This window comes from Coptis chinensis, chromosome 8, assembly GCF_015680905.1.
Source record: "Coptis chinensis isolate HL-2020 chromosome 8, ASM1568090v1, whole genome shotgun sequence".
NCBI lineage: Eukaryota > Viridiplantae > Streptophyta > Magnoliopsida > Ranunculales > Ranunculaceae > Coptis > Coptis chinensis.
This window is the reverse complement of record NC_141463.1, coordinates 14,615,255-14,687,343: the sequence shown is the minus strand read 5'-3', so window position 1 is coordinate 14,687,343 and position 72,089 is coordinate 14,615,255. Positions and strand designations below refer to the sequence as shown.

Genomic DNA, 72,089 nt, shown 5'->3' with positions numbered 1-72,089 from the left:
TTCTCATCATCGACAATGTTTTATGATGTGAATAAATGAAGATAGTGAACGCCTTTGCCTTATCAATCACTTCTTTGAACCTTGGTAGCTTTCCAATCCCTTCAAGCATAAGGTTCAATGTGTGAGTGGCACATGAACTCCAAAACAAGTGTGGTCCCTTGTTCCTCAGTAAAACCGCCACGGCCATATTGTTAGAAGCATTGTCGGTCACAACTTGAACTACATTTTCTGCCCCAATTTCTTCAATACACTTATCAACATAAGAAAAAATAAATTCTCCAGTGTGTGACTCCTCTGAAACTTCCTTAGAAGAAATGAAAGTTGTGCCTAGCTTGCAATTGACACATAAATTCATGATGCTCCTTCTTTTTCTATCGGACCACGCATCCGTCATAATAGAACACCCACTAGTAGCCCATTCTTTTTTTTGCTTCTCGAGTGAACTTTTGGTTCGCTCATATTCTTCCTTCAACAATGGCTCCCTCAACTGGTATTGGCTTGGAGGTAGGTAACTTGGGCCAAACCAACCAACCAACAAATCTGTTGAAGCTATCATTAATCGATAGCATGAAAAGCAATACCGGTTTCATACACCCATCGAGACAAATATTGATGCACGCTATGAGTTCTTTCCTTCCAAAGTGCATCATTAATATTTTGTTGGCACATCTTTTTTCTTGCATCAATTGAGGAATCAGGAGTGATAGCGGATGCAAACTTATCCATAGGCCCTAGAGTATGTGGCCTCTTCCTCGACACCACCTCGTCATCTTCTTCATCAATAATTTGAACTTCTGCTCTTACTTCTGCAATGTGCTGGTCTTTCTTACCCTTCTTAACTTTTGCTCCTTCTAATGCAGCTTTACATTTGGCTTTATCTTCGTCATTAGACTTTGGACATGCTGTTACTTGTCCCTTAATGTTCGCAATGTGTAGCTTCATTCGATAAATGCCCCCACTAATTTCTTTATTGCACAGCTTACATTTTAACTTATCCTTGTTGTTTGCATCTCTCAACATCCCATACTCCCAACCAACATCGTCGGAATCACGTTTCAAAAGATCAGATTCAGATTCGGGCACAACATTAGATGCCGCAGAAGAAGCAACATTACCAACCATTGAACTGAAAATATCACAAAGATCATACAACAATTAATAACCCAAAAAGACAATTCAACCATGTAAGTTACTAGTCGAACAAAATATATGAAATAGCTAAATGAGTTGTCATTCATTCACTTAATTTTCTCCAAAAACACACTAGCTTATAGTTTCTAGGCATAGAAAATATATGAACCTACTAGATACTATACTGATATTAATTAGGATGACATAAATATTCTAGAAAAGTACACAATAAAACATGGCATTAGTTTTAACTTTTAACATTGAGCTGCTACTGGAAGTTGAAAGTTAAATGTTTTCAATACTCAAAAACATTAGGCAACCTATTTATTCACACCTAGAGCATATTATGGAACTGCTTGGCTTGTGTACACTCAGGCTCATTGTTTGCATTTATACGATTTGTGAGATTTGGTCTCATGTTAGTTCCATACACGCATACAGTGTATACATCATCACTAGCATTATCATTTTCACTAGAATCCTCATCCTCTCCTTGTTCATCAGCACGAGGAGTTTGCTTTTGAGCTACAGGTTTTTTCTTTTTCTTTTTCTACTACATGATCTAGTGCTCTATCTTTTACCCATTTTACTCTGGAGTCAATAATGAAGTGAAGGAAGGTTTGGTGTTGGTGGGAATGTTGTGTGTAGTAGAGACGGTGTGAATGTGATGAGGTTTTGAGGACAAGGATGGAAGAAAACCCCATGATCAAATATCGACACAGGGTTTTAACATGGTTTTGATATTTCGATATTTCATTGCCTCTTACTTAAATATTTTGCTTTCTCCTTTTGTGGATCAGTGAATAGTCGATGATGATAATAATAATTCACTAATCAACTCCTGTGACAAAGACAAAAGTTTACATTCCATTTTGCTAAATGTCACATTCTATAGCCTAACAGCCAACAACCAAATAAACCGTTTGTATTACTGTGAACATCAACTTAGATTGAAGTAGAAGAATGACGTTATAAACAAATAACTCACTATTGAAGTTAGTACCTTATCTTGGAAGTTGGGAGACAACACGAGCTACTGCTGAACGAAGTTGGAGCGAAGTTGGAATGAAGTTGGACGAGCTGCTACTGAACAAAGTTGAATACGGGGGGTTTTTTTTTTTGGTAAAGAATACGGCCTTTGATTTGTAATTTGACTAATTTCACTCATTTGAGTAATTTGTTATAAGCCCTATTGGGCCTTGCCTTCTTGGATTTTTTTCAAAAAAACAAATATAGGCCCGACTAGACCGATTAGCCCCCGCCTGGACCGCCTAGCACCGCCTAGTCGGGTAACCGACTTGCCCACCGATTATAGCCTTAGGCGAGTCGCCTAGGCGGCCACCTAGGCCGATTTTTAGAACATTGGTCAGATTTTATTGACAAAGCCCACGAGGATTCGGCAGATCAATTTGCAAGATTTGCGAAACCCATGAGGTCCAACGGTCTCAATTTTGGCAAATAGGGGTGCCAACCGGCCAGGTCTATTTCGACTTGTAAGTTGTATCTTGTGATCTAGGCTTAGGCTTGGGCGGAGTATGATTTCTTTTAGGGTCACATGACAAGAAGTTGTCGCAAAAAGGTAATGCCCACAACAAGGAGTTGTCGCAAGATGGCAAATCCATGGAAGATTGTTGTCGTGAGTCTTTTTTTGTTTTAAATTATTTTTTATAGCCACCGCAAAAGAAGTCAGTTGCCGTGAGATGATTGTATTCACCACAATGGAGTCTTTGATTGTATTAATTACCAAAACTCTTCTTCATCAACTTGATCACAAAAAAAATTTAGAGCGTGTTTTGACAATAACCTGCTTCAACACAACGAGAGCAAATGATAAAGAATGCACTAAGAAACAGAAGAAATTGATGTTGGGGGAGATGAAACTGAACCAAGATAATAGCTGCCTTCGTACCCAAGATCTATTCTCTATGGATCAAGTTTTAACGTAGTTTTTTGTTGTGAGAGAGAATGTTTTTTATGAATTGGTAGAGATTGAGTCCTAAGATAACTGTGTTTGTTTGTCAAAAGAATTGTTATCTCTTTTAACTTTTATCCTTATATTTTTACAATAATGAACCTGGACATATTCAATTCTTAAATAGACCAGTTGGGTGTAGCTAGAATTAAGCCATTGTGCATAATTTATTTGGTGCGGGGTTTATACATCGCCCTCTCTTTGGTGGATGGGCAAAGCTCATGTGGCAAAAAGTTAATATAGAAAAAAGAATAGAAGAACATCGATTTAAAAGAAAAATAAAATAAAATATAATAAATGTTACCAAGTATTGGCGTGCGTAATCTCATTATCAAAGACAACAGTAGGCGATGACAGGAGACGAAAATTATTGGCAAAAATTATTAGCGAAAATTATTGGCGGAAGTTATTTGCGAAAGGAGGCGAAAATAATTAATGAAAATTATGGGCGAAAATAATTGGAGAAAATTTTTGGCGGAAGTTATTGGCGGAAATAATTGGGGAAATTTATGGCGGAAATAATTGGCTAAAATTATGGGCGGAAATAATTTGTGAAAATTTTTTGCGGAAGTTATTGGCGAAATTTTTTGGCTTTAGTTATTGGCGGAAATTATTGGCAGAAATAATTGGCGAAAATCATTGGCGGAAGTTATTGGCGGAATTTTTTGGCAGAACTTATTGGCGGAAATAATTGGTGAAAAGTATTGGCAGAAGTTATTAGCGGAAGTTTATTGGCGGAAGTTATTGGTGAAAATAATTGGTGAAAAGTATTGGCGGAAGTTATTGGCGAAAATAATTGGTGAAAACTAGTGGCGGAAGTTATTAGCGGAAATAATTGGCAAAAGTTTGTATATGGATACTATTAAAAGTTGCTCCGAAAGGTGTGCCGTTTCTAGAGGGAAAGTAATAGAACGTTGATTGTGTAATAAAAGTAGGAAAAATAATACCAACATTTAATGGAAACACAACATCACTTCTTGTTTATGATCTTGTACGTGTTGTTCGCTCATGTTGATAGGTAATATTGATAGAAAATTATGATGGCGATATAATGGGGGAATACAAACGCCCCCAATATAAAATCAATGTAAGAAAGTGTAAGTCTCGCCCCTATTGTTGTCATTGAAAAAACTAAGGCAAAGGGGTGTCACGGTGGTCCTTAATGACCTTAGCTATTAAGGTGTAACAACAAATGTACCAAACGTGAGGCAAGGTCTGGAATTTTCCGCAGGTGCAAGGTTGTCATTCTTACACTTGGACCAAACACAACGTCGTTGCCTTAGTAGTGAAATTCACGCGGATATTAAAATTTGAGAGTATTCCAATAACCGTACCGAGCAAGAATAACTATCTTATTAACTCGGATTTCCTTCAAGCAAGCATGAATGCGACATACTTGGATTGAATAAGGCATAATATGGACGACCTCTTTGGAATTAATGTTAATGAATGACAATATTGTTGAAAGGAGGAGTACAAAAGAATAGAGTAATGTAATAAAGGACAACCAAACATATAAGAATGGAAATTGAATGTCTTTATTGATGGATAAAATGTAAAAATATAAAAGAACTTCGTAACGGTATGGTAAAAAATGTCATTTGAGTCTATTTCAACAGCAACCATCGAGATGTACTGGAAATCAGCTATGTGGATGAAACTGATTCAACACCATATTCAAGGTTGAAAGTTGATAACGCAGTTGAATACTTTGGCATTGTACTATAAGCCCACAAAATTACAGGTAACTCCTTTACCCAATTCCCCTTAAGAAACGACAAACTCTTCATGCCCGTGACCATTATTTGTGGAAGTTACATCAAAGGGACTTTGTGTTAAACGGGGTGAAATCAAATTCATCCAGAAGATTTAAACAAACAGACGCCCCCGGTCGAGCCTATGTGGAGGATGACACCTGCCATTATCTCTTACAAGAGTTGGAGATTTTAGGTGGTACACACGTTCGGGTCCGACTGGAGATTGTCTTTTTCTTTACGTGTAACTAGCCTATCTAAGCCGGTAGCTTGTCTGGGATTGTGGTCTTCCCTCTAGTTGCTTCTGTGATACATTCCTTCCTTATCGGATCAGACCTGTCTAGGATGGCGATTTTCCTTAGGTCAACGAGGTTGACCTTCCCTGTCAAGTCGGTCTTGTTTGGGATATTGGTCTTCCTTATATTTTCTTCCCTGATGCCTTCTTTCCCTGTCTAGGATGGCAATTTTTCTCAAATCTGCGAGGTCGGCCTTCCCTGTTAGGTCGGTCCGGTCTGGGATGACGGCCTTCCTTATATTTTCTTCTGTGATACCTTCTTTCCCTATCTGGCCGGACCTGTCTAGGATGGCAATTTTCCTCAAATCTGCGAGGTCGGCCTTCCTGTCAGGTCGGTCCGATCTAGGATGATGGTCTTATTTATAGTTTTTTCTGTGATGCTATTTTTTTTTGTTAGGTTAGACCTGTCTGGGATGGTGATTTTCTTCAAATCAGCGAGGTCGGCCTTCCCTGTTAGGTCAAACCTGTATGGGATGTTGGTCTTCCCTAACAGGTCAAACTTGTTTAGGATGACATTTTTTCATAACTTATCAAGTACCCTTCCTTGACCATCTAATTTTAAATTCTGACATCCCTTGACTCTCTATCGTTAAGTTCTTTTGCAATCAACTATTTCAATTGTTGTTCCGTCAGAGTTAAAGTATTTGCTCGAACAGCTAGATGCCCTCAGTCATGCCCATGTGGAGAAGGATACCTTCCATTGTCTCTTATTGGAGTTAGAGATCTTTGGCGGTACGCACAATTATCTAAGACCAGTGATTGTCTTTCTCTATTCCTGTAACCAGCCTGTCAAGGCCAGTAGTCACCCTTGGCAAGATGGTCGATATAATTATACCACTCCTCCATGTTTTGTTGCTCTTGTCTGCGATGAGACATGTCTAGGGTAGTAGTTATCCCTAGCAATCCGAATCTCCCCATAAGTTCGAGTAATAGGGTCATTACTCTTAGAGCGTACACTGTTGATTGTGCTTGAGAAGTAGCACGTTGTTGAGGACTAGAAGTGGATCTTCAAGACGGTCCCATACACTAAAATGGCATGTATCCCTGCGTGGTTGCCTTGATGTAGTTGAATTGACAACATCGTCCACCGGCCTTTGTCTCTTTATGAGCTTCCTTCTCAAGTTCCTACTTGTAGGTTTTCTTATTGCAAGACTATTAGGGGTGGTGGCGGCGGTGCTGCAGTTGGATGTTGAAAATTAATCCTACCACTAGGAGCAACTCGATTGTTCAACGGTTCTTGCATTGGCCGAGTTGAATTTCGAGGGTTGCGATTCCTATTGGCAGGAGGAATATGTTGATAGTTCAGTCTACTTATTGTGCTTACCATCTTGATTGCTTCACGTGATAATGGATTCTAAAAAACCCACAAATGGCGCCAATTATGTTTCGGCAATAACCTGCTTCAACACAACGAGTGCAAATGATAAATAATGCACTAAGAAACAGAAGAAATTGATGTTAGGGGAGATGAAACTGAACCAAGATAATGGCTGCCTATGTACCCAAGATCTATTCTCTAGGGATCAAGTTTCAACGTAGTTCCTTGTTGTGTGAGAGAATGTTTTTTATGAATTGGTAGAGATTGAGTCCTAAGAGGACTGTGTTTGTTTGTCAAAAGAATTGTTATCTCTTTTAACTTTTATCCTTATATTTCTACAATAATAAACCTGAACATATTCTTAAATAGACCAGTTATTGGGTGTAGCTATGATTAAGCCCTTGGGCTTAATTGATTTACGCTGGATCTGTGGGCTTAATGAGCCACAAAGTGGGGGTTTATACAGAGCGTATGAAAAAATATGTCGTAAGATAACGAGACTGCCTCGATTGTACATTTTTTTTCATGCGTTTGATGTTGTTCTTGGAGCGTATGAAGAAGCTCTAAAGAAGAATATGAGGTATCTGTGTCCCGTGTGTGTTCAAAATTTGAAGTAAAAAAAAAAAAAAAAATCATTTACAGCATCTTGTTACAGTAGAATGTAGGATCTCGTGACAATCCAATACTGTGGATTGTAAGATCTCGCGGCAACTCAATGCCGTGAAACTATTGGGCATGTGGGGTGTAAAATGACATATAGAGAATAACCATTATTCATATACCATTTTGCCAAATGAGTGTCTATCCCATAAAGTGGGGTGTAAATACCGTAACCCTTCTTTTAAGCAAGTTTCATTTATGGGTCATTTATTTTCTACTAGCTAATAATATTGTTGGCATGGGGGAAGTCTTGAACCAAGATTTCATGTGTGATTACAAACTACTTAACCAACAACGTACCACAAGAAATGTTATGTTAGACACTTGTTTAACAACAATTATATATATTTCATTGAAAACAAACTAAACTAAGAGCATCTTTAGGAGAGAAGCTAAGAAAACACCAAATTTTTTAACCAAACCAAACACCAAACCAAAAAAACACCAACCAACTTCAGGAGAAACATCAAATGACGCGGTTTTGGATAAACCGCGCCATATAGCCCATGCGGTTTTCCAGAAACCGCGCGGTGTTTGCAACACCGCGTGCTATGTCTATATAAACATGACCAAAACCGTGCGGTTCATTCATTTTTAACTTTTCTCTCAATTCATAAACCCTCTCCTTAGTAAAAAAAAACAAAAACCTACCTAAACTCTTGAAATTTTATATGGATCCTTTTGAACCTTTTGATCATGATGACGATGAGTATTGACAGTACACAAATGACATTAGCAATGATGTAGAGGTAGAAGAAGCCGAGGAAGTAAAAGACGGTGGGGAGAAGAAGCCGAGGATGTCGCGCTGACTGATAGACATCCCTATGTAGTTGAGTATCAATTGAACGACTTCGATTGGCAATTTAATCCCGGTGAAACACTTAATATGCAAGTTGTGTCTTCTACACATGATACAAAACACATGTCGAGTGTAGTGGCTAATTCTCAGGTAATTTAATTAGTTTTGATTAAATATTTTGAATATTATTATGCATTAATTAGTTGAGTTGGACCAATTAATTATTTATCTTATATGCATTTTTTTCCATAGTATCAGCAAGTTATTGACTACCGAGTTAGATCGGTTTTACTTGGTGTTAGAGAGTGGTGGAAGGTTCTTAAGAGTTTGGATGAGTTTGTACATATTAGAGATAGTATTTTGTGTACACCTTTGGGTCTTTTGGTTGATGTAGATTATGAGAAGGCTGATTGGGCAGTGGTCATAGCTTTAGTAGAAAGATGGTGGATTACAACTCATACATTTTATTTTCTTTGTGCGGAGTTAGGTTTCACACCACTAGACTTCACCATGATATATGGGTTAAGTATCGGTATAGGCCAACCGATACCGTTTAATACAAATTATAAACATTGGTAGTACGCTTATGGTTTTTCCTCGCTTGGATGCGGATGCTTATGATTCTTCTAGTATTAAGTTATCTCATATTAAGACTGCATACATGGAACCTCTCTTGGATCCTAATACACGAGCGGAGTTAGCTTTGACTGTTCTACCTGATAGTGAGGGTGCTGATATGTATGTTAGGCCTTTTTTTTTTTTATTGGGCATGTTTTGTTTCCAAATGGTCATTCTACGACACGACTTGGATATTATGCTTATGTTTATGATTTGCATAATATGAGAGATTATGACCTTGGTAGCTCAGTATATACCACATTGATAGCGGCGTTAGAGAAATCTTCACAGACATTTAGAAGTAGAAGTCCTCAGATTGCAGGATTCACAGGACTTTTGGAGATTTGGTTTTATGAGTACTTCCGTTGTCTTTGTCCTAATATAGACATGATTGCTAATACTCGCCCTAGATTTGCAAGTTGGTCAGGACCTTACTTGACTATTAACAGAGGGCAGATTAGAAATAATATGTGTATGGCTCGTGCTCAGATTGATATTAGATCATTATCATCTATTGAGTGGAGACCTTAGCGTTTGTCTATTGCCATTGACAATCCTATTGTGCGGCATGCTTGTGTTTTGTCACGTCACAGAATTGTTTTTGCCGCACGTGACTGTAAGGTTTGGTACTGTGGTGACAGATGTTGGAGACGTATAGTTGACTAGACGTTATGGAGTTCCATGTGCTCCCATACCAGATGTTAGTGATGCTAAGTCGTGGGGTAGAACTCAAGTTCATGAAGTTCATGGCAGTGGTGGTCCTTATAGATGGTGGGTCCATTGGTCCATTGTTGTCCCCCCGCATTGGCTAGCAACTTCGAGTTTATGGACCTAGAAGGGATGAGACGTGAGCTACGTATTCCTCATCTACTACAGCCTATTTATAACCCACAACATGTGAATGCATATCATCCAGCTCCTGTGTCTGCCACTAATCCTCAGATATTTGCTGTGTGTGGACCTGATGGGGAGGCTACTTACATTTCCATTCCTGAGGTGCCTCATGCTCGTTTCTATGAGTTAGAGCCGCATATTTATTAGTATACCACGGTGAGTTTAGTTGTTTTATTTATCTTCTTCATTATATATATATAATATGTACTCACACTAGGGGTGGGAATTTGGCCCTAACGACCCTAACCCGGCCCTGACCGACCCGACCCAAAGCCCTATAAAGCCCTCACAACTAAAGCCCTCACAGAGTTTAGGGCCGGGCCAGCCCGGCCCTAATGCCTTCTAGGGCAGGGCTAGGGCTAAGATTCTAAAACATAGGCCCGACCCTAATTCAAATTTCATTAGCCCGACAACCAAGCCCCAAACCTAACCGCCCCTGTTTCACACTTTCACTATAAATACACATACCATAATTGTCCAACTCTTTGTTAAATATTTTCAATTAAAATAACATTGTCCTTTGTAATTTATCACTTACACCCAAGGGTACTTCCAATAACTTGTCTTATATAACAAAAACTTGTCAACTTAATGTACCATGAAGAACAATGAGCACTAGCCTAATAAAAAATAAGACTTTATTCCTTTGATCATCAAGTCAAAGTCCATAACTTATTATTCTCAATTTCTTTTCTCACTTATTTCTTATAAATTATATTTTTATTCACATCCAAGCCAAGTCTAAAACTAAAGATTTCCTTCCACACCATTAAAGCAAAATACAGAGCATACATTTGTAACATAGAAACCAAAAAACAACCTTTGTCAGAAAAATGACATTTGTAATCTCAAACCTTTCTCCATCACTTGTTCAAAAGACAATATTTTCATTTCCATATACAAAGCTTGAATCACTTTTGTTTCGACCAAATATGATCAAAACACCAAGTGTTGATGAAAAAGACGAAGAACGTAGAAAAGTAATTAGAAAAATGATGGTGATCGGGGGAATGATGAGATTGTACCTTGCGGTTGCCTACATACCCAAATTATCAGTGGGATCAAGTCTCAAGAACGTAGTTCTGAATGAAAAATAGTTTGGTATTTATATAGGTAGAGTAGAGAATCCTTGTAGCTCAAGTATTCTTGTAGCTTGAGTCATTGTGATATAATATAACTCTTAACTGATAATTATCTCTTTTGATAAGAAACGAATCTGGACATAAATTAACGTACATTAGTGGCAAGCCATATGGCTAAGGTTCAGCCTTAGACACATGAGTTAATGGGCTTGTACATCGATTCATGGTATTGCGAATTGGGCTTTAGCCCTGTCGATTAAACGAATAAAGTGGAGATTCCTACCAATGGGCGTTCGCCACGTAGGTGGGGGTCGAAACACCGCCCCCTCTTTGGCATGCGAATAAAATTCATATGGCAAAGAAGAGAAGAAATATCGAGGAAAAAATGGAATAAGAAAAGAATGAGCGGAATGTATTCAAAATGTCGTGTGAATGTAAACAATAGGAAAATGGATAGTCGGGAAAAATTCGTGAATTATCGGGAACAAAATAATATCAAACTAACGTATACGGGACGCAATGTAGTTAAATAAAAGATGACTGAAAATGCGAAAAAATAAAAAATGCACAAAAAAATTGCAACAGAAATTGATGGCCGAAACTGTATCGAACGCATTATGTAATAATACGAAAATTGATTTCGATGACGCATGCCAGCGGAAGATTTATATTAGGATTATACCATTAAAATTAAGTGTAAGGGCAGTTTAATAATAATAGAAAGAAAAATAAGTTAAATACGAATTGGATTCGAAGGTGAAGAGTTTAGCGAGGATGCCAACTTCGGATAGATAAGAATTCGGATTTAGATAAGAATTTGGAGTAGATAAGAGTGTGGAGTAGATAAAAATCCGACAATGTAAAACTAGATCTAAGAAATATTATATAAATACTAGCTAAGCTCCATATGCAAAACAGTAACAGTAGACGGAAAAAAACTAAGTAAAGAAAGATATACAAGGGTGTGTACAACTTTATTGGATCAATTCTAAAGGTTCGCTTCATAATTTTCTCACGCTAAAAACCACAAACGGTCGAGAGAAAGAAGAAGATCATGGCAAACATCAAAGCGTTGTTCTGATCTCGCCTTCTCCGGATTCTAGCTTTTGTGAAATCAATGGTAATATAATAATTTTTCTCTTTCTTACATAATAATTACGTGTTTAACTTATTTATTATTCTTTTTGATAGAGTAATTGGTGGATAGTATCTTATTAGATTTAAGTAATTGGTTTGTTTAGTTTCATACTTTCACGTATGTCGATTGAAGAATCTCTATTTTGTTATGATTTTTTTATTCCAAAGATCGACTTTTTTTAGGTTTTCAGGTTTTGTTCCTGGTATATAATACACAATCTTGAGTATATAAAAACTGTTTATATGTGATAGTTGTTCCCTAACTGAAAATTTAGTGTGTGTTAATCTTCAAAAACGTGTACTCCCTAATTGACGCATGAGATTAGAATATTAGATTGTCTTCAATCTCGGGGACAAACGCGGAACTAGGATTTCAAGTCAAGGAAACTCGGTATGAATTAAACTTAATTGTAACTAAGTATAAAGTTGTATGCTAAGTTGTTAAATAGCCCCTGTTAGCCCTGTTTCTGGTCCCCCTCTGCCTTCACAAAATTTGAAGAGTACCCATACTGATTCTTCATTGTATGTTAGAATTATCGATATGACGATCACTGAATTACGATCACAGTCATTACTATCAGAGTATATGGCTAATGACTACACCACACTTATAATATAAGTTTAAGACATGACAAAAAAAATGCCAGGATTACGACAAAGTGGTGTCAATTATTAGTTATCTTAAAATTTTGGTTAATTCAGAAAGATTGACGAATCTTTTCTTTTTGCTGCAGGTTGAAATGGAGGTATGATGAGCAAAAGATATTTACGAAAAAGTTTGCGAAAAAAGTTTCGAACAGAAAGATCTCAATGCCTTGTAAAAAATAAATAAGGTGAAGATAATTTTCAATCCGCTCAAAAAGTTAACGTAATGCAAATTTTTTGTCGCACGGAGAAACGGCGGTAGTACGAGCAAAATAGATTTACAAGGAGTCGACGGAGAAAATTTTTGCGTAACAAGGTGTCAATTAATGTCGTAGAAGAATGAAAGAAGCTGAAAGAAGTTTCGTTGAAAGATCGTAATATTGCCTTAGCAAAAATAATTAAGCTGGCATATAGTTTTGCTTGAAACGGAAAGAGTTGTACGAGTTGTATAAGCAAAAAACTGATAAGGAATCATTGGCTTTTCCCAAACCAACGATTATGTGATTGTGTGAATGTAATATCATAGAGCTAAAAATTTTGTGATGGAAAATAAAAATAAAGTAAGGGTTTACTATTGAATTTTGTTGTGACAGATAACATACCTGCGGAAAACTGACAATGTTGTTGATTTATGTAGTTGAAATGAAATAGAACGAAACGCCCCCATGTAGAGAAAAACGCCCCCCATGCTAACTTAACTCGGCAAAATTAGACTAAGCGAGTGTAAAAGCGTTCAACTTAGACTGACGAAATTAAACGTGGTAATTTCGTCAGATTTTATCGTAGCGATAGTAACGACTAAGCGAGCGTAAAAGCGTTCAACTTAGATTGACTAAATTAAACGTGATAATTTCGTCAGATTTTATCGTAGCGATAGTAACAACTAAGCAAGCGTAAAAGTGTTCAACTTAGACTGACAAAATTAAACGTGGTAATTTCATCAGATTTTGTTGTAGCAATAGTAACGACTAAACGAGTGTAAAAGCGTTCAACTTAGACTGACGAAATTAAACGTGGTAATTTCGCCAGATTTTGTTGTAGTAATAGTAACGACTAAGCGAGCGTAAAAGCGTTCAACTTAGATTGACGAAATTAAACGTGGTAATTTCGTCAGATTTTGTTGTAGCGATAGTAACGACTAAGCGAGCGTAAAAGCGTTCAATTTAGACTGACGAAATTAAACGTGGTAATTTCATCAGATTTTGTAGTAGCGATAGTAACGAACTAAGCGAGCGTTTAAAAGCGTTCAAACTTAGGACCGACGGTTAAACGTGGTAACCGTCACCGATTTTGTCGAGCGATAGTAACGACTAAAAGCGGTAAAAAGCGTTCAACTTAGATTGACAAAATTAAACGTGGTAATTTCGTCAGATTTTGTCGGAGCGATAGTAACAAACTAAGCGAGCGTAAAAGCGTTCAAACTTAGACTGACGAAGCTAAATGCGGTAACTTCGTCAGATTTTGTCGTAGCGATAGTAACGAACTAAGCGAGCGTAAAAACGTTCAAACTTAGACTGACGAAGCTAAACGTAGTAACTTCGTCAGATTTTGTTGTAGTGATAGTAACGACTAAGCGAGCGTAAAAGCGTTCAACTTAGACTGACAAAATTAAACGTGGTAATTTTGCCAGATTTTGTTGTAGCGATAGTAACGTTGCGATGGAAATATAATTATACCATTATAACTGAAGTGAAATAAAGACTTTATTGATCACCAAATCTTGAAAAGTGCAAAGATAATAACAGAAAAGAAACAATTGAACTGGAAATAGACTAACAAATTTTTGTCTGGTTTTCGTTCAACTTGTTAATTTTGTTCACTCATTTAGTAAAATAATTTGTTGCGACGAGCCAGAAACGAACACTGTCAGGGGCTGTCGGAAATAAACCAACAATGTCAAGGCCCCATTTCGCAAATGACCAAGGTTTATGGATTGGATGACGCTTCATCGCGGGAAGTTGACCCATATCATATATCATGTGTTTGACAAGGCACACACTTCTCGGACAAACGCTTAACATCCTTTGGTATGTATGGCCACCAATACCATTGGGTCATTGCTATGTGAGCGAGACTTCGCCCCTGGGAGTGGTGTTCACATAGTCCTGAATGAATTCCTTCGAGGCCTAGTAAATTGTTCATTCTGCCCAAACAATGAAAGATAGGATTGAGACTTGTGCTGCTGTGATAGAGTTTTTTAGTCATCAGGAATTCTTGAGCATCGTCAGCTGCATGATTGTCGTCGATGAATCCGAGACATTATCGCCCAAGCTCGTTGGAATCATCTTACAGTATAAGTGGTTAATCCAGTGTTGTCATAACAGTGACGACTTGATTTTCCACGGATAAGTATACGATAGAATCAGGATGCCTTACATCATAACGCGGATACTATACAGTAATGATAGTTGTAAAATTTCATGCAATTCGTTGAACGAAGTCTAAATAAACGTCCATTCTATAATTGCGAGCGCGATATTATCATTCAAATTGGCTAACGACTAGCTTAGAATAATTAATCGTAACTTAGTCGCCCCAGTGAAGAGTTGTCGCGTATACCACAAATGACAGTTTCGACTCGGCCATATATTTTTGACGCCAAATCCCCAATGTAGAGACCTCTCATTATTATGTCTTCATTCAGCTTCAAGATGACACAAACAAGACCGAGGCAGACTTATTATGTGAACTATCGGTGTAAATCTAGCAAGTAGCCGATATATCCCGATAAATATTTCAAGTCATCGCCCGGGTAGGTAATGACAATTAGAGATCGACGTTTTCCTCATCGAGTAATGCTTTCGACATAGGAATATCATCAATAAGAAAATCAGTCATTAGTGAAGCCAAAGTTTGTCTCTGTTTAATTGTATGAGTGACAGAGACAATGTTGTAAATGCTAAGGTAACTTTTCCATTCTGCGACTCGATCCGTAGACGTTGCGAAAAAACTTGAGCAGCGGATATTCGACAAGTATAAACTTCGACTATTCGTTATTTGAAATAAGCTTAAGACGTCTGACAGCATGAAACAAGGCCAGTGTAATATTTTCAATACAAGAATGCCCCGAGACATATGACGGATATTATCCGCAATAGATGATGAAGAATCGTCAGAGACAATAACTTCGTGCTGAATAATTTGGCGCATCGGTGGAACGGTAGCCGGTCGTATGCTATCGGATGTTGAAAAGGAATAGGAGGGAGTAGTTCGATACCGCCAGGTTGACCTGGAACCGCACATTCGCGATGATCGTCAGTAAGTGCATCGAGAACTTAGGCTCGTCGAGTATTCGTCATAACTTTTGTAGAACGTGATCGTCGGTTTTGCATAAGGACCGCAGACGGCACCAATTATGTTTCGACCAAATATGATCAAAACACCAAGTGTTGATGAAAAAGACGAAGAACGTAGAAAAGTAATTAGAAAAATGATGGTGATTGGGGGAATGATGAGACTGTACCTTGCGGTTGCCTACATACCCAAATTATCAGTGGGATTAAGTCTCAAGAACGTAGTTTTGAATGAAAAATAGTTTGGTATTTATATAGGTAGAGTAGAGAATCCTTGTAGCTCAAGTATTCTTGTAGCTTGAGTCATTGTGATATAATATAACTCTTAACCGATAATTATCTCTTTTGATAAAAACGAATCTGGACATAAATTAACGATTATTTAGTGGCAAACCATATGGCTAAGGTTCAAATTTTAGACACATGAGTTAATGGGCTTGTACATCGATTCATGGTATTGCGAATTGGGCTTTAGCCCTGTCGATTAAACGAATAAAGTGGAGATTCCTACCAATGGGCGTTCGCCACGTAGGTGGGGGTCGAAACAACTTTTAAATTAGAAGAAAGGTAATATTATATTTGTTTGAATCTATTATAGAAATAATTTATGATATTACAAATAGTTTAACAACTTCCATGACCCTTAACCAAAACTATTATGTTTCTTCTTTATATCTATTCCTTCTTCCTTTAAAATGATAATATAATTATTTGTCTATGTATTTCAATTTAAAATGTAATTTTAGTGAGGTTTGAGTACAAGGAAGAATAAATTCCGAACTCTCGATGTACTTCAGTTCATTAGATTGTGGATGTGCATTTTAAATTTTTGACTTATACGAGATTATTACTTAGATTGGTTGGACTTTGAGTTTGTTGATTATTGTACATTTTTGTAATATAAATGAGTTTTAAAACCGATGTAGTAAAAAAAAAAAATATATAGGCCGCCCTAAAGCCTTTAAAGAGGGCTTAGGGTAGGTAAAGAGCTTGAGGTTTAGACTTGTGACCGGCCCCGACCCAACCCTATGCTGACTTTAGGGCCGGGCCAACCCGGCCCTAATATTTGAAGGGCTTTAAATGTTTAGGGCCGAGCTAGCCCGACCCGGCCCATTGCCCACCCCTAACTCACACTATATTTTTTCTTGGATTTTCAGGCTGAGGTTCAGGAAAAATATGAGAACCAGATTATTATGTTTGATGGGATGAGGATTGCCGTGTATTATTATAGCCAAGAAAGAGAGGATGCATATTCTCAAACATATCAGCAATCCCAACGTGCGTATAATGAGACTCAAAAAGCGTATGAGGATATTCAGCATGTGTACACGCAACAACATCAGGGATATGAATAACTTCAGGCTGAGGTAGTTAACCTTTGTGTAGACAAAGAAGATCTTGGTTCTCAGGTTAGAAACTTAAAAGAGCAGCTTCGGAACATCCAAATAGAAAGAGGGGAGTCCTCGAGTGGTAAGGGGCGTAAGAAGAGAGCTAAATAAATTTTTTGTAATATGATAGGTTTTGAATAATTTTGGATACATAATCATAATCATAGATTTTGGATCATTTTTATCATTTTGGATACATAATCATAATCATAGGTTTTGGATCATTTTAGATCATAGGTTTTAGATCATTTTTAGATACAATTGCATAGTTCCTAATCTCTTCAATTGCACAATTCTTAATTTCTTCAATTGCATAGTTCCTAATTTTTAGATAAAACGCACGCGGTTTTGGCAAAATCACGCCATAGAAGCCCAAGCTCATACGGTATTAGAAAAACCGCGGTTTTTTTCCAACACCGCAGAGAGAGATTTGATATAGCACCAAAGCTGGAACCAAATTTTGGCCAATTTGGTATTTGGTTGGTGTTTTTTTTGTGTTTTCATCAACATGTGTCTCTCCTAAAATGAAAAAACACCAAATTGTTGGTGTTTGATGCTAGAAAAGTATCTCACCTAAAGATGCTCTAACTAACCACATAAATGTTCATGTGATTATCGGTTTGAAGTTGGGTAACACGGCCCAATAAAATTTTTATTGAAAAGTAGTGCAGAAGACTTGAAGATGATAAAACTTCACTATACCTTGATTAAGTCCTTCACTATTGTTCTTATCCACTGTCATTGAATATTACGCGATGTGAACTTTACCAAAGGATCACGATATTCATGGTTTAAACTTTAAACTATCAAAGTTGCTTTTAGATAAGGTATCTTCACATAAGGCCCAAAATATCCCCGCCGAGATATTTCAGTTTTTTGGGTACACAAGATGGAAACATTCGATTTATCTCCACCGAATATTGAATTTTGTTTTTGCCGATATATATTTCAATTTCTAATATATCGATATATACAATATATCCGATATAAATTGTTGATTTTGACCAATTTTTATTAATATATCAATGATATTTATGATATAATTAATTATATTTTCGATATTTTATGATATATCGACATACAAAACAAAATTTTGATTGGTCAACAAAAAAAAATGGATATCTCGGATATTTCCGATATTTTTGATATATCTCATTTTTTGAGTACACAATATATTGTCGAATTCGATATTTTAGTCCTTGTCTTCACAGGTTTCAGGGGTTAATTTGAATTTTATGTTTTCACAAATTTTTTTGTTGTGCGAATGGTGGTCCCCTCACATAGGCTTGCTCTTATTATTTAATCATTTTCTTAGATACTTCTAAGTTCTAACAAGATTTAGGTGCAAAAGGAGTTGAAAATCTGGCAACCAGTGTAGGGATGGATCCAAGGGGGCGGGGGTGTGCAGCAGCACACCCAACTTTTCCATCAAAAAAAAATACTAGTTATAATAGTGTATAATTCACCCAAAAAAAAATTATTTGTAGTGTATGTTAGTTGTAGTAGCTCCTCTTGAGTGGCAATCTTGGATCTGCCCCTAAACCAGTGAGACGTTGAAAAGGAAACTACAACTCAAGGGCGCATTTATATAGTTAATTTAACAAAGAAATGAGAAGTTGGGCTTGTTTATGATAATTTTGGGTAATTTTTTAAAAGGACACAAAAAGAACTTTAGCAACTTAATTAAATCGGAATATATATCTTACTATATTAGAAAAATATGGGGTCGATGAATAGTAATTTCCACGTACGTCACAGGGGTATTTGCGTCTTTTCGCTCTCTATTGTGGGGGCACAATCGTAAAGTCACAAGGATAGAAAAAAAATCTAGAGAGAGAGAGAGTGTGTGAAGGGAAGGAAACCAACTCGCTCTCTCTTCTCGCCTGCCCTAAAAAAAATCATTACCCCATGCGTTTCGATTTTTCTTTACTCTCAAAAACTGTGGGAGTTCGATCACTTGACAAAACTTCTCAACAGTTCTTGATTTTTCTCTCTCTCCATTTCACTCTCTTCTCAAGCTTACAGTATGACAGTAAGAAGAAGAAGGAAGAAGGTTAGTTCAAAATGGTGAAATCATTATTAAATTTTTGACTTTGTTCTTGAGGATTTTTATTTGTTACAGTTGCAGGTGATTTAATTTAGGAAAGCGATGAGAACACAATTTCACACGTTTAAATTTGGTTTAATTTTGAAACCATTATTGTCCCGATTTACGATTTAATAAGTGCACAGTATACTCTTTCATTTTGTTTTTGGCTGATTGCTTCTCAGTTTTTTAAATTTAATAAGTACACAAGGAATTGGTTCTTAACTCAGTAAACTAAGGAACCCGTAAAATGTTAATGGAGTAATCTGTACATAAAAACACATATTGTATTTTGTCATGTATGCGTATAAATGCTATAATGTGGAGATTTAAAATCATGTTCCATTGCTATCGAGTAAGCTTTCCGAAACCACGAGTTTTAAGATTTTGTAATGTACATATATAATTCTTAAATGGTTTGCATTAATTTACCTTATAATTAAATAATTTCTATTACTTTGATGTCATTCATTTAGTACAAGATTAATCTTCAAATGGGAGTGTATCAATGTATTTGGTTCCACCAGTTTTTCTTTTTAACCCTTTTTAGTTCAGAAGTGAAATCTAAAACCATTTGACACTATTTTATTGAAATTTATAAGCGAGTGACCTTTGCATACAGTTTAATACTATATCATTTTGTTTTTTTTTCTTCAAGGCTATGGCATGTCTGAGTCCACTGCAGTAGAGCACGTGGCTTGAATAGTGGAAAATTTATGAAGTATATGTCAGTGGGACTTCTGGTGCCAAACATTCAAGCTGAAGTTGTGAATTGGAACGCTGGTTCATATATGCCTCTAGGCAATAGTGGTGAGATATGGTTAAAAGGACCTGATGTTATGAAAGGTAAGAGGGAATAGTTAGGAATCTAATACATTGAACTAGATATGGCGAGTTTTGGTTTTGAATTCTGATGAATTGGCCAAATGGGTTCTTATTTTCCAGTTTTTCATTTATAATAATACAACATACAACATCTGAGGGTAGCTTAGTTTGGTATGCACATTTAGTATGAGGGCTTTTCAATCTCTTTGTAGGAATGATGTTATTGCCGTTATTGTAAGAAACTTAGACTTTGAAGTTTTACAAGTGGGATTTTACATATAAAGAAGTGAATCTTCCAGCTGGCAAAGTATGAGCAGGCTTAGATGGTAAAGCATGTGGGAGTTGTTATAGAGACTTAGGTTCATAAATCTCAAAGAAGATTTATAATGGAGGGAAGATAGATTTTTTTTTTTTTTTTTTTTTTTTTTTTTTTTTGGTCCCGCTAAACTAAGAAAGATTCTCATACTATGATAAGATATATCTTAAAAGTAGCATATGTGATAGTGACATTGCTAATATATAAATGCAATAGAAGCTAACTTTTATTTTGGATAATATGATTTTGGGCACCACTAATTACAAACTTTGGTGCAGATGAAACTCTGATGCTCAACAGCGTGAATCTGTTTGTATAGTTGTTTCTACTTCGTCAACTGTTCTCAAGGTTCCGTTTCGTCTTTTTTTTTTTTTTATTTTACTTATACTTGCTCAATGATTGATTTAAGTATGTGACTTTTTGCTTAATTATTATTTTTAACTAATCTAATTGGATGCATTCTCTTGCCCAACACGGACAACTCTTAATAAAAGTTGTAGTTTTGAAGTGAAATCTCGAATATAATTGAATTTAATTATACTTGAGCATTGATATTGCGTTTGTTTCACTATCACCCTGAACTCTGTTGAACAACATAGTGATTTTCTTAGTTATCGTGCGCTTCTATTAAGTTGATGTCCTATAGCTCAGTCAATTTCCTGACATTTCCCTATTACATTTTTAGGATTAAATAGTATTTAACTGTCAAGAAGTTTAAGAAAATTAATTTATAGTTTTTATTTCTGTAGGTGTTAGTGAACTTCCAATATTTTTCGCTTTATTCACTGACAATCAATGCCCAAATCCCATTTCTGACACATTTTTTTAATTTGGGATGGCCAGGAAAGAAGCTTATGAAGATGGACTTTTGGGGAAGAATGCATATGGATGTTCATGTCCATGATGGTGTTGGTGCTTACATTGGTGTTAAGGAGACTATGTTGTTGGGGAGTAAGTCTCAGAGGGAAACATTGGAAACCAAGGCTGAAGCCTCTTTTCCCAACTAATGCACGGCTATATGGCTATCCCAAGACAGTTACAAATGTTTAGAATGTTGTTGTTTAGCCTCACACAACAATTACAAATGTTCTTAGACTCCATATCTCCGGGTGGTTTAGCCCCACACAAATTGACATTAAAACTTCACTTATACTTCTCAGAATTATCGACCCAACCAATGGTCTATGAAATGACACCAGACTTCTTTGTCGGGGGTTTTGAAGAAATGTCATTTATGCTTAAATTCTAACTGGAAGTCATGCTGGCAAACCTGCTTTTCTTCATCGAATTACAACGAAGTCATCAGAAGATCTCAAGCTTCCATTTGACTTCACTATAAAACAGTTCCCAATACACTTGAGATTTGCTTTAACTGTGCACAAGTCTCAGGGACAGACTGCCTCATCTGGGGACTTATCTGTCAGATCATGCGTTTGAGCATGGTTAACTCTGCACACATAACATATGGCGGGATCAACTGGTCTCTATTGATTATATACCGCTTTGTTGATAAAAGCTGAAATACCAACTTGATTTCCCATAGCTTTTTCTAGGTAATCGAGGTTTTCATCCAGCACGTATTTGTATTATTTGTGCTTGCAGTTGTTAATACTGTTCTCTTTGTTGTGATGAAAAGGTTGAGTTTTTTGGTTCTATTTGTGACCTCTTCGAGAACTCAACATACTAAAGATCAGGTTTGTAACCTATCTCTTAATTTTGTGTTTAGAAGATATTGATCAAGATGATTATACTGCTTTTGGATTATATTATCTTGCAATTCTTTTCTTTCTTTTTTTTTTTTTTTAATTATAATTAAACTAATCATAGTACCTAAGCCAATATGTTGTGAAAAAAAGATGTTCTGTAGCTTATATTATATAATCTACTTGCTAATGGAACCAGGTACAATACTTACAAATTGGATGAGGACCTCATTTCTACTGCCTCTCTTGAAGCTCTCTTCGGAAGATTTAATTTTTATAAACTTAATGGTAATTCTTTCTAAACTTCAAAACCTTATATGAAGTCATGTGTTCCAAACCTTATATGAAGCCATGTGTTCCATTATTATCATCATGTTGTTTTCTCTATTCATTCTCTCAGTTGCCAAACATACTTCAAATAGAATATAAGAAGTTTGAGTGTTAAATCACCTTTTTGCTCACATTCAATTTTCTTTTCATAGTTTGAGTGTTAAATCACCTTTTTGCTCACATTCAATTTTCTTTTCATAGTTTGAGTGTGATGTCAGGTTAATTCTACTTGCAGCATAATACTCATAGGCTCATAGCTATCACTCTTAGAGAGCCTAAAATCCATTTCCATGTTCTCCGAATTGTTTACATTAGTTTTTACTTGATATCGCAGTGAGTTTCAAGGCATTTTTTGTGTGAACCATTTTATTACACCCTTGAAAGGTGAGGACTAAATTTTGAAGAAGTTACCTCCAAGTTTTATGTCACATCTCTATCCAATCTTTTATATGAAGTCATGTCTTCCATTATTTCCATGTTCTCTTCTTCTGTATACATTCTCTAGACTTCATTCAAAAGGAGGATGCTATGTTTTTGTACTATTTCTGAGGTTATATTTATTTCAATTCAAATTGTTAATTAAAACAAGGGTTTCTTATTTTTACAGGTGTTGTAGATGCAATTGCAGGTCTTTCGTATTTTTACAAGCATGAGAGTTGTGAGCAGTGCACACCTTGCATAGAGGGGATAGGATGACTATGGATGATCATTGAAAAATTGACTAAGCAAATTGAGAGGCACACCATCTGTGCATTAGGCGATGTTGCTGCTTGGTTGCAGTGTATTATCAGATGTTTAAAACCCAAGTTTGAGAGGGGGATCAAAGAGCATGTATTGAATTTTTCTAGAACCTAAATGATAAAAAAAAAAAATCAATGTTGGATTTTTTGGGTTTTAAACAGTTTTTTATCCGGTTTCATACGTTTACTTCCCAATTATACCTTCGTAAGTATTGTTAAGACGTGCATATCACGTGCATGATGCTAGTGTAGTTAAAACTTAAACGTGAAGTGACAGTATCGGTTATTGTGTTGGTTGTTAGAGTACGAGAGAAAGTGACTAAAATACAGCAGAAGTTGAGAGCAAAGCATATTGACTGCTTGGTAGCCTGGTAGTTACTTGATAGTTTGACAGGATGCGCTTGTGAACATTTTTGCAATTTCAAGAGATTCACTTGGGAGTGGGGACAAATGGACAATCATTTATGGTGTAGTAAGATATTCATTTTCATACTCAGTATGACAATATCCAAATTCACTTAATTGGCATAGTAAACAATGTACTATGTCTTGTTTTGCACTTTGGATACTATACAATTTCCTAGTCACATTACTATATTGTACTATCAAAAAAAATTCAGGTGGCGATCATGGCAACTATTCCGGCCAAAATGTGCTATCGTGGCCAAATTTGGAGCTTTTTTTTTTCTTGTGTGGAGACATGTCATTTTTGTTTTGCCACACAAGCTAAATATCAAACACATGAGTCCTTTTCAGATTGTGGCAATCATCTGGTAAAACAGGAGGTAAGTGTTGTTATTTTCTCTCTCGCTCTCTTCTTCTAAGCTGTGGTACAGTCTACCTCGGTCCACTAAATGATTCCACCATGCTACTTAAACTGTTTGATGTCAGCCTTTGAACTTGAAGTAATTGATCTTGATATTCATCCCGTTGTTCTTGATGAACAACAAATCCATGATTATAATGATTGGGAAAATTAAATGGATGAGGAAGATGAGGATATGGAAAATTGGTTTCGGCTTTAGGACCATGAAGATTTCGAGCAGCTGCATGCATCATAAGCTCTAGCAGCATCTTCAGCTGGGTCAAACGTATTTTTTTCCATGGATCTTTGATTTATGCAGCATATCTTCCCCATGGTCTCTTTCTCACACCTCTAAATTTCATTTCCTTTGATTCAATATTATTATTCTCCACTTCAATTTTTGTTGCTGCTGCAACAACGGATCCTCTTTCTCTGGAGGCATGGTTATTGATTTGGTTGGAAAAGAAATCAAATCGAATTGAATTTTCTTGAAATATGTAAATGTTTTAATAATTTAAGGCGATGATTTCAAGTGAGACAAATTTGAAGGAGAGGAAGGAGAAGAGACAGGCGGAGAGGTCTATTAAGGTTAGATAGATTGGAACTGGTGCCCCTGAAATTTGGCCTCTTCGTCTTACCATTTTTTTTTTCTTTCTTTTCCAACCAAATAATGCCACATGTCTAAATGGCCGGACACGTGGTATAGGACGGTGGCCACATCAGCACAAAATAACCGAAAATAGTTCCAAGTATCAAAGTGCAAATTTTTTGATAGTATAATGTAGTAAAAAATATTATTCGATAAACAGTGTCATATATTGAAATTATAAGGAAATAGGAACAGAGTTTGCATCTAACATACACTTCGGAAGATGCTGCATAACCAACTGGTGATTTGCCCACCCAGCTAGCTGATGCGCATCCCCATTTAAAAGTCTACTAATCAAATTAAACTTACAAAATTCAGAAAACTTAAGGTGGTTCAGTACAGACTTATGCAAAGAAGCTAAAGATCGACCAAGAACTTCCTATTCCACTAAAGGAATTGATTACACTTTCATAGTCTCCTTTAAACAGATATTTTTCCCTCCTTAAGTTGCAAGCCAGCAGAGCTGCCACCTTTGCTGCCACCATCTCAGCTTCCTCATGTTCTTGTGCCATATACCTTCGGACTGCTACTCCAACTAGCTTGCCTTCTTCATCCCATGCCAGACATCCAGGCATCCAGCTCCTGCCCACCCTGTGTCCCTGTGGAAAGAAACATCAAATCTTACTAAAATACAGTTGGGTGGTATAATAGGGAACAACTATCTAAAGAAATATAATTAGAAGGGTTAGGAGGAGTAGTCTACTGAGTAGGTTCACTGGATGCTAGAAGGCATTTTGTCTGTGGCCATACTGCACTTTCTGAGCAAGCTTCCCCTGTAAGCAGTTCTGTGCTCAAATTTGATAGCATTTCTGGACTCCCATATTCCATGAAGGAGGAGACAGCTAAAGGTTCCAACTCTCCTTATATGTTCTTCATTACTTGTGCAACACTTCATAATCTACTGCACCCAATCCCTTAGACAATCCCCCTGAAGATTTTGGATTCTTAAACATAATTTAGAATCATACCAAGTTGCTCTAGTCCAGTTGCATTCAAAGAAAAGATGTTGGTCTGACTCTATAGTCCTCTCACAAAAAGGGCAAGAAAAGTCTCCCACCATCTTTCTTTGAGTCAGAAGTGCTCCCAGAGGCAATACTTTCATGTATAGTTTCCATAGAAACAGTTTTGTACTAGCAGGGAGTTGGGCTTTCTAGATATGAGAAATAGTGTTCTGATTGTAATTGGATGATTGTCCAGTCCATCTTGCTTTGTTTAAGTGGATGTAGACAGACTTGACAGTAAGATCTCCCTTTTTGGTTTCACACCATTTCATCTTATCACTCTGGGCTCTTTGTGGCCTAACCACCACCTCTCGAATCTTTTGGCTAATAAAGGGGTATAAGAGGTTGTCAAGTTTACCAGTATCCCATCCACTGCTATTTGCTAAGAACAAATCAGCCACCTTCCGATGTTCAAGTAATGGGTTATCAATTCCCATTTCCTTGAGTGTGATGGGCATACCATCCTTGCATAGCCAAGGGTCATTTAGGACAGAAGTGGTGGAACCACTGCCTATACTCCAAATGAGCCCACTACTTATCTTAGAGAAAGTTTTGTGAATTCCCTTCCATAAGAAAGAGACAGTCACTGGAGGGCTATCAACATCATCACCAATCCAATTTTTACCATAGATGCTAGCAAAAGTTTTTGCCCACAAGGATTCCAAATTAGTAGGAGTTTTCCATGGTAGTTTGGAGAGCATGGCTATGTTTGTTAGGAACATACAACTTAATTGTACTTACTCTTTACCAATTACCAAACTGTACAAACTTTTTGTCTTGTAAGTGTCTTGTACTTCTTAGTTAAATCCGAGACTAGTGTAGATACACTATGTCCTTAAGACAGATTTTTCCCCTCACGGTGCTTGAAGGTTGATGGGAAATTGTCTCCCAAGATAGAACGGATTTTCTTCTATAGAAAGCTAGCACTTCAATTCTATAGAATCAGCGAACACAATATAGTATTTGACTAAGAACAGAGGGAGAAGAGAAAGATCAGAACTCTATGTGATCTGGTGTGTCTTTCTCTCCAAATTCATCCACTATTTATAGGTGAGTGGTGCCTCTTCGAAACAACACAGTGACTCTTGGAAAAAAAATAAGCAACTATTTGAAAAGTCACATGTTTCGAAATGACACACCATTTCGACATATAACACTATTTCGAACCAGTGCCTATTTCGAAAAGTCACACTTTTTCGGCATGATGTAATATTTCGAACCAGTGCACATTTCGAAAGGTCACACATTTTTGACATAATGTACTGTTTCGAACCATTGCACCATTTCGAAAAGGTTTTTCTCACTTTACGTACTATTTCAAGAGAAACCCATTTCATCTCAAGTGGGGTAACTTGGGAGACAAATTACTCATTCATATCTCAATGGATTTGTGCAAATCCATTTTTCTAACAATGTTCATATCCCTAACCTTTCTAAATCCAAACCCACCTGAGTGTATGTGTTTGCAGATGTGTTCCCACCCACTGGTATGGACACTGTAATGTGACTAGAAAATTGTATAATATCCAAAGTACAAAACAAGGCATAATACATTATATACTATGCCAATTAAGTGTATCCAGATTCCAGTATTTATGTGACTGGCTATGATATTATTCTAGTAGTTATGAGGCCCATGAGGAAACATGTTATAAGGTGCAGGCAATGTTGATGGATTTTCAATTGTAGTAGGTAAAGAAGCAAATGAACAGACTGCCTGTTGAGTAAACAAGTGATCATGAAAAGAATCTGAAGGGCAGGGAAAGGTCACCATCAAAGCTATCAGCATTGAAACTCATCATAGTTTGATGAAGCCATACTTGAGTTTTAAGAAACTAAACATAATGAATACCCTCTTCTAGTTCCACCAGGTACCATGCAAGCTTTGCAAAGTCTTGAACCCATCACTCCCCTTATTTCTCTAGCTGCTACTTCTTTCTCTAGCTTATACATACTTTGTGGATCATTTGAAAGTTTCACCCCTTTAGTACTTTGCTTCACCACCTTCTTCTTCTGCTCCTAGTTGTTGGGTGTGCCACTTACACCTGATGAAGATGAACATGGTTTGTTGTAGTCCATGGAGACGGACTATTAACAAACTCGCTTAGTACTGTAGCGCTATAGTTCAACAATGTGGTACTGTCGTGAGAATTGAGGGGTGTAAAACCACTTGTATAATTAATGGAGGGGTGCTAATATTAGGGAATTCACTAAAGAGTGCCAATCCCATTAATTGGGGTGTCAATTCCGCCACCCTTTTTTTGTGCTGGACCATGTGGTGTAGTCGCCCCCAACTTAAAACTATGTAAGTAAGTAATTCTATCTAGTTATTCTATCCAGAAAACAAGACTGTAAGAGCATTTGCAATGCAGGGGTTTGTGACTATAGTCATCAGTTTTTGGCAAAAATGGTTGTGCAATGCAGTAGTGAATACCTAGTGAATATTTTTCCTAGTTGATTTCAAGGTGAAATTCTCCACCGAGATAGTTTCTTACTTGTTAACTTCGGACGGGATGTTGGATTCCGTCTCGTGTGTTTTTTTCGATTTTTTCTTCGGATGGAATGTTTCATTCTCGCTTTTTTTTTTTTTTTTTTTTTTTTAACTTCAGACAAAATAAAAAGCCTCCAGACGGAATCTAACATCCCGTCCGAGATATTTTATTCACTTTTGCATTGTACAACTTCACCTTGTTTTTCACCGTTTTGGTAAAAAGAGGGTGAATAAGTGCTGAGATGGCGGTGTTAAGGGGGGGATTATATTCACTTGCATTGCAAATGCTCTAAGTATAGAAGATGGGTGATATAGCAGAATCTTGGTGCATTTCCAAGTCCCAGTAAATAGATGGGTTTGCCTGTTTGCATTAGGTACAGAGCGACCCAACCCATGATCTACCAAGGCCCAAAACAAAATTGTCTCGAACCCAACTGAGCTAATAGGCCGATTTGTGTTTATGAATCTTTAAATTACAATACATATTGGTCAAATAGTCAATCTACTGGGATAAGGAAGTTGAATAGAAAGAAGAAGAGAGGAGGTTGAGTTGAGGGTAAAAGAAGATGGAAAACATAACAGCAAGTGAATTAGCAGGATTGGGTGTTGGGACTTTACTATTTTGTGCAACTATTGCTGCCCCTAAAGTTGATGCTTTCATTTCAGCTTCTCAAAGAACGTATGTCCTCACTTTTTTTCTTCTTCTTTTTAAAGTTTGTTGTATATAACTATTATTCTTTTCATATTGTCTTGTACTAAAACTTTCATTTATACCGTTTCTTGTTTGCGTACGTATGTAGAGTTTCATATTTCTACACTTATCTCTTGCTCATATAAGTCTTTTCTTCAATGCTCAAGTACAAATGACAAATCATTATATAAGTCTCTTGCCCAGCGTCGAGGGCAGTATAGGCTCGCTTCTCGCAGCCCCAAGGCTCACCTTAATCGCTTTAGCTAGTGCATTTGCCTATAACTGTTTATCTGTGGATGCTTCTTAGCTATGATGGTGCTTACATTTACCTTTGTACTAAAGCATTGAAGTATGGTAAGTTTAGGATGATTTAAGACTTTGAAAAGTTATTTAAGTTTCGAGTGTTAGGTTGTAAAATTTATTAGAATTTCATACTAGGTTCTGTCACTTCTGTGGCTTACATTTAGAAATTTTTTATTAAGTGAGAATACTAAATCTGTTTCTTGTCTCATCCTAATCTGCATATTACCTGTTTTACAGTACCCTTACTCCTGTCCCTGACACAGATTTAGTATGACCTTTAAGAGCTGTACAAATGGGCGAGTTGCATCAATTTACACATAAACAATGGTGAGGAACAAGTGTAAAGTCTCGTGAGATCTGAATGGTGATCTAGAGGTCAATGTTATAAACTAGGCTGAAAAGATTCCTAGGAGGATAGAAGTAAGTAAAAAAAGACAATTCTACACTTGATGCAGGATTTTGTCTGAACTTTAAGTATGTTCAGTACAATTAGAAAACCTGGATTCTTAATGACACTACAGCTATCTGTAATGCATACACCCCACCTTGCTGATTTCGGGTTGCATTTTCTATGTAGCTCAAGAATGCCCAAAATTGGAGCAAGCCATTAGCATTCAACAGATTTTAGCTATGTTACATGGACACACCATATTTTGAAAAAAATCCGTGTCGGATACGTATCCACGTGTCCGTGTCGGACACATATTGCATGTGATTTACCTCAATTTTCGATATTTCGCTGTGTCAGATACTCCCTATCCGTGTCGGATACGGACACACCTATCCGTGTCAATGGAACTTAGGATTTTAGGGATTTCTAGCTCTGCTGATGAGGTTGAGACTTTGCAAGGTTAGACTCCACAATTCCCTTCAGAAGCATTATAAGCATATCGTATAGCCTTCCTGAGACAGTAAAACTTAAACAATTTTTTTTTTCATTTCATGCAAGATGTGGTTTCTGTCCTTCCATATTCAAAATAGGTCAGTAATGGCTATTGGCTAGCATAGATCCTGAGTAAGAGCTCTACGAGTATGAGAAACATTCCACCCGTCATTGTTAATATATTTCTCTAGGTGGTGTTAATTGGCCTCCAGAATGTACTCTCTGGTCTAATGGCCTTGCTATCCATCCAATTGTCCTTCCACGTGTGATTACCCTGGCCTTGACAGATGCATGATATGTTGATGTAGGAAAGAAAAGGAAGCTGCAATTTTTATTTGTACCATTTAATATTGGTCTTCAAATGGTTTAGCTTGCAGTGATTTTATATGAACACAGACATGCCTACTACAGTGCATGAAAACTTATGCAGTTAGGATATGTAGTGTGAAATATTCTGGAAGAGCATTGGAGTATCTGATCATTGATTATACTTCCTACATAGAAGTATCTTAGAAGTGATATACTTGTGGCGTGCGTATTATTTTGTTTTTAATGTAAGTTATGTGGAGTTAACTTTACTGTGATATAGACCGTAAAGGGTGAAAGAAAGAGGATATGGTACAAATGTCTTCTTTTTTTTTGATGAAATATTATTAAAGGGTGAAAGAAAGAGGATATAGTGCAAATGTCTTCTTTTTTTTCTGATGAAATATTATTTTACCATCGTCCTCTAAGTTGCATTGTCCAAAGCATGATGAGACCCCTTTAAAACACCACCCTCTATGATGGAAGTACTGTTTCTGTCCCTATTGTTGATGTCATGATATGAATTTTCCTCCCATTATACATCTTTTTTTTCTAACACCATATTTGCAGGTGCATTCATTTCAAGTTTATGATGGATCTGTTATGTTTATATGTATGCAATGGGAATAACTAACTCTTTATGTATGCAGATCTCTAGGGATGTGCAAGAAATGTGGTGATCTCAGGGTAATAGCATGCTCAAAATGTAAAGGATCCGGTTTGGTTAAAAGTAATGCACTCAATTTTAGCCTTGTGGATGACATTTTCCAATCGTTAGGGGCTCAGAAGTCGAACGAGAGATCCATTGCATGCTCAAATTGCCAAGGTAGAGGACGCATGAATTGTTCAGATTGCTCTAACCGAACATAGATACTGAGTTTCTGAGGTCATGTACTGATATTTCTTCTTTTGTACTTGTAAGTTGTAACACTCATTGTTTATTCTATATTACACTAGCATTTTGTGCACGCTCGATGAGCGTGAAATTAACCATGAGCTGTTAATACGCACATAGATTATGTGCATAACTATACTTTTCTTACCGAAGAGGAGAATAGTGTACAATCTAAGCAAAGACAATATATAGTGCGTCCAAAATAAAAATAAAAATATATCTATTTATATAATGGTGGGAAATGATTTTTTATGTTATCAAGCAAAGCTATTTGTGTGATTAGAGATGAAAAAATAGGCAGTGGAAGAGTTTCGAATTGGTAGTTGGATTTTTCGATCCAAATTTAGTAGTGGCAGTTTCCAATTCAATTAGCCAATCCCATAAACCTCCTAAAACCTTCCAAAATAGAAAAGTAACCGCGCCCTAAACCCGTCAACCAATGAATGAGGTTATGAGATTGATAAATGGTGGAGTTTTTTTTTTCCCCCCAAATATTTTCATTTTATTTAAACTAAACGGGGCGTGGACACACCCATACAGTCGAAAAAGAGATCTTTACAGATGATATCTGGAGGCCTACCATGCCACCATGTTACTTAATTAAAGAAATGCCATCTTGTGCGCAGTGTCACCGTTTGCATTTCCTTCTCTGTATATGTGGATGATGGATATGTTTTCGAACAAGGAGAAAAGTTGACGTATATCCTCAATGATCCCAACTGCCTCCCATGGACTATCCTTGTCTTCTCCCTTAATGCAATTGATCAAAGCCTGTGAGTCACTTTGGATATGTATGTGGGAGATGCCATAGGAGATTGCTAGGTATAAACCTAGTCTCATGGCCAAAGCTTCGGCCAGGAAATATGTTCCGATCGGGACATAATCCACTGATGCAGCAACAAAACCCCCATCATAATTCCTTAATACACATCCCAGACCCGTCGGGCCTGGATTTCTGTGACTCGAACCATCAGTGTTTAGAGTAACGTATAGAGCTGAATGAGGCTTCCAGCAGAGATGGAGGAGTTGTTTCGGTCTATTAGGTTTAAGGAGTAGTGTATGGGCATCCTTTGTGCTTCTCCAGAAAACAAGACTAGTTCTGAGTGTGCCTTGAGGGGTCACCCTTTTTTGTTCAAATAACATTTCATTTATGCTCTTCCAGATGTTCCAACAAATGATTGCGAAGAGTTCCATAACAAAGGGTATATTGCTCTGTTGATTTCTCAATAATTCCTGAATCTTTGATATCCATATCTGCGGTGTGTTATTGAAAGGTGAGCTAGCAATTTGGGGGATTGGGCTGATTTTCCATATTGTCTAAGTAAAAGGGCATTCTTTAAACAGGTGTTGGGAGGTATCTGGGTGGCTTTTACAGAAGATGCAGTCTGGGTTAAAATTTAAACCTATATTGAATAGGTTAGAGGATGAGTTCAGAGCATCAAGAGATAGTTTCCACATGAATACTTTTACTCGGGGAGGGCACCAGAGTTTCCAAATGATTCTCCAGTCAAAGAGAGGGGGATTTTGGTTGACGGTTATTGCTTGATATCCCGATTTCGCCGTGTATTTCCCATTAATTGCTAGCATCCAAATTCTTCTGTCGGGCTTTTCAGTATGCGAAAGTGGAATGGAGATAATTTGTTTCACAATATCTTCAGGCTAGCAGTGGTAGATGATGTTAGAGCGCCATTTCCTTGTGTTGCTATCAATGAGGTCCGAGACGAAAAGCGGTTTGACAATGGGATTGGAGTATGTTGGAGAAGTGATACCTTCCTTACTTGGGATCCATCTCTCTATGAACAGGTTGATGTTTGAACCATTTCCTATTTTCCATCCCAATCCTTTAGAGAGGACTATGCGGGCAGATAGGATGTCTCTCCAGACTCTCGAGTTTAGTGGTTTGGGACACACTGTCAGGAAATCTTGATTTCGCAAGTATTTTGCTTTGACAATGTCTACCCATAAAGATTTGTCGCTTGCAATGACTTCCCAACCTTTCTTGGCGAGGAGAGCTATATTTGTATGCTGAAGATTTCGGACTCCTAGTCCACCATATAGCTTTGGCTTTTCGATCGTTTCCAGTTAACGGAGTGAACTTTTTTAGTAGTTACTTCATGTCCCCAGAGAAATGCACGCCGATGAACATCAATGGGATGAGTAATCACTTCTGGTAGTTTAAAAACCCCCATCTGATGATTAGGAATTGCGGAGCAAATCGCGTTAATGAGTGTGACTCTACCCGCTTGAGAGAGGGTAGATGCCTTCCATAACCTGAGTCTGTTTTGTAGTCTCAGAAGTAGTGGGCTGAAGGACTTGCTTGTTACTCTACTGAGGTAAGTTGGACTCCCCAGATAGTTCAATATTGGCTGCTGTCGCTTGATGTCAAAAAGAGTGTGAGATTTCTGCTTAAATTCTCTCGTCGCATGAGCACTGAAGATCAGATCAGATTTTTCAAAGTTGTTTTGATGACCTGATGCTTGACAAAATAGCTTCAAAGCCTCGACCATTTCATTAACTTCTTTGAGCTCATTATTACCAAAGAGCACAAGATCATCTGTGTATAGCAGGTGGTGTATCGAGGGGACACCCCGGCCAATAGAGATTCCTTTAATGAGTTTGGCCTGTTGGAGTTTTAGGAGATGGGTGGACAGGACCTCCATGCCTAGAATAAAGAGGTATGGTGAAAGCGGATCCCTTTGACGTATGCCTCTCTTTGGATTCAAGTAGCCGCACGGTTTGCCATTGACGATGATAGAGTAAGAGACATTCCACACAGAACATCACCATTTTGCACCAATGTTCATTGAAACCAAAAGAAGAAAGAGCTTTCCTCAGAAAATTCCAGCCAATACGATCATATGCTTTAGATAAGTCAATTTTTGCTCCCCATTTTTGTTTGGCTTTTTTGTTCCTAGTGTTGAGGTGGTGAAAAAATTTGTTGGCTATAAGAATGTTGTCATGGATGCACCGAGCTGGAATGAAAGCGCTTTGGAAGGGGCCTATTATCTTATTCAGTAGTGGTCGTAAACGATTCACTAAAACTTTTGACAGGATTTTATAGGCCACATTGCAAAGGCTGATTGGACGAAAATGAGTAGGTTGTGTAGGATTTTTTGTTTTTGGGATTAGGACGATGTTTGTGTGGTTCAGAGGTTTTGTGAAATGGGCCGTGATGTAGAATTGTTGAATGAAGTTTGTGATGTCCCTTCCGATGATATCCCAATAGGTATGAAAGAACTTTCCTGTAAATCCATCTGGCCCTGCAGATTTGTTCGCTCCAATCTGAAAGGTTGCTCTTCTAATTTCGTCCTCCTTTGGGATTCTGTTCATGTCGATGTTGTCGAGAGCATTGATCCTTGGTGCACAGGAGTTGAAAATCTGGCTTGTCGCATCGTCATCCGACCTCTCAAAGTTTTCTTGGAAATGTTCTAGAAAGACCTTTGAGATGCCTTCTTGATCCTTTTGCCATATACCGTCCTTGTCTTTGACTGTAGTGATATTTTTGGCTTGTCTGTTGATGATGACAGGCATATGGAAAAATTTTGTATTATCATCCCCTTCTTGGTGCCAGCTGGTGTTTGCTTTTTGTGCCCAATGACTTTCTTCCCGTAATACCAAATTTGCAAGGAGCATTGACAATGCTTTTTCCCTTTGATCAATTGCTCTAGTTCGAGCTGAAGGTAGGAGTTGGTGGATGTCCGCAATGATCTCCTCTATTTCCTGGATTTTCTTTTCTGAGTTTCCAAACACATTGTTTTTCCACCGAATGAAATTTTGCTGGCAGAATCTTAGTCTCTGTGAAAGTTGATAAGAGCTAAAGCCTTTAAATGTTTGGTTCCAGCTAGTTTGCACTGGGAATTTGTTGTCATGGTGTAAAAGCCATGCATTTTCAAATCGAAAACGATGAAATTTATGAGAAGGTGGGCTAATGTTGCTAGTGAAAATCAGGACTTTATGATCTAACTTTTGTGAGAAAACATAGCTCAATTGTGAATTTGGAAATAACGATCACCATTCGACATTACAAAATAAATGATCAATGGTTTGAGCCACTCTAGCTAGGCCATCTCTCTTATTCGTCCAACTAAAACATTTATGGCAGGGCGCATAGTGCATTAGATTGCACCTATCGAGCATGTCCGTGAGAGGCATCACTTTTGCTGGTGTAACAGGTCGACCTCCCACCTTATCTTCCTGGCACAGAACTTGATTAAAATCTCCGAACATAGCCCAAGGACCTTGTACCCTATCACCAATAGCTGCCAACAGCTCCCATTAAATTTTCCTTCCATGATGCTTGGGGTGGCCATGTATGCAGTGAAAGTCCACTTAGCTGATGTGGATGAGATGCATTGTGCAGTACCATGTATCAACCAGTTTTCAGATTTTTCAATATGAACTGAGAGATTGTTTGTCCATAGCAGACTCATACCACCAGACCGACCATTTGAGGAGACATGGAAATGGTTTACAAACCCTTGTCTTTGGATTTTTTGGGAGATTTTTGGAGATTTTACCTTGGTTTCGACTATCAAAATTATCTTCGGTCGATATTTGCAAATTTTCTTCAGCAAATCTTCACCTGTCGAGGGGTGACCAAACCCTTGACAGTTCCATGAGAATAGACTCATTGTGAGGGGGGTGCTGTTTCCGGCTAGCCACCATCACCATTTCAGTGTTTTCTAATATTTCAGTTATGGAAACTGAAGCTTTTTTGGTGGGGATGTCTTCTGACAATTGCATGAGGTTGAATTTCCGTTTGAGGTTTGATTGGTGAAAGAAGCAACAGTCTAGGACTTGGCTAACATCTAGAATGATTTTATTTTGTGACTCATCTATTTTCTGTTTCTTCCTACCTTGTATTGGTATCGGCCATTTGCCTCCCAAGAGAAGTTCAAGCTCATTTGTTGGAGAGATGGGTAAAAAGAGGGGTGTTGGGGTTGTGATGTGATAGAAGGTTCACGCTGTATTGCTTTGTATTTGGGTGAGGGGGCAGCTGTGAAAGTGAAAGTTTCCTTGTCCTGCTCTATAGGTGGAGTGTTGTGTGCAAAGTCAGAGGCAGTTTGGATGAGAGGGTTAAGGTCAGAGATAGGCTGATGAGTCTGGTCGCCTCTTGTCTCTGACATAGTTGGTGAGGGGTTTTGGATGTTTGTAATGAGTAGCTTACCAAAGAGGATTTTTGGCATGAGACTGGATTTGTACTTTTTGACAACCAAGTGTTTTGAGGGTTAGGTGAAGGTGGCAGACCCATGGAATCAGGGATTGAGATAGACTGACTGATTCTGGGGAGTGGGTGAGTTTTGTCAGGGTTTGGTGGGTTGTGACGGCTAATGTACTGGGGAGTTTTAACATTGTCCTGCTGCATAGTGTCCTGGGCAATTTTGGTATTTTCCTGCTGCACAGTTGTAGTGTATCTAGGGTTTGGGATGCTCAGAGGTTGGTGGCTGCCGGAGGTGATGTGGTGATGTTTGTTTGAGTTGAAACGGAGGTTTGATGTGAAGAGGGGTTTTGAGCCAGTAAAGGGATCAAACCTTAGGTATCCTAGGGGTGGAATGTTTTCGATGCATTGTTTGTAGCTATGGCCGAGAATCCCACATCGAAAGCATACCAGCAGAAGATGTGCATAGGCATATTCGACCCATATACCTCTAAAAGTTTATGGTAGAGCTGCACCTGCTGCGATAGGTTTGTCGATATCAATTCTTATCTTGACCTGGACCATGCTACATGGTTTCTCTTCTTCTACCTGCACATTTTGTGGGATGCTCACACATAGGACCTCTCCACATTTTGGTACACTACGCTGGTCGAGAATACTACGAACCGATTGTTCGTCATAATAGCAGTGAGGAAGATTGATTAGGTGAATCCAGAAAATAGCTTTTGGGAATGTTCTAGTTAGAGAGAAATCTTTCCATGATCTTAACTGTAAAGTCTTGCGTGCCGGATTCCACGGCTGGTTTTCCATGATGAAGTCTGTATCAGCCTGGTTACTGAACACAAATTCAAATAGGCCTCCAGGGTAAACCAGTAACTTAACTGGGCGAATAGGATCCCAAGCTGTAGTGAGATCAGCTTTGATTGTGTTGTACCCCGTTTTATCCCCCAGTATCTTACCCATAAGAGTGAAACTGTTATGCTTGTTAAAAAGAGATGCCATTCGATTGTCCAATGGGAGTATTTTTTTACCATCAGTCGGTAAAAAAATCTTATCAGTTTGTGTGTCAATGTTCTCTGTCAAAGGTTCCTTTCCCTTATTTCTGGAGGGTTTTGGCAATGGGGGAGATGGTTGATTAATATTTGTTGTGTGTGAAGACCCTAAAACTAGTTCAAGGGAAAGGTTTTTTGGGGTGACATTTGTGATATTCATATTGAACATACTTGCTGGAAAGTGGGGAGTTTGTGATGTTGATGTGGATGCTGGTGGGAGATCGGATTTTATAGGAGTTTTTACCCATGTAGAGATGGTGGTGGTGATGATTAGTTGATGTTGTGTGTTGCTATGTTTCAGATCGGAGTAGGTATGTATGTTGCAGAAATTATCATTGGGAATCATCTTAGTTCAGAGAAGAGTATAGTGATAAGTCTTGTTTCGATGAGTTTTTCGGAGAGAAAGGTTATTTTGTGGTGGAGTGGTTGGAGGGATTATGGGGTATCAGTTAGGTGTCAAAACACAAGGTGATTGGCAGATTATTTGGTTTAGAGGAAGTGTAGAGTTTTGGAAGAGGGAAAGGTCCAATGTTTGATTTGATTTGTGAGACTACTTACAATTTTAGCTGGGTTTGTCCACATGCTTCTTCCATTATGGATCCTTCAGTAATTTGGAAGCGGTAGAATTGATTTTGAAATCTTGAAGAAAACAGCCTAACTCTTTGCCACTTAAAAAAACACTTGTCGGTACCTAAACCGGTAATGAACATGTGAAGACAAACTACAAACTTTAGCTGAAAAGAGAATTCTCATCCTCATCCTTCCAAACAAACCTCATCCTTCAAAACTTCTATCACCATTCAAAACTTCAAAACCCTATGATTGCCAAAAGTTTAGACTTTACTGGATTCACTCAGTTAGTCAGGTAGTTTGAATGTGAATTAAGGGTAGTTATGATAAAGATAAACATCAATTCTCCAACATGTAGGAAAGTTATAAATCCAGTAAAGTCTCAACTTTTGAAGGGTAGTTTGATAAAGATAAACTCAATTAATGGTAATTATGAATGTGAATTAAGGGTAGTTTGATAAAGATAAACATCAATTCTCCAACATGTAGGAAAGTTACTATTTGAGTTTTATTTTTTGGGCCCACTACAATAAATAATCATTAATGTATTGAATGACACATATGTCCTTGTTAGACATAACAATTTATGTATTATATTTTGTCTTGGTTGATGTAATTAGATAAAAGCAACAGGGACAAATTAGGAAACGAAAAAATCCAGTCGAAGGAAACGGAACTGTCACGCGGGGAGTTTTCTTTATAGGTGAAAGATGTAATTCTTCTCTTTAATTTGCCTCCCAATTTCCATTTATCTTTTTGTGTGAGACTTAAATATATTTCGTACTTCTTCATATTTGATTCCACACTATTATTTCCTCATCTCCTTGAACTTCAAGAGTTCGAAGTTCTGAAGGAACAAAATTCTGGCATTGTAACTTGAAAATTAATAGTCACGCTTGGTTCGCAATCAATCCAAATTAAAGGAAATGCATTGTAACTTGAAAATTAATAGTCACGGCTTGGTTCACAATCAATCCAAATTAAAGGAAATGTAGACCATTTAAAACCTTGTCTACCAAGTTGAACCTTAAACATTTGATATTTCTTAGAAGCTTTTTTTTTTTTTTTTTAGGGGTCAAAAACCCATATTTCAAAGGACCTTAGCCCGAAAGCTTACATTGTCCGAAGGCTCATCAACCCCCGGAGGGACACTAGCCCGAAGGCTTGCCTAAAGGCTCATCAACCCCGAAGGCTCTTGCCGATGCGCCATTTTGAGTATACTCAACCATTTCCACCTTGTCAGTATTCATTCTTTGGTCCACCTATCATAGCAGCACCTTTGTCACTAGCCCGAATACTCACCTGGCCCAAAGGCCTATCACATAATTACATGAGAAAGAAATCTCAACCAATACTTTGTGGGATTCGAACTTGCAACTTAGCACACAACCAATTGAGCTAGAAGCTCTTGTGTTTCTTAGAAGCCTAGGTTAAACTAAAGTTCCTAGTGTTAGAACCGGTGTGTGGAAACAGCAACAAGTTGAAGACATAAAGAACAGTAGCAACCAAGGCATGTATGACACTATCCTTAAGGAAAGATTTTGCGTTTTCCAACGGTGCAGAAATGTTGCACGGACGCAAACACAGACATGACGACTCAGTTATATCTCAAAAAAATAGGACGCGGCAAAGGATGCGGAAATCAATTAATATTTATTATTTTAGTTTATATAAATAGAATATTAAAAACTAAATTAAATGTATCAACATTCATAAATTCAAAACTATTCAAGATAAATACTACAATATTAAGTTTAATATTTCCTAATCCAACCTTAAAAACATGTCATAAGTCTTACCAAAAAAAAAAAAAATGAGTTTTTTAGTATTATTTTGATTTATTTTATATTTTTTTAAGTCAAAATCAAAGATAGAATTTGTAATATTAAGTAAATAGGTTTAGATGTGAGTTTTGTTCTTATAGAAATCTAAACGGTTCAGTTTCTAATACAATATTAAAATGTGGGCAAGCTTGTATGGTTTTTGTACCCTAAGGGCATGCTCTTATATTAGAGGAAGTACTTAAATACTTACACAGTTAGTGGTGGCTTACCAACGTGGGACAATCAATAAAGCTCAAAAGAGAAGAGAACACTCAATGTTTTCTCCTCCACTCTCCAACACCTAGCATAACTGACGCCATAAATAATTGTACTTGATTCACTTCACGCACTGATGCAATGTGATATTGTAACTCGGTAGGTTCTCTAACATTTGTTAGTTCTAAAGCTAAAATATTTAATGAATTCATTTCTTACTAATACTGGAGAAACATTATTACTCTGCTACTTTATTGTTTTTTCATATACAATATTACTTACCGAATCGTTGCTTCCATGTTTAAGTTTTTTAATGCTGAGTTTTAGTATTTTTGATTTATTTGTTATGAGCTATTATTGAATTGAAGAAGAGCTTATTTCTTTCTTGATTTAGAGACTTGATCATCTGCACATGTAGATCAATCTCTTCTCCACCTTTACACACAAAAGATCCTTCTGCCGCTGACTGATTTTTCTTCCCATGACCTGTGTTTGTTTCGAGTGTTAAAAGCTCATTGAGGTGCACCACTTAAAAAAATGTTAATTGTTAAATCAACTTTCTTGTCACAGTAATAATTTTAGCACAAACTTTTGCTGTTTGGCTTTGGACGCCATTTGCAGTACCAAATCGACTGATGCACCAATCAGAACAAAAACTGGTAACAAACATACCCTAGATCTTTAAACCCATCTAGGTTAGGGAGAGCATCATCAGTTCATCACCAGATGACAACCATGTCATCTACTCTTTTAGTTCGGGGGCCAATCAACGTGGTAACTGACTGGCTTATTCTGAAACTCTTAAGTCTAACCATCTTGATAGGGCCTAGAACCACTCTGATCCATTCCAAAAATGAAACATTTGAAAGTTGAACTTATCCACATCAAATGATCTATTTGACTATTTCTCACCGTAAATTAGTAGGGAGTAGTTGGAAGTTGACCGTACATTGGGTCTAACTCCTGATGGACTGGGTTGCTAGATTGAACTTCACTTGTATTGGATCAGGTTATGATACCAGGGGGCATTAAGATTTTAGGAAGCTTCAACCCCAAACGTAACTAAATACGAACTCCCTTGATCCGTATGGCTGATTTTTGGAGTTTCCAACCAAACATTGAAAAAGTATTTAGTTGGATTGTACAGTGCTCCAATATTCGCTCTACAATCCATCAGAAACTATCGGCATGCTGATTTAAGTGGGATAGCCAGCCTCACGTCCAAATCTCGCTTCAAAACAGACTTAAATCTAGCACACGAGGAACTTTGCCTAATAGGAGAAATATGAAGCTCAACTACCAAGTGTAGGTTAGCTGCTTTATAGACAGATTGCATATAAGTATGTCACCGAGGATAATACTAAGAGCATCTCTAGGTGGTGGAGGTATCAAGTGTCATATTTGAGGCCAAGTTTGAGAACAAGCATCCTCAAACAATGAGTAACTCTCATCTTAAATAAATTTTTTTTGTTAAAAGTGGATTCTAAGTTAGTTTTTTTAATTATTAAAACTTTCTTTTGTCTAAAAAAGTGGTAAGAGTTGCTCTAAAAAAAATCCCCGCACGACATTCCCATCGCCCCAAGTTGAAAAAAAAAAAAAAAAACATGCAACACTCCCACTACCCTGGGAGTGTCTGGTCACATCTGCAAACGAAATTTGCCTCCACAGATGCGATGAGACACTTGATACCTCCATGTTTGCCTCCACCTATAGTTGGATTTTGGCAAAATTTCAAATGGTGGAGGCAAATTGACACTTGATGCCCCACCTAGAGATGCTCTAATCCCGTTCTGAAGGGAGTACTAGGAGTCTACTGGGTCAGATATAAATTAAGAACATTCCATGTATAAGGAGTAAAGAATCTTTAACATAAACCTTAATTCAAAGGCCTGCAAATAATTAGCTCAACTTTCATCTTTTCATCTTCTCTTAGTGTAATCTGGAGGGCTGTTGTTTGCCAGGCCACAACAGACCCTATAATCTCTGTCATAATTAACATAAACTGTGCCCTACATAGGTGCAGTGAACGGAATATTGCTCTGAACCCTTAAGTTGCATATTGCATCACAACAAGAGAACAATTGAACTGAATGAAAAGAAAATCTACAGCAAGACACTAACCTTACACAAGTAAGTAAGAATCAAATTGATGATATTATATAGATGGAAGTACCTTCTGATAGAGTGGACGGTTACCACACACCTACTTGCCTAAAGTTCAGAACAGTGGATGGAAGTACCTTCTGATAGAGTGGACATCTCACGTTTAAACAATATTCCATCACATTTCATGGCTAGAATACTGTCTTCGAAAATTCCAACTGCTTTCTCAGTCTATCATAAGATGCATTACTAACAAAAGATATACCATTATTAATTACATTGATTCGCAACTACAATGCAGGTTGCGCAAACCAGATTGCAGTACTTAGTAGTAACTGTTAATGTTGTAGCCGTAGTTGTACTAGCATATATGTAAAGGTCAGACACAAAAACTCAGAGCATCCATCCCGGAATGAAGCCATTAACATTTTGTGACTGCGGCACAGCATTTGTATGGTCTTGACCGCCTGCAGGACTGTATCTGGAAATAAAATAAAACAAATAAACGAGTGGAGTTGGGTAGACTAAGATACCATTTTGAGGCAGAATTCTTGGTTTAATATAATGGACTTTCAAATTGTACCTGATTTGCAATTTTGAATCGCATTCTAAAGGCTGAAAAAATCTTTCTAATCGAGGGATCTGGCCATTAGTTGGAAAGTGGAGTCCTCCTAGTTCCCATCCCCGTTGAAGAAGACTTTGTGTAGTACTTTCATCCAACTGTCATATACGGATTATAAGACGAAGTTAATTGACATTACCACCAAAGTAATTATAAGGTACATATATTGCTGGGAAGAGGTAAATAACCAAGCAACCATTAGATATATGCTTTGTACCAACAGAATCCATTAACATAAACTTTTTGAAACAAAACTAGATGGTTGTCTGATCAATCACTGTGGTTGAAAAGAGTCCACCAAGGAGTATAAATGTTTTTAGATAGAAAATAAACAAATCAAGTGTTTTCAATGGGATAGTACAGAAAGAAATACAGTAATGAAGACGTGGAGAAAAAAGTGACACGCATAGGTCATAACCACTACTCCATACGAAAGCAAAACTAAAGCAAAAACCCACAAAACCCTGGGAAAATCATCCATAGAATGCATCACCGATACCAGAAACCCAACATGGAGACATAGGCCAATGACAAACAGAATCAAAACAGTTGCAAACTCCTTCAAAGACTTTCGAGTCAGGCACACAATTAGAAGACAAATTTGGGGAGCTGATCGGGTGGCTAGATTATGTAATCTAATGATACTTGCTATTTTGTCCACCGTTAGCTGTTGATTCGCAGAATATTGTACTGGGAGATGCTAAAGGAAATGTTTACAACTTTACACTGGAATATATGTATGTTTTCTTAACTAATTAAATAAACTGGTAGGGTCCTCCTAACCCCCCGCTTGCTTATTGGAAAAGAAAAAAACAACTATAGCGACACAAGGAAGTTATATTTTCACTCGAGATACCAAATCCTGCAATATATATAATATATCATAGGGACTTAATAGGACTTGAGATAACTTATAGGATGTCATGGACTTCAGATTTCAGTGTTTTAGCACCCGAAAGAGGTGCTACTGTACCCTCGGAGAGTGCTCCCCCCCCTCTCGAAACGAGATTACTACAAACCATATTATAACGGTTTCCCACTTGGGGAAAATAAACAGAGCAAACCAACATCATGCATGGTCAATGTTTAATGGTGCGCTCATCCAGGGTCCTCCACCTAGATGACCAACTAAAGCTGTTCACCTTCAGCTTCTCCGTGGTCAGAATCTTGGTAATCATACCATATGGGTTTACGACGACATATTCTCAGGTACCAAAAACTCATCCCCTAGAAGCAACCTGATGAAATGGCAGTTTGGTTCTTGAATGAAGTGCTGACTTCTTCACAAGGTAAGTTGCGCTTTGATATTTACATGCAACATTTCCTTTCCTATTTCACACCCAAGTCCTCCAACAAACCCTGCATAAGATCTCTTTGCTAGCCTTAGTGACTGCAATACATTCGATCTGCTACTGTGGTGTGCTTAACTCACTGTAATTGCACCCAGTCTTAGGACATAACTGGTGATCCTTCTCTACGATCCACGTCACCTTCAAAATCTGCATCCACAACCCTGTAGTCTCAAAATTAATACTGAGACTACAGAAACACATGTCAGCGGTACTCTATATCTCCGTATTTATTTGACTGCACTCCTTGTTTTGCTTCCTAGGCTCAGTTATAAACCAGCTCACAATTCTCACGCCATCGGCCCTAACTCTTGGTAAGTATATACATAGAATGAGCCGTATATGTATACTTCCAATGGCCCAAAAAGTGTCACATATACTAATTTCACAGATGGTTTAAAAGCATCTCAAACAGGGGTGCATGTAGGACTCTTTTCACAAGAATGAACTTCATTTCAGTTTTGACAGGCCAGCACTCAAGTGCTTTATTGATCATCCAAACACACACTCATCATCTATGTTGGTTTCTTCTTCCTTGATAATTCTCAAGTGGTTTCCTGTCAAGGCTTATATTGTATAATAATTAGCTTGTATTTGAATTCCTAGACAAAATGTAGCCCAAAGAGTTGCTTGATTTCTGAGGGATCTTGTTGTGAAAGATCCTATTGACTTTAACATGCGTGGATTTCATCTCCTATCTGCTGGTAACTATGACCCAACTGGATTAGGTCATCAGGAGAATAACCTTCCAAATAGCCTGAGAGCAAAAACCGGTGAGCAGAGATGCAAGAATTAGCACAAAGAGACATCAAGCTTTCATAGCCAGATTGGATCATTGGACATAATATGTTGTCAACACTCAACAAATTAGAATTGATTACCGTATCGGAAACCAAAGTCAAAGACACTTCAAAATCTAAAACAAAACCTCAATAATGCAGATGACTTTACCTTCCTTTTCAAATTCTTGTTAGCTTCGTTCATAAGTTGTTCCTGCTCATTACACATGGTTAAGATTTTGAAGCAATTAAAAGATACATAAGAAATCTATTATCTAAATAAGTTACCTTTCTCTGAAGCTCTGAAAGCTGATCGAACATACTCTGAGTCTGCAAAACAGGACAATAAAGCCATTAGAAACAATACTGCCAGAGTGCAGGAACATTTGTAAAGTAAAAACAAAGCAGCATCTTTTGTGTAAAAGATCCGTGTCCATGTGTACACTGACACGAATATCCATATATTGCTGGACTTACGTTGGCTGGGGTACTTCTTTTAGATTCAGGCCACGGGTACTTGTTAGTGATTGTCACCTTAAAAAAATTTAGTGCTCTTATCTCAGTGCGTATTGCCAGGTTTTACAATTGGAGTGTGCCGCCTCACTACTTGTGTATTCAGGAAATATTACCAATAAAAAAATACTTCAAATACATACTTATATCCACTTTATTTTTGCTCCTAGAATAGAAATGCTGCTAATGATGGAGGAAGGAGTGTGGTTCAATACTACTACACTGGAATATGATCTAGACCAGAAAGATCAAACTCAAAAGTTTATGAAACCATTCAATCATTGTACATCTCAGGTCATATGTAACAATTGCGTAAAGTCTGATTACCCTAATTGATCTGATTTCTTTTAAAGAAAACTCTAGTTGATGCTCAAGCTGGTCGAGGTCCTTAACGCTCAAGGGGTCCAAGTCATCACCAAGTAGGTTTCTGCAATATAAATGTAAAAATTCACATGAGGATAACAAACATTAGACTGCAGAACCACTAAAGAAGAATGATAAAAGTACGTTTTGTTGAATTGGATTACCTTTGAGATTGCTGTAGAACATCAACTTTTGCTTTCAGCCTCAGATACTCCTGGTAGCTACTCTGCTGGAAGAGATGTAGACATTAGAGTTTTGTAAAGTGCACTTGTGCTTTTAGCCTCAAATACTCCTGGTAACTAATAGCTACTACTGCAATTTGTTGATTCGTCAGAAGTTATGTTGTACTGTAGTAGCATAACTTCAAAATCAACACCATACAATACACTATGGTGTATTATTGCAGTATTGCATTAACTTCTGAATCAACACATTTGCACATTTATCTTTCTTAGTCGTGATCATCATCATTTCGTTCTTTATTTTGGGTTATTGGACTAATTGGTACTCATCTTTGTACCCATGGAGGAGGAATGTTCATGTTCAGACTAAGTAAATTATGATATTTGTGTTAGGGTTTTATATTTATTGGCCTAGTCTTAATAAAGATTTTCATTTTTTTCTACTCTCAGTTTTTATGTTTCCTAAACAACTTGTTGAGTTCAGGAGGATAAGAGAAAAACTCAGTAATCAAATTTACCTGGGTGTCATCTGCTGGTGGATTAGCTTCCAGCGCACTACAACTGCATTTTTGGTACTTTTCAAGTGTCTTTAGCATGCTAATGGCACAGGGAAGATAGGATAATCAGATGGCTAAAACATAGTGTGCTAATAGATATAGAATGTTACATGTTGATGTTTGAAAAAATCTATATATGCAAACGCCAAGTAAAATAATAATAACAATAACAATAATAATAATACTTACAATTCTGAAGACAATATGGTTTAATCATGAAAAATAATAAACATCGTGTCAAAGGAATTGAAAGACTCTACGAGCAAGTCCAATGGGGGGATGCCAAATATATCATCCCAATTCCATGGCATGGCAATATTTGGCTGTGAATTTAGAATAGTTCATGGCAGAAATTGTGTCCTATGTACATGTACTATTATTAAGTGGTGTACATACATCATAAATTGTGACGTTTGTTACCTACAACATAGAAAATTATTAGCCAATAGGAAATAGCTAGTCCACACAAATTAAATAAGATTTTTTCAATATAACTATATAAAAACTAAACCAATCTATCTATCTTCTATTTTAAAGAGAATTGTTCAGTGAACAGTATAATATCTCTATCCGGTTTTAACTATTACATTATGTCATTTTTGTAATAACATAGGTGAAGGATGGATAAAACTGTCATGTAAAATTCAGACGTTTCTCCCTAATTTTACGATACTGCCCTCCGTTTTACAAATATTTGTAATATTACCAAAAGTTAAATTTTTGTACTACCCGATCCAAAACAACTGACCGCACACGTATGCGTAGACACGTGCCAGAAAACTAGTATAAATAAGAAAGAACACCTAATTAAGCTCAGCAAATAAGAAAAAGTCATTAAGTAACTAACTAACTAACTAACTTTAGATAGATTTGAGGAAGTTTTAAGGTTTGGATTTTCTGTCTTCAAATTAACATTACGTAATTATTTTTTGGGTTTTTTGTCCAAAAATTGAGATTGTGTAAGACTAACAATTGGGTATTAGAGCATCTCTAGGTGGAGGCAAATACATGGGTTTGCCTCCACCAATTTAGACTTTACCTAATTCGCATCCGTATTCACAAATTTGATATTTTGTTTGCGGATTTGGCGTGACATTAGGAGTGTCGATTGGGTATTCATTTGTCTTTCCAACTTATAGGGTGACAACCATTGCTACGTTTTTAGGTGAAATAAATTTTAAATAAATAAATAAAACTAACTTGGGACCTACTTTTAACAAAAAAAAAACTTAAAATATTTTTAAAATGATCCTACTATTAACTAGATTTGCTTGCTACCACCTAGAGTGGGGGACGGTTTGTGAACGGGCTATTCATATTGGTGGAAGCAAATTTTAGGGATTTGCCTCCACCACCTAGAGATGCTCTTAAGTTAGGGTTTTGTGTCCTAACAATCTAATTACGAGTGATTTAATATCGTATAAATTGTGTCGTATCTATGCCATGATCGAATTTGGTTTTAGAAGCTGCTAACATCGTAAATTGTGTCATATACCTCTAAGTTCTTAACACTAGCTAAAATATGACCTAAAAAATACCCCCATTGGAAACCAATTTTAGCGTAGTATTTTTTATGCAACACCTTTTTATAGGGGAGGGATCCATATACAACACTTTATACAACACCCTTTTATAAGTTGAACTAATTAAGGACTAATACTTTAAGATTATGATCTTACCACTATAAGATCATATCCATAAAATATTAGATCATTTCAAATTCTATATACCCCTTTCAAAAGTTGATTTGAAAATATGAGTTTATTTTAACATTTAGGATTTAAAATTTTGCAACCCTCTTTTGGCCTATTTAGAAATTTCCAAATTAACACATTCTTTGTGAGGTGGGAAGATGACATCCACAAAAAATGAAGTCGAAAGTAAATTTGTATAGAGAGATGAAAGTCGGCTATTGTATAAATTGTTGTATATATGTAGCCTATGGCATCCCATATATATAGTGTCCGTAGTGTTACTCGTGCCCAGCTATATATGTTGCAGAGTGTCATGCTATTGTTTATATATATTATTGACAAAGCTCTCCAAATGGGATGGTTGAAGATTTCGATTGAGTCCGATTCGGTTGCGGCAGTGAAGGCTTTTTAGTCTGATTAAGTACATTGGAAGGAAAGTGCATTGTGGAACAGGGTCAAAACTAAAGCTCAATGGTTAATGTTCACTTCAACATGGAGAGAAGTGAATTTTGGGGCTGACACATGCAAGAAAAGGAGCAATCCAATGGTGGAGTAACAAGTCCAATTTTCTCAAGAATGGAACACCATGGGCACTATAGATTTGTCCCATAATCTCTGTACTAACTGTTGTATATTGGTGAACATGTTATCGGCGAGTTCACCATATTGTCATTCTTTCACATTTTTTTTCCTTTCTTCGGTAACATTCTTTCACTTTTGCTTTCAATACAATTACGGTTTAAGCAACTTATTAGCCTTCAAGAATAGGGGAAAAATGTGAATGCTATTAGAGAGTTTTCTAATAGGATTTAATTTCTTTATGAAAATACAATGTGACTTCAGAAAGCATTATTAAGGCGAAGTAGACGTAGAACATATATAGAATATTGCCTAATAAATCAGTTGGTTTTTAGGAAGGATTTCTATTGTAACTAGAACTTATAGAGACCCATGTGGCAAAAAAACTCTTTGATGTTAGAGAGCCACGTGTCATAGAAGACCTAAACTCTCTTATATTAGAGAGCCACATAAGAGAGAGAAAATCATATATATCTTAGGCGCGGTCTACTTTAATATATAGACAAGGGTTTTAGACCCGGCCATATGGCCGGAATCATTTCTAAAATTCACATCTCCTAAATTTTTGTGAGGAATTCAATGACTGATAATTATTAATATAAGTTTTTGGAGTTGATTTAGCAATGTTTTCTTATTGAAGTCGTATAAAATTTCCTTATCAGATGTTGATTGACATATTAGAGTTGTGTTGTATTAGGAAACTTCTTAAGATTAAGAGTTCATGTTGTATTAGAAAACTTTCTTATGATTAATTAAGATTGTCCACGCGGCATGCCTATGTCTCAACAATGCGCCACCTAGGATAGAGAGGTGATAATAGATAGATTAGTTGATTATGGGAATAAATTGGATTTTAAGAGTTTCCTAATAAATCGGGATTTCAAATGGCAATGAATATGCTTAATTTGTGGGATTTTCAGTTTCCTGAAAAACCGCTATTTATTTTTGTGAATTATTTGATTTTATTATAATCTGACATGGAAATTTATGGGGAGGCCAAGGTCAAGGTCAAGGAGAATTGTCCGCGAGAGAAAGTTGACGTGGTTTGTATTATACTTTTAGATTAGAGTAATAAAATATACTAGCAATTAGCACGTGCTTTGCACGTGATTATATTTGCTTAATTTTTTTTTTCTATTCACTTTTTTGTGGTAGGCCCCAACAAAAAGCAAACAGTGACAAAACAGACGAAATTCATAATTTAGATACAGAACTGAACTATCAGTTTTGTCCGGCTTAAATTCATAATTCAAATTCATAATTCAAAAAAAACTTTTTGACCAGCTTAAATGGCTTTATGGGACAGGTGTCCATAAAACAGCAGTTGGGCAGAACAGAGTTACAGCGCAAACGACTAACTCACCCATGCTGCTTATAAGTAGTAGAGATAGATACGGCATGGTTACTTTAATTGGTGCAAGTTAGATATGTAAGGTTATTTACTATAGTACCATTAAGTGAGAAATATTTAATTGATTGGTATTCACCATGGTGGCAGAATACTTGCCACGTGGTGAACTTAACAAATACGACTTAGGCATGCTCTAAACCATGCATTGAGGTTCACTTTCTGTAAAGCTATATTTTTAGTTATAATCCCATATGAGTAGCTTGTTTCGACCAAATATGATCAAAACACTAAGTGTTGATGAAAGAGACGAAGAACATAGAAAAGTAATTAGAAAAGTGATGGTGATCGGGAAAATGATGAGACTATACCTTTCGGCTGCCTACGTACCCAAATTATCGATGGGGTCAAGTCTCAAGAACGTAGTTCTGTATGAAAAATAATTTGATATTTATATAAGTAGAGTGGAGACTCCTTGTAGCTCCAGTATTCTTGTAGCTTAAGTAATTGTAATTGAATATAACTCTCAACTGATAATTATCTCTTTGATAAGAAACGAATTTGGACATAAACTAATGTACATTAGTGGCAAGCCATGTGGCTAAGGTTCAGCCTTAGACACATGATTTAATGGGCCTGTATATTGATCCATAGTATTACATATTGGGCTTTAGCCCTGTCGATTAAACGAATAAAATAGAGACCCCTACTAATAGACGTTTGCCACGTAGGTGAGGGTCGAAACATGGCTTATGTGGCAAGTCAAAAAAGAACTTGATTGACAATTGGGGATGCAAGATGCTTTAATATAATAAAACCAAATCTTGATCATTGCTTTTTATTTTTGGTAAATTGATGATTGATAACTATCAAGAGAAGGTTATGTAGAGATTATATATATATATGTTATAATCATTTGCATAATAATGCTAATTTCACTATGTAGGTACCAAGGCGTGTGCCTTCATCATTTAATGAACCTTGAACACTCAGTGAACATCAAACCCAAGAGGCCTCTTTTATTTTTAAACTAGTATTTGCTTGTGCTGTATGGCACAGATATGAGCGCTTTCGAGCCCTAACGCCATCCGCCTCCCCCGTTTACGACACATCTGTGCGCTACGCTTCTAACGCCAAGATCCGCCTTCCATACGGACAGATATCGCGCTTCGGCGCCCCGACTCACATCTGCCCCCCGATACGGCACAGATATGCGCGCTTTCGGCACCCCCGACACACTTTCTATAAAACTATATTTTTAGTTATAATCCCATATGAGTGGCTTATGTGGCAAGTCAAAAAAGAACTTGATTGACAATTGGGGATGCAAGATGCTTTAATATAATAAAACCAACTCTTGATCATTGCTTTTTATTTTTGGTAAATTGATGATTGATAACTATTCAAGAGAAGGTTATGTAGAGATTATATATATGTTATAATCATTTGCATAATAATGCTAATTTGTCACTATGTAGGTACCAAGGTGTGTGCCTTCATCATTTAATGAACCTTGAACACTCGGTGAATATCAAACCCAAGAGGCCTCTTTTATTTTTAAACTAGTATTTGTCTGTGTTGTATGACACAGATTCGCGCGCCTTCAGTGCCCCTGACACGCATTGATGATTGATAACTATTCAAGAGAAGATTATGAAGAGATTGTATATGTTATAATCATTTGCATAATAATGCTCATTTGTCACTATGTAGGTACAAAAGTGTGCGCCTTCATCATTTAATGAACCTTGAACACTCAGTGAACATCAAACCCAAGAGGCCTCTTTTATCTTTAAATTGTACAACATTAAATATTATAATCCACATTGGGAGGGGGCCATTTGCATAGGGCTCTAAATTGTCTTGAGCCTATCCGGTCAAGTAAGGTTGTCAACGGACCGGACATGAATAGGACACATCTAGGTCTGGGCCCGGCCCAAATCATATTTGATATTTTGAGTCCAAGCCCGGCTTAAGTCCGTTAGCAATATATGGAAACTGTTATTTTTGTCTAAAATTTAATCAAATTTGTACATCTACTGTGTGGCAAACACAACAAATATGGCTTCCAATTTTCTGTCAACTTTCAATAAATATAATAGATATATTAATAATATTAAATATAAAATACATAAAACTATTATAGATTTCGGGCAGGGCCATTATCGGATCAGACATAGGTATGTCCAGACCTGACCCAATAATTTTATCGAGCTAAATTTAAAGTCTAAGTCTTTATCTTATCAGTTCGTATTCAATCGGGCTTCGGGCTTGTCTCGGCCCATTAACAGCCCTACTGCCAAGACCTAATGAGTGCTTTTTAAGTTTAAGAGTATTTAGGCTTTGATCCAATTTATAGTAGTGATATTAAACTTTGGTCAATTTATAGTTGGATATTAGACTTTAGTTCGATTTCTGCTAGTCAAACTCGTTGACTGTGATCAAACTATCCAATTTTAGGTCAATACCTATAATACCCCTACATATGCATCTCACATGATTGTTTCATGTAAGTTTTAGGACCAAGGTCTAATTTTTCTTTTTATTCTAGTACTATAACCTTAATTACTAATACGAAATGATACTTAACCCTAATTTTAAAACTAAAATAATTAGAAAAATGGGTATGCTAAGTATTAACCTAAAATTGGACAGTTTGATCACAATCAACGAGTTTGACTAGCAGAAATAGGACCAAAGTCAAATTTCTTCCGACTATATATTGACCAAAGCCTAATATCACTACTATAAATTATATTATAAATTAGACCAAAGCCTAAATAAGTACTCCATAAGTTTATAACTACGAATTGAGTAATCACTCTAATAACAAAGCCATTTCTTTATCATTAATTTCTTGATAACTATATTTAATAAAGGTTCTATAGATCGAGAATATGTTCAGATTATTTGTGTAATAATGCTCATTTGTCATAGCTGGCTACCTAGCAGGAGAGCTTGGATCCACATGCCAAGTTGAGTGGAGGTCCTGTAAAGGTGTGTTTTGGTTTTGCTTTACAGATCGTGAAAAGAAGGGAATAGGTTGAGATTTTTTGGAGAGACCGAGTTCGCTGATGAGCGAGCTGCCTACGTATCCTCTCTTGATTTTTTAGGGGAGAGAGGAATCAGGCCTCACTAGTAGTTCAAATAGGTGGTATTTATAGGCTTGCGAAGTTTCAATCCTAGAGGCACGTGTGCTACCTGCACACGGGTAAGGTGGAGATTGTGAATGAGTGTTGGGCTGGTTTTAGTATAAGTCGTGTTCTGATTGGGAGTTGGTGCGGTAGTCCCTATTTCCCGGTGGTGGGAAATACAAGTAAGATTTTGGTAATGATTACCCCTGGTGGTGACCTTATTTGAGTCGTTCTGTCTCTGGCCATGTGTTCGTACTGAGACATCTTAGTTCATACCACCTACATGAAAGGAGCTGCTCACAGATCGGTCTTGGAGGTCGATGTTTTGGGTTCACTTATGCCTTTGCTTGTCGTCTTCACAAGGGAGCTGCTCACAGTCGGTCTTGGAGGTCGATGTCCCGAAGTTAAACATGCTTCACGCGTGCGTGATAATCCTTAATGATGATATTACTCCCCTACACAGCCCCCTCTTAGTAGATTGTTTATGTCACGGGAAACGATCTGTTGAGAGAAAAATGGAAGAACGTGTGGAGCATGAGCGAGCTGCGGTGGACGATCTGATTGAGATGGCGCAAATTTTGAATCCTGTGGCATAATGATTTGGCGGGAAAGGGAAGTTGTTCCATAATTGGCACGCGTGATCAATCAGAAAGGCGGTTAAGAAAAACGTGTCGCCGCGTTATTCGGAACTGCTGAAAAGACAGGTCCTTGGGACACATGTACGTGCTAGAGCATAGGCTGTAATCATAACTTCTTGGTAACTGAACGGGCGGTTTATACAAAATCAAATTTGGGACAACCAAAAAAGGTATTTCCTGTTTTCTTCTTCTGCAAAAGCGCAAGCTAGGGTTCCTCAGGTGAGTTCTTCTGCTGCTGTTAGCTTTCCATTTTCAATTTGTTTTCCTCTCTTTCAAGTGCGATTTGTTAAGTAGGTAGGTGAGTGTAAGGCTGCAGGGTTTAAGCTTGAGTAATTGATAAAAAAGAAACGTTATAATGTCTGATTTTGATGATACTCGATCGGAAGAGGTTCGGGAGATATCATTAAGTTGTGGAGAGTATGAGGATGAAGAATCGGTGAGTGTTGGCATTGAGGCTGAGTTGGATGAGGGAGTTAGGGTAGATGAGGGTAAGACCCGATCTAGGTCAGAAGGTGGCGTGGCCAGTACGTCAGGTCGAGGGGAGATATCGTCATCAAGTGAGTTGCCCCTTAGAACGGTAAACCGTCGTGCTGCAAACTCGTTCCCCGAACTGAGGGCAGCGTATGGGATCAATATCCCCGACCTGGAGATATACGAGCCACGGTTGAGTGAAAATGTACGTAGTGAGGAGTACAACCCGCCGAATGGTGGAATAATCATCTGTGAGGGCCAGCTGAGAGCGCATATGCAAATACCATTCTCGAAATTGGTATGTGACTTATTGGCCCATTATTGGAAGTCGTCTTGTCAGTTCATTGGTAACACCTGGCGATTGTTTAAGGTGTTTGACCTGTTGAATGCGAGTGGGGAATACGACATAGGGGTGTCCGACATAGTTGAGCATTATGTTGTGAGGCGATCTGGTAATTTGAATTTTAGCTTGCAAACGATGACGACGCGTTCTGCTGTGATCGACGGGGTAAGCAACGAGGCCTGGACAAAGAAGCCGTTGCTGCTAGTTTGCAACTACTGTGCTCACGGATGTAGGTTGCAAACTAGGATTTGTAAAATATCCGATGGGTAGGAATATTTTTCTTTTGTTGCTTTAACGAGTGATAGTTATTCTAACTGGCCCATGTTTTGCTTTGTCTGTAGATTTCTCTGTGAAGAGGCGGACTGATCGTGGGGAGATAGAGAGGTTCGCACGGCTGACTCGAGAAGAAAAGAAAGCGAAGCTACTTGAGGTTGCTCATTTCTTTGTGGAAAAGGGTGGGCCTGTGATCCGGGAAAAAAGAAAAGTTCAAAAAGACCGAGCTCGAGGTCAGTCAAGGCGAGAGATGATGGAGACGCGAACGAGTGAGTTGGTAACACGGGAAGATAGGAATCGGGCGATGGCGCGAGGCTTAATTGTTAGGAGTGGTGCCTCGGGGAGGCTGGGGGGTCGAGCTCCCGACCGAAGGGGTTCGATCGATGCTCGGTAGAGTTGGAAACAGTTGTTTTTCATCCCACGTCGCGAGGAGCAGCAGTCGGAGAAAGAGATGGCGCCCTCGATCACGCAGGCCGTGCAAATTATGAAAGCAGCGACACACTCTTTAGGGAAAAGCTCCGCCAGGGGCGGTTCTCGATGGTGGCCCGGCCCTGGCTTCGGCTTCTCGCCGGAGTCGGGCGCCACGACGGCGGTGATGGACTTGGCCACACTTTTTGGCGGGGCCTAGTCCGCCTCTGGGGCGTGAACTGAACCCCGGGCGAAAAGCAAAGGCGCCAAGCAGCGGAAAAAGCCGCCAGGAAAATGACCTGTGAAGCGAAGTGATTGAGCATGGGCTTCCGCGGAAGTCGAGTGATTGTAGCTCGGTCGAAAGTAAAGGTATCGGCCTGTCTGTTGGAACAGATAGATCTGGACGGCAACCGTAAGGAGCTGGATGAGAAAGGGCTAGCTGATAACCTGAAGCGAATGGAAATTGCGCAATGTTTGGTACGCGAGTTTGTCTTGTTTTGATATAACGGCTCACCTATACATGTTGTTACTTTGTGGTTATTAACCATATGTGTGTAATTGCAGCTGGTAAGTGGATTTCAGAAATTGAAGGAGATTGCTCAGTTCGCAGAGGCAGATAGAGAATCTGTAGTGAAGCTGTCTGACGAGCTGAAAAATGTTCAGGAGGCCGCGAAGATGGAACGCGAGGAACCGGAAGATCCAAGAAAACACATCAAGCTCGAAGTCCGCCAAGATGCTTTGAAAGATACCGGGCGTAAAAACGCGAGGCAAAAGCTACAAGGAGGAGCGGAAGAGAATGTTCCGCAAAATGATCGTGGAAATTGGTAGGCTAAACGACTATACCATACACTGCAGGAAGATTGCTCAGGACGCTACCAAGGCCTATGACGTTCTGGATGCGGACTTTGTTGAACTGGAAGCGGACTATAACGCTCTGAAGGAAGACCATGCACGCTGTACATCTCGGACCGTGGTAGAACAGGTGTAGGGAGATGCCAGCAGTGTGCTTACTTCTTCAGTGATCGTTCCAGAAGTCGTGGTACCGCGAGTTGAAGCTGCTGCGTCTGATGTGCTAATGAGTTTGAACTTTGATGGAGTGACGGTTGTGGAGGATGGGAGGGATGCTGAAATTGATGAATCGCCGCGTGCACGAGAATTAACCGTCGTGCCTAGAGAGGAGGAGCTGTAAATTTGATTTGTTATGTTGTCGCCTTTATAAGCCGCGGATATACATAAATTTGGTTTCACAGGGTAACCGGCGTTCGTCTTTTTATTTGTATGTGTCATTATCGTGGAGCGTCCGGTACCTCGCTCGGTTTGAGGTAACCATGTGATGACGAACATTGTTTAGCCGGGTTAGATTTCCTGAGTAGTCTCAGCAACTCGGCTAAAGAACGAATGATAGTTCAGGTCTATTAGGACAGGTCGTTGTATGCTTATATGCCATGTTCATTGTTTGTTTCATCACTGTGCATGTGTACCGCTTGCTTAATTGTGTTTACGAATGATTATACTGCTATAGCTATGCATGGTTGTTGTGCTGCGGTGATAACTGCGTTGCTAATAACTGGGAAGCTTGGATGATCGTCCTGTTGTTAACTTGTTTGCAGCTATTCGGCGGCGCTCGGGATGATGTGATGAGATCGCTGGGCTCTCATTCAGGACGAAGTGTGTTGTGTTCAGTGCCGCAGACGGTAATATTCCCACATGTGCGCAACACATGTAAGAAGACGAGCGGTTCAAAGGACATAATGATGGCGGGCAGATGGCGTTTGGCGTCTCAAGGTATTTATGAGGCGCTTAGGGAAAAGACGTTTTATATTAAATAAAATTGTCCATAGAATACAAAAAAGAAAAAAGGTATTTGCTTATTGTCTTGTCGTTGTCTCGCCTTTGTCTACCTTGTTTACGCGTTCATTCTTATCTGAATGTTATTCCATTGAGAAGGACTTGGAGTAAAGCTTTAGCTCATGCCATAGTATCTTTGTTCCAAGGTTTGATCATGGCTAGATGTCGCCCATACGTTGGAGGAGAAGGGAGTATGAGGGAAATGTCGCCTCTGATCATGGATGAGATGGAGTTTGATCCTCACTTGCATGGTGATCGTGGTAAGAGGAAAGCTGCTGTTGTAGAGGCGAAAGGTCATAAACGACCTAGGAGGGCTGGTCGTCCGGCTGGCGGCATTGTGTTTAGATCGCCGTAGCGGATAGGCAACATTGATCGTCATGCTGCTGAGTGTAGCGACCTGAGGCAAGGTCGCCCAGTCGCTGGTGAGAGTTCGTCCCGCGATGTGGGGATGTGGGGAGCGAATTCTACTACCTGGGGAAGACGGGGAAGAAGCGTATGGTGAAACGCTCAGACTGTAGCTTCCACTTGGCGCCCATAGTGACTAGCGTTCTGAAGGGGATCGTGCTGGATGGTGACAAGGCAGAGGTGAAAGATGAGGACATGGAGACGCTGCTGGGGACGATGGACATGGCCGCTTGTTTGGTGAGTTCATGACGCACTAGGTTGTTATGTCGGTTTCCAAGGCGATCTGATGCTTTAACCGTTCGCTCGCGGTTTCTTGCGGGATAATGATAAGTTGAAAGATGTTGTGCAAAACACAGAGACTGATGATAACCCTCACGTCGAGCTAGGGTGTATGCGAGCTGCGTGGGGGGCTGACAAGAGAAAGCTGGAAGTGATGACGACCAAGTACCAGAACGTTGCTGCTGAGAATGCTGTATTAGTGACTGATGTGACGGAGCTAGAAAGGGAATTAGCTGTAGTGACTGCTTATGCTAAAAAATGCCAAAAGGTGGCGTGCAAAGCACAGAAGGCGTATACCAAAGCCTGTGTCGCATATGCCGCTCTGGACGAGAAGTATGACGCCCTGAAGAAAGCGACTGTAGGCGATGAACAGGGGCAGGGGATGCGTGTGATGCTGAGATCTGCCCGGCACACTGCTTCTACTAGCGCGGCACCAGAAGATAAGCATGTCCTAACTGATATTTGATGATGTGCTCGACCTTTGTCTTAGTCAGCAACAATTTGTAAGTGTTGTTTACATTCTTCTCTTATATGAGAGTCAACAATAGAGTTGTGTCTTCAGGCTTGCCTGAGCAGTTCGCCCTTTTAGTACAGAGAACTGGTTTCCACGGAAGTAGCAGTTCGAAACTGTGTTATTTTTGTAATAGACACCAATCTGGATTTTCTGGGTAATCCCAGCAGATCGGTGAATGTAGTTGTTGTGGCGATTGGTCACATATTGTTACTGGTTATGCTCCGAATGCATGTTGCTGCTTAGTTGTGTGTATCTAGCGTCTTGCTTATTATGCATGTGGCTTACAATAACTGAGGAGCTTGAAATTAAGTTTAGAAAGATGATCCGCTTGTACTTAGCTACCTTTCTTATTTATCATGTTATAAGAGCGAGAGATGTTAGGAGTATGCTAGATGCCCCGAAGTCTAGGGATCGGAGTTTCCCAAAGTGCATTCATGATGAGTTTTAGAAGTAAGACTTAAAAGAATGCTCTAGTCGACCAACGCGTGTGGGCTGTATAAAAGCGTGAAGCACATGGAGGACGCCAGATAGTCGATTCTAGGGGTATAGGATCGCCGTCGAACGATGCTCGGGAGGGTTTGTGGAGTCTCGCGAGCTCCGGGAGAGTCATTCTGCTTTCGCGAGAGGCGTTCTTGTTTAGTCGATCCTAGAAATATAGGTCGTCGACGTGACAAAAATTGGATAGGCTATGGAGCATGTAAGCTCTAGAGAGCTGTCTGCTCGTGGAGAGCGTTCTTGTTTAGTCGATCCTAGAAATATAGGTCCTCGACGTGACAAGAATTGGAGAGGCTATGGAGCCTGTAAGCTCCAGAGAGCTGTCTACTCGCGGAGATTGTTCTTGTTTAGTCGATCCTAGAAATATAGGTCCTCGACGTGACAAAAATTGGAGAGGCTATGGAGCTTGTAAGCTCCGCAGAGTCTCCCGGTGAGCCGCGTTCGCTTATTTATGAGCCTATGGCGCGCTAAGCGTGTTGGATCAAGGAAGTATACTGGTCGTGCATCTGATGCGAGCTGTAGGGCTGTTTGATGCAAGTAAATGGAATATCTTATACTAGATAACATAAACATTTAACCTTAAACTTATAGTACTTTGAAAAACAGTCTATACAACAACAATGGCTTTATTGATAAAATATTTTCAACAGATAAGTATTCCATGGGCGAGGTAACAATGGCTCCATTGCCTACAACGCGTTCTATGATGTATGGACCTTCCCATGTAGGGGCTAACTTGGAATCGTCTTGTGTCTTTTTTCACACTAGATCACCAGGCTGGAAAGATCGAGGATGCACCCGTTTATTGTAGGAGTTCTTCGAGGTTTGCTGATAAGATGCGACTCTGATGGCGGCTAAGTCACGCCGTTCTTCTAGCAAATCGACTTCTCGTGCTAAAACGTAAATCATTGTTTCCGCTTCGACGAGCTCGGATCGAGTCGTGTACCGGATCGGCTTCGGTAGGAATTACAACTTCGTGCCATAACATAAGGAGAATGGAGATTCGCCTGTACTGGACCGCGTTGTGGTGCGATGAGCCCACAAAATGTTCTCCAACTGATTTGGCCATTGGCTTTTGTTTCTTTCAATCTTCTTCTTCAAATTCTCTAAGATGGCCTTATTGCCGGCTTCTTGACCATTACTCGAAAGCATATTGTGGAGTAGAGAACGCATGAACTATCTTCCATTTGGCTAGAAATTCTTTAACCGCTCGCCTTTAAATTGGGGTCCATTGTCCATCACTAACGATGTGGGCAAACCAAATCGGTGATGATGTGAGTTCGGATGAAGTTTCGGACATGTGATTCTTTGACATGTGCTAAAGGAATGGCCTCGACCCACTTGGTGAAATAGTTTGTTGCAGCTAAGACGAACCGAAAACCGTACTTTTCGTGGGGACGAATGGTCCCATGATGTCCATTCCCCACATGTTAAATGGCCATGGGCTTGCTATCTTAATCGACGATCTCGAAAGGGTGAATGATGTTGTGGCCAAACGTTTGACATTTTAAGCACCTGAGGATGTATGCTTTGGCATCGATCTGCATATGGGGCCAAAAGTAACCTTGGGAAATTGCCTTGTGGGTTAAAAAGCGACCTCCGGCATGATTTCCGCATTCTCCTTCATGGATTTCGCAAATATATTGGCCCCGTTTCGAGTAATGCATCGCAAGTGCGGTCCACCAGCAGATTTTCTGAACAATTTATTGTGCAATATGCAATAACGACGGGCTTGATATGGGATTTGTCTGGCTTTGGCACGTTCTGCAGGGAGCGCGCCATGTTGGATGTAGTCCATGATGGGCTCGCATCCGTGTCCGCTCACCGGTGATCTTTGGAGAGAGGGAACAGTCGGTTATAACTAGGGCATGCTCGACCGGTATGCGGTCGGTCGACTACCTCAATGAGGAGTTGTCGGGAACACAACTTGGTGTTTGAGTGGCTAAGTAAGCTAGATCGCTCATATGGACGGTTCTCCTCATACAAAAAATGATGTATGGTAGACTTCTTAAAAGAAGGCAATAAATGATGAACGACTTGAAGATATTTCGTAAGGTTACCTTCATAAGTCGTGTATTCTTTAGCAATCTGGCGAACGACCAGTTGCGAGTCACTAAAGACTTGAAGTTCTTGCACACCGACTTGTAGCGCCATACGAAGGCCCATGATCAACGCTTCGTACTCTGCCTCGTTGTTGGAAGATGCGAAGTCGAGTCGAACTGATTTTTCAACCATAATCCCTTCGGGAGACACTAAGACGACTCCGATGCCACTGCCTCCAGGGTTGCTAGAGCCATCGACAAAGAGAGACCAGATTGATTTGGCACGTTCTTTGGCGTCTACGAGTTCGATCTCTGGTTTCCAGTGTGGGTCTTTAACAGGGAAATCTGCTAGGAAATCGGCGACGACTTGACCTTTCTGAGAGGTGCGAGGTACAAACTCCATGTGGTGTTCACCGAGCTCTTCGGCCCATACTGCCATACGAGTAGTCTTGTTTTCTTTGTGTAGGATCTTCTTCAAGGGGAGGTCGATCAGTACTTTGATCGGATGTGCTTGAAAGTACGGCCAGAATTTTCTTGCCGAATACAATAAAGCAAGGACGGCTCTTTCAAGGGAAGAATAATTTCTCTCCGTTGGCGTGAGCGTCTTACTTGTAAAGTAGATCGGCTTTTCTGAGTTGTTCTCCTCTTTGAAGAGAACTGAGCTGATGGCGAAGTCTGATATTGCCAGGTATAGCCCCAGTGTCTCTCCATGTATTGGTGTGGCTAAGACGGGAGGTGTGGTAAGGTATTCTTTGAGAGTAGCGAATGCTTGGTGGCATTGATCGTTCCATGAGAACGGCTCGCCTTTTTGAGGAGTTGTAGGAACGAGCCACATTTGTCTGACGCCCTAGATATGAATCGATTAAGTGCAGCGACCATGCCTGACAACTTTTGTATCTGCTTCTTTGTCTATGGATCAGGCATGTCTAAGAACGCTCGAATTTGGTCTGGATTTGCTTCGATCCCGCGCTATGACATCTGATATCCGAGAAACTTACCAGAGGACGCTCCAAAGAGGCATTTCTCTGGGTTCAACTTCATTCGAGTGCGGCGCAATCTGGAGAATGCTTGCTCAAGGTGAGTAATATGGTCGCCTGCTTTCTTGCTTTTGACGACCATGTCGTCGATGTAAACCTCCATGGTCTCTCCTAACATGTCCTGGAACATGTCAGTTAACAGACGCTGATATGTCATTCCGGCGTTTTTAAGGCCGAACAGGAGGACGTTGTAACAATAAATTCCTTGCTCGGTAATGAACGAGGTCTTCTCTTGATCTTCTTCAGCGAGTGGGATTTGGTTGTATCCGCTGTACACATCCATAAAGGAAAGAAGTTCATGCCCACAGGTCTGGTCGACAAGTCGGTCAATGCGAGGTAGGGAAAACTATCTTTCGGTGTTTCTTGATTGACATTCGTGAAATCGACACACAGGCGAACTGTTCCATTCTTTTTGGGGACCGCAACAATGTTGGCGATCCAATCAGAATAGTCCACCTTTCTGATGAAACCGACTTGCTTGAGTTTGTCGACCTCGTCATTAATGGCTTTCTGAAACCGCAGGGACAACCGGTGAGGTCGCTGGCGAACTGGTCGAGCATTAGGATTTACATTTAATCGATGACATGCTACATTAGGGTCTATACCGGGCACATCGATATACGACCAGGCGAAAACGTCTTTATTCATAGCCAAAAAGTTTACAAGTTGGGCCTTGAGTGTAGGGTCAAGGTTAGCCCCTACATATACAAACTTGGGATCATTATCAGTGCCTAAATTCACTCGCTCTTTGTCGATTTGTTGAAGTGCTAGCTTGGGTGGCGACGCTTCTTCGTGTGGTGATACTTCAACGACCTGAGGGAGGGTGAACTTAGTCGCCCGATCTGGATCGGTATCTGTGGTGACGAGAACAGGGACTAGAATGGCGTCTTTGGTCATGATAGCAGGGGCAGGAGTGACTGTTGGAATGGAGATCTGTTGTGCGACGCATGGCAGTGAGGCTATTGGAATGCGAACTGGTGAGGTAACAATAGTGGAGGGGTCTTCTGGGGGCATGACTACTGTACTGACACCAACTGACGCGACTTCTGGGATCCGTGCTGATGGAGCGACAATGGCGGAGTTGACTTCTAGAGTGGACACGAAGACCGTGCGCATCTTCTTCTTGAGCCCCCAATTTGCTTTTGATTTATTGGTTCCCGACCTCGGCAATCGATCTTTAGCCATTTAACCGGGTGGGCTCGTTGTTGGTCCATTGGTCAACCCTACCTGGCCAAGATCAAGATTTGGTTACAATGATATGCTTCCAGCTGATTGCTTCTCAGCTCCATCATTCCTCTGGGGCCTGGGAAACGGAGAACTTGATGCAATGTCGACGCTACAGCTTGCATTTGGTGGATCCATCGTCGTCCTAGTATGGCGTTATAGGACGACTTGATGTCCAGAACGCTAAAACGTGTATTGCAGCTGACTTTGTCCTCTTTAGAGCCTACTGATACTGGAAGGATGATATCACCGACAGGGTCGGCTCTGGAGCCATTAAACCCATAAAGGGGAGCAATCGGATCTATAAGAACTGACTTGGGTAAACTCATTTCTTGGACGGTGTGATAGAATAAAATGTCACACGAACTCCCCAGGTCGATCAAGACGCGCTTTACGGTCTAGTCGCTAATTTTGACGTGGACGACCAGTGCGTCATTGTGAGGAAGGCAGACCTTGTTGAGGTCGGCCTCTGTGAAAATGATATCTCCCCGAATGGCGACTGGAAGCGCGCCGAGCGCAGTGCCGCCTGAAGTAAAATGATACACTTCCCCGAAGACTCGGCGACGTCTTTTCTCTCTGGATGAGGTGACGAAATCATCAGGGAAAGTAATCATGTGAATCGTTCTAACATTGTCACGATTTGAGGAGTGTTGTCTGCGCTCGTGACGAGAACGGTCTCTGGGACGTCCTCTACTGTGGGGACGAGCTTGAAACTCTTGATGGTGACGGCGAGGTGGAGATCGACTGCGCACTCGGCGAGCCATGAGCTTATGGCGCAAATCACCGTAAAAAATGTTGGTGTACTGTTTAATATGACCAACTTCGACAAGGTCTTGGAGATAGTGCTTAAGCCCCCAACACGCATTGGTTTCATGGCATTTTGCTTTGTGGAATGCACAGTACGGCTTGTCAGGTCGATCTACTGGCTGCCTCACCTCTGGGCGGAAGTATGGGGCTCGCTGGATCTTGTCCAGTATGTAGCTAGGGGAGCGTGTCAAGACAAATAACTCTCTCATATTATCCCCGCCGAAAGTACCGCCGGTACTAGCGACTTGGATCGCTTTTTGGCACACGGGGTATGATCAGAAATCGCTGCCACCTCCTGTACCTCTACTAAACCACTGGACTTCAAACTTTCTTGCAACTTGATATACTTGTCGACCCGGGCGTATAGCTCGGATAACGTTTCTGGGCGTTCTTTCATCACCGATCGGAGAGGTCGGTATTACGACTCGATAAGGCGTTAGAAAATGCTAGTGTGGCAAAAGACTCTTTTCACCGCTTTCCATACACAACCAGTTCAGCTTGAACCGGCCCTAAGAATTGGCGAATGGTTTCATCTTCCCTCGAATGACACCGAACAAATAATCAAGATCTTCCTTCTTTAGCCATTTGTTGCACGCATCTTGGCTAGCAAACAGATCAGTAAGTTGCTCAAAAGTTTTAATAGAATCAGGTTCAAGAGAGAAGAATCAATCAAGTGCGCCATCCTTAAGACTGTCCGGAAATAGTCGGCAGTGAAGATGATCAAACTCAGGAGAACTGTAGAGGGCCAGACTTTGAATGTATCGAGCCACATGCTGGCCGGGGCATGTGCTGCCATCATACATGGGGAAGCGTGGCTGGATAAAATCTTGAAAAGAGGGTTTACTGAGAACTTCAGCACTGACCGGGGAGGCGCGGTATGTCTTGAGCATCTTTTGAACAATTTGGGTCGCATCCTTTCTGACTGCACTCTGGCCTATCATGTGTAATAATTCATTAATCTGTTGATTAACCTCATTGATACCGTTTTCAGCAACATTACCGACTTGTTGCTGTTGGTAGGCGTCTACTTGGGCCCGTAAAGCAGCATTTTCTTGCCTGAGCAAGGAAATGCTCTCATTTGTGAAACCCAGCTGTTCTGCAAGGTTTTGAACTTGAGCTTCGAGGCTGACCATGCTTCGTGGGCTTGAGAATTGTAGTTGTTTGAGTTGGGTTAATGTGATTTCTCAAGTAATCGAAACCACAGACGGCGCCAATGTAAAGGTGTGTTTTGGTTTTGCTTTACAGATCGTGAAAAAAAGGGAATGGGTTGAGATTTTTTGGAGAGATCGAGTTCGCTAATGAGCGAGCTGCCTACGTATCCTCTCTTGATTTTTAAGGGGAGAGAGGAATCAGGCCTCACGTAGTTTCAAATAGGTGGTATTTATAGGCTTGCGAAGTTTCAATCCTAGAGGCACGTGTGCTACCTGCACACGTGTAAGGTGGAGATTGTGAATGAGTGTTGGGCTGGTTTTAGTATAAGTCGTGTTCTGATTGGGAGTTGGCACGGTAGTCCCTATTTCCCGGTGGTGGGAAATATAAGTAAGATTTTGGTAATGATTACCCCTAGTGGTGACCTTATTTGAGTCGTTCTGTCTCTGGCCATGTGTTCGTACTGAGACATCTTAGTTCATACCACCTACATGAAAGGAGCTGCTCACAGATCGGTCTTGGAAGTCGATGTTTTGGGTTCACCTATGCTGCGCGCGTACGTCTTCACAAGGGAGCTGCTCACAGGTCGGTCCTAGAGGTCGATGTCCTGAATTCGCTTATGCTTCACGCGTTCGTGATAATCCTTAATGAGGATATTACTCCCCTACATGTCCTACTTATATGAAAAGTATAGGTGAGGTAAGTAGACGCCATGCACGTAAAAAGACTTTGCAATAACAAAATAATTCAGGAAACTTTACTCAATCAAACAGCAAACGACATTAGAAATGCAATACATCATATTTTCTAACCATCATCAACTAAGAATAGAATCCGGCCTACTACATTTCAATTGAATTGCAAAGCTAAAAGCTCTCAGTCACATGCATATTGGTACGCTAAATGCTCTCATATTTTTATGGTTAATATGAGGACATGGATACAAATATAGATATACTATTTTCTTCCTAGCTAGTTTCTCCATGTACTTTTATGTATGTTAAATGGCTTAACTATATATACGCTGTTACTTGTTAGTTGTCATGATAAGTTTATGCATCACCAATGAACCTAAAAGTGCCAAGAAGTCCATTCCATTGCATACAGGCCACCAATTTGAAATGCATATTCCTTGTCTCGAAAATCTAAATAGCATACTTGAAATTAAACTTGAAAGTTGAATTTTAAGGAGTCTGCCCTTATTTCTGGGGTTAATTGGAGGATTTGGAGATACCCCTGTTTAATAAGTTTTTTTTGAGATACCCTCTATTTTGAAAATCATTTGAGATACCCCTTAACTAACGTTTTCGTCAGTGAAGTATTTTACACTGACCAAAACACCCCTCTTAAAACTATTTGAGATACTCCCCTGCCCTATAAAACTCTTTGAAATATCCCTAGTGATTGAAAAATATATATTTATATAATATTTTACATATGAAAATATATATTTACATATACAAATTTATATTTACACATGAAAATGTCTTTATTTACATATGAAAGTGTATTTGTACATGTTTGTAAATTAAACTAATCTATGATAATATATATAATTTATACAACACTATTTTCTAAGTTGAACTAAGGGCTAATACTTTGTGGTGGATATGATCCACAAAAGTTCAAATCATTTCAAAGTCTCTAACCCTAACAAAAACTTATTTAAAAACATTAGTTTATTTTAACAGTTAAAATTTAAAATTTTACAACTCTCTTTGGGCATCTTTAGAAATTTAAATGAGCTCATTTTTTGTAGGAATATTATCCAAGGTTCATTCAAGCACTTCTCAGTATGTATACCATTGATCAATCGACCAATTGAATCTGAAAAACCATTTTACTAGCTTTGAGCAATTTATCACAATCTCAGCTAAATATGAACGCGCTGAGTACTAGTTTTTTCTTTGTGGTACTCATAATCAGTGACGAGTTCAGATAGAATTTAGCAGACATGCATACATGAAGTAATAAGTAATAACAAATAAGATGCATTATTGCATCTAATAAGGTGATTGAAAACAATGAAGCAGATAGATTATATTTCCAAAATTCATCAAGACTTACCTTCAAAGCATGCCTAAGGCACCAAAAACAATTCAGGCATATACTTAGGGCGTGTGTGCTTTGTGGGAATAAATTCGTAGGAAATTACTTCCATTTTATATGCAATCCTACGTGCAAACCTTGGTTTTGCGCGAACTATATATGAACAACTTAATAGTTATTGTATTTGTGAGGGGAAGTTACTATACTATACGAGTGGAAGTTTGTGCGTGAGATTATGAGTGGGAAAAGTTCCGACAAAAATGAACCTACCAAGAGAATTTCAGCCAATATATAGTTTTGATGTCCAGAATAAAATTCTTTATCCATAAGAAGAGTTAGTGAATGTAAAAAAACTCAGACATAAGTAAATTACAAATCCCAAAGGTATGCACTCATTGCACCGTACCAAACACAACACTTCAAGTTTATAACTTGGATCACACAGATTACATTCACACACATATTATTACAGAAAGCAAGCATCTTTAACTAATTGAAGGCCACGCACACAATAAACTCGATCATTAACATAATTATATTATGAACAAGCTAAATAACACATAATTAATTACTTAGAGCATCTCCAATAGAGGGTGTAAATTGTTTAAAGTGTAAAATTTACACTCTAAATGTCAAAAACATGTTTCCAATGGGGGGTGTAAATCTCAGGTGATAAGCTAATAGCTAGTAGAGGGGGTGGAGAATTCCCCATCCGGCTATTAGTTAATAAACATCTCGGGCGTCACTTAAAGTAACATCCCAATTAAAAAGAAATTCGGACGTCACTTAAACTCACGTCTATTTTATTTTTTTAAGAATTGTAACGTTTGCGACGGGTAAAGACCGTCATTTATTGGTTGGCCCAGTTTTAATAAACTATAGACGTTACTCAAAATGACGTGCGTTTTATTTTATTTTAGGTTAAACCCCCTGCGACGAACTTTGATTGTCGGTTTTTCTCAGTTTTTTTATTTTACAAACTCTTAAACTTTGTTGCATTGGATATCATTTTGGATGTGGAAACTATTAATGTGTAAGAGGGGCCATAAAATCCTAGTGGCACCTATGTGGCACTTATGTGGAGGTATATATATATATACACTCTACATTGGAGATGCCCTTATAACTAACCTCTAACATATATCTAATAACCTCCAACATTGAAAGTAATAAAATTAGATGGGGATTTATTGAATTGATTAAATTAAGAACATTATATGAAGACTATAATTAAGTTATCAAATAAAAAGGACGTCAAGCTATCTAGGACATCAAATAAGAATCAACCTTTCAACGTTTAACCACAAAGAAGGCCAAAAATTTTAAATAAAAGAGAACCAACCTAGTACAGACTTACAGTCGTACACATCTCTGATTTCTCTGAACACATTAACCTTTACTTTTTTGTCTTTTTTTTGTTTTTTTGTTGTCTTTTCTGCTCTGAAGGGAGATCTTTATTGAATATTTTTTTCAGTAGCACTAGGTTTAATAAGCTTGCCCTACACAAGACTTCTCACTCTCTTTATGTCTTACAAAATTAAGTTGAAATTAAAACAATGAACAAAACCTAACTAAATTTTTTAATTATTATTATTATTATTTTTTGGATGAAAACTAGAGACTAGCTGTAGTGGCCGGGGGACACAAAAAGAACCTCAAAAAATCATCGAAGTTTTTTAAACTCTTTGAGTTACCAAAGAATATAATACCAACTCAATATAACAGTAACCTCTAATAATGCAATCTACACAGTTAAAAACAACAGATCTTTAAGTTATTTTTTGCAAGAACATAATAAACAGTAAAGATATAATATATACCTAGAGCTGCTACAGAACTCATAAAGCTTGCCTCTGCTAGAAAAGACAACAAGAGCAACCTCAGCATCACAAAGAACAGACAATTCATAAGCTTTCTTCAACAGCCCATTCCTTCTTTTTGCAAATGTCACTTGTCTATTTATCTTGTTCTCTATTCTCTTCAGTTCTACCTTCCCTCTCCCCATTTTTCTTCACTTTCACTTTTAAGTTTTTAAGTATAAGTCAGTTTTATAGTTTTGTTTGATCTTTTGTTTTTGTGAAGAAGAAGCTGAGACAAGAGAAGTGCTTTTTTTAGTTTGATCCTCAGTTCTTCTCATTTTTAGCTTTATTGACAAGGTTTTCTTGACCATAAAAAATATATTTTCTTTTTATTTTATGTCTAATCAACGTTACCTTCTGTTTCTTTTTTTTCGATCAGGATCCCATCCAATCAACATCACAGCCTTCTGACTGCCCAAACATTTGAGTTACGTGTCACCAACTTAGTGGACAACAACAACTCTTAACCATTGGGTCATTATAATTTGTCGTTTGGATTTTAATGTGCACCTATGTAAACAAAAATAAGTTAAACCCTCAAATACTCAATACTGTATTTTGGTTTTAGTTTGATCAAGTATAGGGGGAATAAATTGATTGTTGGAGGGGGTGGGGGGAGGTTGGTTAAAAAGAGTAGGTAAAAAGTAGTGGGTAACTGGGTGTGGTGGTTTCATCTTTAGGCATACCCTAGTACTCCAACTGCCAGAAACGTTTCCTAGGACATTGGAGTGAAACCACTTTAAGGACCTGGCCCAGAAATATGTGTGTCGAGTATTGGTTGGGTAAGGCAGCCAAGTGACCCAATATTATGGGATAAAATAAAGAAGAAACGAGCGGCTTACCAAATGCCACTGTTATTACGCAATTACCATTCCAACGGCGGAAAAGATGACCGTACTCGAATTCCATCAAACATCAAAAGGTATCTTAACGTGTCCGCCAGTGGAAAAGCATCCAAGTATCCAATAGTCACTTTATTATCTTACGTTTGACATGTGTCATGGTATGAAGGTCTTGGGCGCAATAGTGTTTTTAAACTGGATTCTGATTTGATTGGAAGTGGCAAGTGGGGTGTCAAAATGAAAGAATCAGGGTTAAGACATAAAATTATGAAACAAAAATTGAGGGCCAGGCCGGGACCTAAGACCTGTTTCTGTTTCTTTGGGCCGAAAAGACTTGCAACATCCAAAATGAAAATATCCAAAAAGGGAGAGCCTAAATTCTAAGGCATCACCAACACAGTCCTTTAAAACCCAGGCCCGCGGTACATTTTTAAAGGGCCACATTGGATTATCAGGTCCAATTTAAAGGAGAAAATCTCTAAAAAAAGATGGGTGTTCCAGCTCACTCTTTCAAAACTGAAATAGCTCTATTATCGAAATAGCATGCATGTGTTAATGTAACTAAAGCCTCTCCATTAGTAGGGTTTGGGAATGGAGTTTTTGTGGTTGGAGAAGCAACTAATAGAGCAGCAACAAGAAAGATTGAGAAACACAAGGATACTTGTAAGGCCAACCAACATTATTTCATTCCGTTCAGTTTCAAAATTTTTGGTTTTTTGGCACAACAGTCTGTTGAGCTCCTTAAGAAGTTGTATAAAATTATGGACAGTAACGTAATGACAGCTGGTTCTAATAAGTTTGTATTTAGGAGGATATGATTTGTCATTCAGGAAGGACTTGCAGCACAATTTGTTGTATGCTTGTCCTAATCATTTGTCAAACTCATTATCATTATAAAAATAAATAAAAATACAAAATAAAATAAAAAAAAAATGAAAAAAAAAATAGCCAACTGCTCAATTGTGGTGGGAGTTCTCTTCGCCATTGTTGCTCTTTATTAAAAAAAAAAACTTATGTAAGTTCTTATTCTTCTCCTCCTCTTCACTTTTATTTATATTTGTGTTCATATCTTGATTTGGGATGAAGTGGCTTCGATTTGAATACTATACTATGAGTTGAGTTGGTGGTTTTAAGCAAGTTGGAAGTTATGTTACTTTTAGTTCGCACTATACACTATATAAAAAATGTGAAACTTATTCTTTTAAGATTGTTTACGACTTTGTTGATTTGTTTAGTTTGTGGGTATTTTTGCTTTAAGTTATTGCAATGAGAATAAACTATAAACTTGAATCAGTGGGCATAAAGAGTGTTGTTGTGTGGAATGCCATGATTTTTGCGTCTGCGATATCTTCCATTAGTTAGACTAATGGTCATATACAATTGTGAATTATGTATAGTAGTTGTTGTTGTTGTTTTTTTTTTTTATCCATTTGTTAAATGATTAAAAGTAATATGCATTTTATGTAGAGTGAGTGATCCTTCCATGGCACTTTACCTTGGTTCATCTTCTCTCTCTCTTTCATTTCCTCCGACTCTTCCTCTTCGGATGATGAATTTGACCAATATCAAAATATTCTCAACCAAGTTGTAGTTTCAATGGTGCCGCTTCTACATCATCATATAAGAACCAATGCTTGTTTCATGGAGATGCAAAACCAGAAGGGTGAACATGGTGGGTCTAATTTTGCGAGGATTTTCTTATCAGTTGGAGCAGGACTACTTTGTTTAGAATTCAGCATACTTGGATGCTGATTTTCGTAGTTGTTATCGAATGAGCCAGAAGTTTTTCTTTGCATACTTGCTGATGTTGAAAAGCAAGACCAATATTTTGTTCCAAAAAATGATGTTATAGGCCGGACGACGGAGCCTGACATCGAAGATCAAGGTGAGTACATGTATTATCAATTAGTTGAAGCAACTAATTATTAAGACTTAAATTAGTTGAATGTGTTTCTTTGTATGTTTTTCCACTCCTCGGTGCACTGATGACTCAAATGATTTGTTTAATATATCTCTCTTCATCTCAGCATTTCATTTTTTTTTTCACTCTCGTGTTAATTAGGTGACAGCCGCTATCCGAATGCTTACTTTTGGAAGTCCAACAAATCATATAGATGAACATTTCAAAATTAGTATGGAAATAGTACTATCTTGGATAGCCTTAAGCGATTTTGCTTGACAGTAATTGAGCTCTATGCAGAAGAATATATGAGAGCACCAACAGAAGCTGATGTTCATCGCCTACTAAAAGAAGGGGAAGATAGGGGATTTCCTTGAATGCTTGGTAGTTTGGACTGTATGCATTGGACATGGCGTGTTTGTCCAACTTCTTGGCATGCATGGTACCCACGTCG

General features: G+C 38.5%; 3 protein-coding genes across 4 annotated transcripts in view; 1 reads left to right on the top strand and 2 right to left on the bottom strand.

Moving 5' to 3' along the window:
• The window catches only part of LOC147480141 (uncharacterized), an 862-nt gene extending 563 nt beyond the window's left edge, over positions 1-299 (bottom strand). The window contains exon 1 of the mRNA XM_086578569.1: positions 1-299. This exon is cut by the window's left edge and continues 563 nt beyond it. Within this exon, the coding sequence (XP_086434695.1) occupies positions 1-187 (187 nt within the window). The 5' untranslated portion in view covers positions 188-299.
• A 28,116-nt stretch (positions 300-28,415) lies between these two features.
• Positions 28,416-31,162, top strand: LOC147480140 (chaperone). Its single transcript, XM_086577447.1, has 2 exons — positions 28,416-28,611; positions 30,766-31,162. The coding sequence occupies exons 1-2, from the start codon at positions 28,499-28,501 to the stop codon at positions 30,983-30,985; spliced, it is 333 nt and encodes a 110-aa protein (XP_086433573.1). The 5' UTR covers positions 28,416-28,498; the 3' UTR covers positions 30,986-31,162.
• A 10,802-nt stretch (positions 31,163-41,964) lies between these two features.
• LOC147480139 (agamous-like MADS-box protein MADS2) lies at positions 41,965-69,235 on the bottom strand. Of its 2 annotated transcripts, none has more exons than XM_086576153.1 (8): positions 68,855-69,235; positions 46,259-46,337; positions 45,723-45,784; positions 45,523-45,622; positions 44,971-45,012; positions 44,855-44,896; positions 42,516-42,652; positions 41,965-42,413 (listed from the first exon to the last, which is right to left on the bottom strand). In XM_086576153.1, exons 1-8 carry the CDS (start codon positions 69,037-69,039, stop codon positions 42,326-42,328), a joined length of 735 nt encoding a protein of 244 aa, XP_086432279.1. In that variant the 5' UTR covers positions 69,040-69,235; the 3' UTR covers positions 41,965-42,325. The 2 variants fall into 2 exon arrangements, with proteins under 2 accessions (XP_086432279.1, XP_086432278.1); XM_086576152.1 differs by having other exon boundaries at positions 45,723-45,787; positions 68,855-69,219.
• Between the last annotated feature and the right edge of the window lie 2,854 nt (positions 69,236-72,089).

Excerpts from the sequence above, each read along its gene's own strand:
- LOC147480139 (XM_086576152.1), bottom strand. The coding sequence starts at position 69,039 with ATGGGGAGAGGGAAGGTAGAACTGAAGAGAATAGAGAACAAGATAAAT. Across the intron at positions 45,623-45,722 it reads GTTCTACAGCAATCTCAAAG|AAACCTACTTGGTGATGACT; the intron begins GTAATCCAATTC and ends TTTATATTGCAG. Across the intron at positions 42,414-42,515 it reads GATTCAAAATTGCAAATCAG|ATACAGTCCTGCAGGCGGTC; the intron begins GTACAATTTGAA and ends TTTTATTTCCAG.
- LOC147480140 (XM_086577447.1), top strand. The coding sequence starts at position 28,499 with ATGGAAAACATAACAGCAAGTGAATTAGCAGGATTGGGTGTTGGGACT. Across the intron at positions 28,612-30,765 it reads ATTTCAGCTTCTCAAAGAAC|ATCTCTAGGGATGTGCAAGA; the intron begins GTATGTCCTCAC and ends TTATGTATGCAG.